General features: G+C 39.8%; 1 protein-coding gene across 2 annotated transcripts; it reads left to right on the top strand.

Annotated features, from left to right (window-relative positions):
* Window positions 1–4,558: 4,558 nt before the first annotated feature.
* Window positions 4,559–38,359, top strand: THBS2 (thrombospondin 2). Of its 2 annotated transcripts, none has more exons than XM_074580200.1 (22): window positions 4,559–4,606; window positions 5,903–5,977; window positions 6,915–7,471; window positions 9,015–9,099; window positions 13,502–13,698; window positions 14,515–14,655; window positions 14,895–14,991; window positions 15,983–16,153; window positions 17,010–17,186; window positions 18,519–18,692; window positions 19,143–19,270; window positions 19,377–19,529; window positions 20,592–20,810; window positions 24,424–24,531; window positions 26,301–26,460; window positions 27,912–28,030; window positions 28,654–28,888; window positions 31,340–31,567; window positions 32,024–32,295; window positions 33,236–33,333; window positions 35,616–35,755; window positions 36,447–38,359. In XM_074580200.1, the coding sequence occupies exons 2-22, from the start codon at window positions 5,908–5,910 to the stop codon at window positions 36,452–36,454; spliced, it is 3,537 nt and encodes a 1,178-aa protein (XP_074436301.1). In that variant the 5' UTR covers window positions 4,559–4,606; window positions 5,903–5,907; the 3' UTR covers window positions 36,455–38,359. The 2 variants fall into 2 exon arrangements, with proteins under 2 accessions (XP_074436301.1, XP_074436300.1); XM_074580199.1 differs by lacking the exon at window positions 4,559–4,606 and adding an exon at window positions 4,700–4,839.
* The last annotated feature ends 33,730 nt before the right edge of the window (window positions 38,360–72,089 follow it).

Here is a 72,089-nt window from a genome sequence, read left to right on the forward strand (position 1 = left end):
ACCAGCTGTACTTGTACAGCCTTTGGCCATTTGTTCTGACAGAATGTGTCAGCATTTGTATCTGGGTACATTTTATACCTGGAAATTATTTAAGAAAGGTTGGATATAAAACACTTCTCCCTCTGAATCAAAGAATGGAAAACTAAATATGTGGTTATGAGGCCCATTTTCTGACTACTTATGCACCAGAACTTAAACTACAGCATACAAAAAGCATCATCAAAAATAACTTTCTCCCTCATCATAGATGAATTTACTGTCCCTTGTGTAAGCTATTCCAGTATTCGAAATGTGCATTTAGCTGGAGTACTTACAAAATGCTATCTGAGGAACCACCCAGGTCTTTCTCCCTATCACTACAACCTCATTCAGAAAACTGAATGGCTGAGTCACACGCTAATCTGAAGTCATCTGTTTCAGTTTTGGAACCCAGATATAGTGAACTATGAAAATCAAACCTCACCACAGAAACTAAAAACTGCATTGCTGTATCACATGTATTTGTTTGTAATTAAAAAAAAAAAAAAAAGAAAAAGAAAAAGTGTCATCTCCATTTTAACACTGAGTTTCATGGATCTTACATTAGTAGAAATATAGGATTTGAATCCACAGATGTTCCAGTAGCACTTGTAAAGGAAACTTGGAGATCCACAGATTTCAAGGCTTTTGAGGACTGTTAAAATATTCAATATAACCTACGTAACAGAGGCTTGGAGTCCTACCCCACTGCTGTTGTACTGATACCAGTAACCAGCTGCTCAGAAAAGGTCAGCAGTTCCACAGACAATACTTAGAGCTTGTGAAAATGATTACATTTGTGAGATTAATTTTGCTGCCATTACACGGGAAATCAATATGTTGCAGTTACTATTATTTTTTTTAACCTGGAATACAGAATGAAGTTGAAGTTTGCTATATAAGGTAGTTCACGACCTGTACAATCAACACTGGAGAACCACTGTGGACCAGCCTCTTCCTGCTCATACTGCTGTCTTCTAGTTCTGGTATGTCTATATAGAAGGGAAGAAAGATTATCTCCAGTATAAATCAACGGTCACACAGTTGCTATTCTCAGTGTATAATAAGTACAATAATAACGGATTTCCCCCAAAATAGTGATTATATTAACGGGCCTTTGCAATTACTTTTGTAGAAATATTGATGCTCTTACACGGTGACTTTATAGGCTCTCATAATGCATCTGATACTCACTGATGTTGGAAAGTGTAAGGCATGGGGAGATACTGCCTCAAAGAATAAAAGACTAGATGTGGACACAGAAGAAACGAGTAATAGTCCTAAGATTATCATTAGTTTGCTGCATGAGCCCTGCAACTTTTTTTCCTCTCTGTTCCTCTGTCCAGACTGAATATATACAACAGATGAAAAAGGCTAATCCTTGCCATTACTAATGATGATGATGATTTATTGCTACCTATTCTTATCAAGTTTGGTAATTCCTATGAATGAAGCAGGATGGTGAAAATAGAATAAGTGTAGACACCTAACTTCAGGAATTCCCATGAAATCTGTAACCACAAGCTAACGCTTTCAGACATCAAAAATGGGAATTATTCATGTAAGTCTTCACTCGCACACATAAAAGTTGCAGCATAGTGTCTATTATTTGATGAATGTATAGTCTTCAGTAAAAATAATGTAAAGTGTATATACAATCCATAACATAATTAAAAAGCTCTTGTGGCATGCATGAAACTAAAGTTTCTCTTCAGCCTTCTGACTCTACTGAAATTGCTGTGAATAATTCTTAATGCTCGTGGGACAGCATTTCAGAAAGAATGTTTATCAGCATGAGGAGAGATTCCAGGACTGCAGGGTAGGACCTGAAGGACTCTTCATCATATTTGTGCAATTAGATACATTTCAACTAGCGGGAATGCTTTTGTGGGAAAAGAAAAAAAAAAAAAAAGTCGATCAGGATTTCACCCAGCAAATTTGTCCTCTGGCATCATGCCACAGTAGCTTCAATTTTATCAGGAAAGAAGTCAAATAAAAAAAAATTCTAGTATGTATAGCATATTCTACTTCTTTGGTGGGACTTTTTCTAGCATAGGAGAGTTCAAGTCTTGCCCCAAACTAAGCTAAGTCAGAATGTCAGTGATAAACTCTTAGGCAAAACCAAGGATTATTTGATGGACATCCAGCAAATTACAGTTCTTTCTGAGACAGTGCCATACCAAAATCCTCCCATTCCCCAGTGACTTTCAGTAACGCAAGTTACTGTGCACGATGCTCACATGATCCAAAATGGAAGTCCCCTAGGGCTGGTGCAGAAGGGAAAAAAAGCAAAAACCCAAAGGGTAGACTGAAATAGGCAAAGGGAGGTGGCATAAAAGAATGAGAAGTTAAGGACCTGCGCTCATGTCTGATGTGCCAATATGAAGCAAAATGCAATGAAAGGTAAAACGCTACAGAAAACCATTAGTATGAGAACTACTGTTACCTCCCTCGTGTTCCCAAATGTTAGTAAATCTGACTTTATTATCTCTCTAGTTACCATTGCTCACTTTCACCTTGTGCTAAAAAAGCAGGTAGCTTGAGAAACGTGAATGCAATTCTAATGTTTGCGTGTGTGCATCAGCTAGCTGGGGAACACAGAGTGTGCATTCGTTCCCATGAGCCTTTCCATCAGAAATCACAGAAAGGAGAGGATGTTTACGTCTTCCACCTTGGGGAAAGCGAGCAGTGAGCATTTTCACAGTTGTGGAAAGAACAGAAGCAAATCTGTCTTCTCAAAGGTCATCATCCTCTATATAAATCACTATGCTTGAAACAATATGCCATCAGTCCTTCATTCTTGCAACGCCCACAGAGATGGGAAGAAGAATTTTGCTATGAGGTAGCTGGTTAAAAGCAATCGTGATAAAATTTGTCGCTTTGCTTTGCACTGTCTTTTTACAGAGTTAAAAATTTCCACTGTAAAAAGGGTTCTTCTATGAATGCACCAACAGTGAACTGCACTGTGTCAAAGATACCTTCTAGGTGTCTTAAACACTTTGCTGCCCTCGCTTCTCCAACTGTAAACCCAGTGCAGCTTCCTGATGAGAGTCGTGCCAGTGCCGTTCAAAGTCCTGTGGAAAACACACCATGCAGCTACATATATAGATATAAAGACTAAGTCTTAATATAGTGGGGAGAATGAGTAAACTCAGTAGAATTTGAGGTTTTGTGAACTTCATTAGCTATTTTTTTAAATTCTTGAGGTTTCGCAAAACTGAAAACCAAATGTCTTAGGAAGACAAAAAAGCCCTCTCCCTCCTAGCTTGGCTCACTCCCCTGGACCCTGTGAGAAAGGGGAAGGCTCCTTGGCTCCCACTACCCTGCAAGGCCAAGGCCAGCCAAGTTGGAAGGAGCTTCCGTGGCAAAAGGAAAGGCAGCGATGCTTGCGTTGGCGTTTTCTGCTCTAGTGACAGATTGAGCCTTTCGAAGTCTTCCGAGTTCTGAAACATCAACACCTTTTTCTACTGGAATTTCAAATTGTGATGAGCAAAGTTGATGACTTTCTATGCTGCTTTTTCTTTAATATTTGTGGTGTTTAACATCTTTTTTAAAAAAAAAAATTGTGGTATTTATCCATCTATACATTGGACAGGGCTCCATTCCTTGGATTCTGCAGGCAACTCAGCCAAATTCATGCCTCTTTGAGTCAGCTGCAGGATACTTCCACAGATATTCTGCAACCCCCGTTCGGGCCTCAGCAGCGGGGATCCTGGTCTTCTTGTTCGACTTCTGAAATGTTTCGGCATGTCAGGGCAGGTTCTATGGACCCACGATAGGGTTCCATTCTCCACCTCCACGTGGAGCACGGTGCCTTCAGCCACGCTGGGCTGCTCCTCATCAGGGCAACCCACCAGTCCAAGTGCTAAGACTGGAGCCCTTGCTTGTGGAGATACTTTCCAGTCCTCCCAACGAGACTGGGAGCAGTGTGAGACTTCTTGTGTGCCGCTTTCATAAGCCCGAGGCAAGGCTCCCTCCACCAGGAGCACGCCTAAGCAAGCCCACCGTGCCTTCACTGAGATGAAAGGGGATGGTGCTGCATCCCACGGAGGAAGGAAGGTCGGGGGTGCTGCGGCTCACTTGAGAAGCTGCTCCAATAAGCGCTTCACAAACGGAGGGGGGAAAGGTGACTGGGGCATGTCTGCTTTTTTTTTAAAAAAAAAAAGGATAAAAATGAGAGGATGGGGTCCTCGGGAAGGCTGAGCTCGCTCTCCCTCTCTGCCGGTCAGCTTTCGCGAAGCCCCCGGCCGGGCCGGGGTGGAGGGGCCTGTGCCGCTCTCCCTGCCAGCGGAGACGGGGCTCGGGAGGCCCCGGCCGCGCACGGAGCCCCTCTGCCGGTGCCTGGCGCCGCCTCCCGGGGGTTCCGCCGCGCCGGGCCGGGCCGGGCCGAGCCGGCCGCCCTCTTCCCCCCGCAAAACCCCGGGCAAGGCATGGGGCACGATGTGCGCCCTCCACCCCCTCTCCCCACCCCTCCGCGCCGCTCCGCTCCCTGGGGAGTGGCCCCGGCCGCCCGCCCCGCCTCCCGCTCCGCCCGCGGAGGGCGGTGGGGCGGTGCAGGGGAGGGCCCGGGCCCGGGATGGCCTGGCAGGTAGGCGATCGCGGGCCGCCCGCTGGGGAGGGGGCGGCGGGGGCGGAGGGGGGGGGTGTTGTGTCGTGTCACTGCCACGGAGGGGCTGATTGACAGCGGGGGCCCGGCCCGCAGCCCATAAAGGCGGCGGCGCGGGGCGCGGGGCTGCGGAGGGACTTGCGACGGCGGCAGGGAACTGCGCTCCGCTCACCACCGGCACCGCCTCAGCGCGCCGTCGGCTCCCCACATGCCAGGTGAGGCGCAAGGCGGGGAGGCTCCGTGAAGCCCCCGCCGGGGCCGGGGGCTGCTCCGGCCGGAGCTCGGCGTGAGGCAGCCCGGCGTTGCCGTCCCCCCGCCGGTGCTCGGGGTGAAGGATGAAGGGACCTGCCCCCGGGACCGCTCGGCGGAGGCGGGTGTGTGACACCTGCCCGCCGCCCCGTCGGGTCGGTGCCGGAGCCGTCCCGGCAGGGTCCCGCTGGGGAGGCGCTGGGTCTGGGGGGTGAGAGGGGCGTCCCTGAGTCTGCCGGTAGTTGGTGTTAGCGGTGGTACCTCGGGGTGACAGGTGATGAGGGAGCAAGACGGTATTGGCAGTGAAAGGTGGCATCCCTTCTAAAAATGCATGGAGTTAGCACGGCGTTGAGGGGATGCGGCTGTATCCAGGGAAATGAACGTCCACGCATTCCCGTGGACCCTGTCTGTGCCATTCGTTGCGAGTGCACGCGCATATGGAGATGCAATTACGTGGCTTAGGACTGCATAGTGCTGTGGAGCAAAAATAGCATCACGGTGAAAGTCACTTTATCCAGCTGTTGGGTTAGCTCTTGGGTACAGAGGATTGTAAGAATAGGTAAATTATTTTTTTTTAATATATATATATTTATATGTAAAAGAAAGAGAGAGGAGTTTGTATGACGACACTAAAAAGTACCCCTAGTACTCAGAACCAGCATCTGCTTATGTCCCATCATCCTACAACGAATTTCAGCTGAACATTCTCCTCCAAAGTAAAGATGCCGCTACTAATGTGCTGTATCTCCATCAGTGTCTTGTGGTCCCTATGCCAGCTCCTGAAAAATTGTGGAGAAAATAATAGTGTGTATTTTCTGTATGTCTTTCCTTTTTATTATTGGGGATATTTGCATAAAAAGGAGTTTTATTGTCAGGAATTCCTAATCCCTTCACTTGATGTCATGATTTTATATGTATATTTGCTTATAATGAGAGTTCTATTTGTGGCATTTCATGAGGTAAATTAAAATATTTATAGTTGATAAATATTGTTTCCCTAATACTTATTACTTTTTGATTTATTCATAGGAGTTATGCTGCAGAGGAGTGGGCTGTTGTGGCTTGCTGTGTTGATTACCCTGTGGGCTTCCTCAAATGCTCAGGGTAAGTTCTGACACTTCTTAACTAGATATAGAGTAAGTCCCAAGGCTAAAAGTTGGTGTTAAACATAGGTTTATCTGAGCTACAGTGGGCAAAGTAATCATATGATTTTTTTATAAGTGCCTGAAATAGTAGTTGCTGAGGTTTTTATTCAGTAGAGATGTCTTACTACTGTTAAATGAAGATTCCACAATAAATATTGAAAAATCGTTTTCTTTAGAAATTGTTGATCAAAATGTATATAATCTCAGAAATAATTGCTATTATACTTTCCTCTGCAGTGGTAAAAGTAACATAAGCAGAATCATTGAGTGGGGTGAACGTGTTAAAAAGATAGAGGTAGAGAAGTAGATCTCTACAGACCAAATATAAATAGGATGTAAACTGGCACAGTGCCAAGCTCTCATTTACATCTAACTTCTTGGCCTGAATCTTTAAAAAACAACTCTCTTGCTTCCTGTTGTCATGTGGCCACATGGCTTCTCATAATTAGATTTTTATTATCTGGCAGTTAAAATACAGATATTGGCTCAACTTGCTTATCCATTTATATATGTAACAAAATATTTAATGATTACGTTCCTACATGCATCCATGCATAGCCATATACATGAACATACAGCATGCATTTATATACAAGTGTGTATTATATAGTGCTATAAAATACATAGCCATATGTTTAGTTATAGAATCAAACATATTTATACCTACATAGAGGGAAGGGGAGAGTTGCCATGTAAATGGAAATGACAGGTGGAAAATACGATTCACTTGCATGCTAGTAGGAACAGTTCTGTTTGTGGAAGTAGGACAGTATTGTGTTTACTCTGCTGTTCTTTATGTCTGTCATATAATTGCAGTTACTAAGTATAGTCTGCAGAGTTGTGTTTCTTGTAACAGTTTTTGTAGACACATTGTCACATGCTGTTAACTTTTTCAGATGGTGACAAGGAAGAGGAGACTACTTTTGATTTACTTCAAATCAGTAACATAAACCGAAAGACAATTGGAGCAAAATTGTTTCGGGGTCCAGACCCCGTTATCCCAGCATATCGTTTCATTCGGTTTGACCATATACCTCCGTGTAAACCAGAGAAATTAAAAAAGATTGTCAAACTCATACGGCAAAATGAGGGCTTTATCCTTTCAGCCACCTTGAGACAGGACAGGCAATCTAGAGGCACTATCCTTGCTTTAGAGGGTCCTGGCATCAGTGAGAGGCAGTTTGAGATCATTTCCAATGGCCGGGCCAACACCCTGGACCTTATCTATTGGGTGGATGGCTTCCAGAACGTGATTTCCCTGGAAGACGTGGACCTTGCCGACTCGCAGTGGAAGAACCTCACCGTGCAAATAACAGGGGAGAACTACAACCTCTATGTTGGCTGTGACCTTATTGACAGCTTCATCCTTGAGGAGCCTTTCTATGAGCAGCTGAAAGCAGAGAACAGCAGAATGTATGTGGCGAAAGGGTCCATTCGGGAGAATCATTTCAGGGTAGGTAACCTGAAGGAGCTCGGGTCACTGGTGAGGTAAGGGTGTAGCTGCAACTAGTTTGAGAAGATGCAATAGGTGCGGTTTTGTTCTCCCAATACCTCATGGCTTTGGTGGGGTCATAGGTGTACCCAAGCAGAATTTCTGGAGAGTGTTTTTATTCATTACTGGATGCGTGTTGTGTGAATTTGGGGGTTGCTGAAAAGAAAGAACTGGTAAGGCAAAGTCAAAGGCCATGAAAAGTACACAAAACCAGTTTACGGGCTTTCCTGTGCAACCATCCACTTTCTCTTCCAGATTTAGGACTTCTGAACATGCTGCATTTTTGTGGTGATTTGTAGAATTCTTTGGAAATTTCTTGAAGACCTATTTTTCTGTTGAAATATATCTGTTCAAGTCATAGGAACCTGTCAATATTTGTTAAATTTTATTTAAAAAAGAAGAATGGAGAAAAGAAAGACTTTTTAATGGAGCTGAAGCATGTGGTGTTGGTCCCTCCCCTAACAGAGTATCCTGATTTGCCATTCTGGATAGACTTTTGTTTCAATTAAAAAAAAAAAAGAACAAAATGTTTTGATCAGTCCTGTAAATGAGATATTTTTTTTCTTTTTTTGGAAAACTTTTATTGTTTCTCTTCAGTTTTAAAATGAAGCAATTAGAAACTTTCTGGTTTTCCTATAAAATAAAAGTTTCTTCCTACCTCATACAGTGATGCGATCTGGCCCAAGTGCTTTAAGGGTGGCTTCTTTTCACTCACAGCTGAAATCAAACTTGAACTCACACCGTTTCAAAAATTTGAAAAGACTTTTCTTTCCCATCCTGTTGTGCCATCTAGTTGTCAGCCGGAGCATGACATGCTGGAATGTCGTTCCATAGGGTGACCGGTTTTGGCAGGAAAACCAGAAGCTCTTGCCCACAACCTCTCCATTTCTGCCTCCCTTCCTAGCCCATCAGTTGCGCTCATAGAACTGGTTATGGAGCTGTGCCGTTAAGTGGGTCACTGAAGTAATCTGTGTTTTTTTTTTTTCAAATGAAATTTTTTTTAAGTTTTTTTTTTTTTTTAAGTGAAACATACGCTGGTCTGGCTTTGTAGTGTTGTCCCAGGGTGGTGCCGGCACATTTGAGGAGACAGTGAAGTATGGTGCTTTAGAATGACTGTCTAAGGATGGAAGTGCAATCGGTCAGGAACTTCAAAAGTTGGCTTTGGTCTCATGATAAATGTCTCGTAGAACTGTAATCTAAAATTAGCTCTATGGAAATGGAGATATGAGCTCATTGCTGATTAATAACTGTTTTATTATGACCTATTTCAGAACATACCTGATTTTGTTGCTTATAGTATTCAAATTGTATGTAACAAAACTATCAACAGAATTTTTTTTCAGTGTGTGTCAGGTTGAATGCCTCGTAGATTGTTTTGGGTTTTTTTATATATTTACTTATGGCTAAATCCAGTCAGTAGCATGGGTTTGAGACAGACAATTTATTGGTTAATTCTAAATTTATCTAACTGTTTTAAAATATTTTATTATTATTATTATTACAGGGTCTTTTGCAAAATATTCAGTTAATATTTGATACTTCAATCGAGGATGTTCTGCGTAAAAAAGGATGCCAAAGAAGCCAGTCAAGTAAGGCTTTTTTACCTCATTAATACTGTTCAGTTAACTCTGAAAATGAGACATGTCGATGGTGACATATTGTCCTAAAGCCATGCAACAGATCTTTCTGAAATACTAGAGGTATCTTATTTAAAAAAGAAAATTCAGTTGCTTTTTGGTGGTAATAGGAATATATTTGCTAGCTATATTGAGATGCTATTTCTACACTCTAGGCTACTATTTTAGTTCTTATTGATTAGATTTATAACTCTGAGCCTCTGTTTTTAAGTTGCCAAAAAAGCTGTTAAGCAAGAAATTATTAGAAAATGAAGGAAAAATGCATATGTATACGAAAATACCTACATTCTTCCAAGAGCTGTCCATGATTCTTTAAGTAGAAGACTGGGGATGTTGCTTCTGAATTCTGCTCCTGACTCTCAGTGGGCCCATGAGCAAGTCTTCAAGTCTTAAAGGCGCTGAATTCCTCCGCAATAAGTTTGTTGACTGAAGGAGGCTTTGGGTTTGAATTCCAAAGCATTGTTAAACAAAACAACCTAAGGAAAATAAGAAAAAAACAAAAGAGGTATGGAAGGCATGTATGTGACAAGCTGCCATGTGTTCTTGTTAGTCCAGTTCATGCTGACCTCATCAGGAGGGGAGCCCTCTGTGTGTGGGAGTATATTGGATTCATCATGAAAGAATTATGAAAATTTGTCAAGTATGCACTAAGGTTTTATACTTCAGCTCATGGGAGGTGCTGGCTATTTTACTTTCCAGTGTTTGTAACTGGCAAGAGCTCAGTCCAGAATCAGAGACAGCTGATTCCACCAGAGGAACGTGGTAGGTACACAAGGGAGTTAGGACTTAAATGTTTTTATTTGAAACTCCTACCATATGAAATGCCTTTATTTCTGTCATTTCGCCAAAACATAAGACGTAGAGCAAATCAATTAAGCAAACTTTTTTCCTTGTTTATGCGAAACCCATAAATTAAGCAGTAGCAGGTCTTAACTTGTAAAAGGGGGGCAGAGTATTGAGATTTTGTAGTGAAAACTCTCTATAAGATATATAAAAGTGTGTGTATCTATAAGTATATGCACAAAAAACATCAACTAAGCTTGCTAGTTTGTTTTTAAATCTTGATAAAGGATATTGGTTGTTTTTTCATATGTTCCAGAGGTGTGCCTGGCTGCAGGACCTCAGACACAAGTGTGATATGTGTTAGAAATGAGTTGTGTGGGCTAGAATGGAAGTGGCCTTAGATGGCACAGGCAAGAAGATATGCCCTCATTTGTTGGTTGTCATCTACCCCAGACAAGTTTTTTCCTGTACTCAGAAACTACTCGGAGCTACTTATTACTGGTTTTCAGCTTTGTTAGTGGAAGGAAATGCTTGAGGAGCGGAACTGCTGTGGGAAAATCGAATGTGTATTTAGGTGTAACTGTAATCTGAGTAAGAGAAGGATGGTTTCAGGAATGATGCAGTTCAGCTATCCTGCTTCATTTACCAGTGAAAACAAAATTCCCAGAAGGTGAAGTAGAACCTTGAGGGCACATTCAGCAATCAGAGACAGAACAGCCTCATTCAAGTGGATGAAGTCCCTAGGTGTAGATAGATTGAACCAGCAAAACCAATAAAAGAGGGTATCTTCAAAGGTTTTACATTATTATTTGTTGATTACCACAAAGGGAAATAGTTTGGCCAAATGTTTAGAAATACTATCAAATAAAAACGGGAAGTTACTGACTTCTACTGTAAAGAGGAAGCCAATGGGAGTGTACAGGGGTAATTGAGTTCTTGATGCTGATATGTACGTTCAGCTGTTGCAGCTAATAACCAACATATAATATTTTTTTAATTTATTTGTTATCACATCTGTCAACTACCAAATTTTCAGGTATGATAAATTACAGAGGTTTGGGTGTTTTTTGTTTTATCCTTCTTGGTAAGTATTAGCAAATAGTTCAATTCATGGTATTTTTACTTTTGCATTGCAATACCAAGAGAACACTACAAGATGGAAATTGCTTGTGCAACAACAGAAGAGGGCTAATGGCACACTGTAGCTTGAGGCCATCAAAATTATTTGAGAGGCTTGCTAATGCATGTCTGATTTTCTGGCATTGCCTGTCCAGCTTAATTACCACAGTTGAAAAACCATGAGCGATACGCTACTGACCACAAGGTACATAAATATTTTCCCATTTTGATGGTCCACCTGTTGACCTGGGGTACAGACACTAAGGTGCCAAATTTACATGCGAGTGTCCCACATGAGAGATGTTATCAGTGAAGTGTCCTCAGCTCTGAGGACACAAAAAGCTTTTTTGGAGACAGGACTGTGTTTTTTCTACTGTGTCTTTAATCCGAGTATGAGAATATGAGGTATGGTGAAATGGTAACTTGGGATTGCTGTTGGGTTGAGGGTAGGAAAGTATCTCTGTAGTGTGGTGGTTGCAAATACTTTAGGCAGGACTTACACACAGCACAGGGAAGGAGACATGACAAAAACATGCCTAAATAGGCACATCAATAAAATCCCTTCTTCAGCTAGATCAACAGAATGACATTTGCATATGTGAAGGGATGCACATTCTGCTCTTCTGGTTTCTCGTTTTAAAGATAATCATGTGGTCCTTAGGAAATTAGCAGGAAGCCAGCAGCAGAGAACTGATTTCCCAATGATCCCCAGGCATCTTCTTTCAGTTGCTGCCAAGTATCAGTAGGAAGTGTGGATTTAGTTCTTCTAACATAGTTTTGGTTTATGTTTCCTGCTGAGATTGCAGCTTTATTAATGTCCTCAGAATGTTCCGGTCAAGGCACACTCCGTGTTGGCTTGAAAAATATGAAATTAATGACCTGAGAAGTGCTATGAGGGAATCTGAGAAACCTAGTCTTTCAATGCGGTAGGAAAATTGCATTCTTTCCAGGGACTCAAAAAGGAGCTGAAGTAAACAGTTATGACACAGAGTTCTGATCTGCTATGTGGTATATCGGTTTTCTCCCATCCTGTAAGTGTAGCTGGATAATTACTTCAACTCTGGAATACCGTGAACAATTTATTGTAGACCTTGGCTAGCAGCAGATACTTCATAGCTAATTGAAAAGCACATCTAGCCAATCACTTTAAGTATGGTTGAGATGTAATTATTTGATGCCATCTTATTGGTTGGTTCTTTGTTCTTTTATTTTTAGCCTTCTAAACAAATGAAGAATACTTCTGCTCCCATTTTCATTGCTTATATATTTAAATATAACACTTTACATCGGATAATCAAGCATCAGATCAAGCCAATTTTTAAAGCATTTCCACCTTCTGTCACTTGTCAACACTGAATGGTATTGGGGTGATTTGAAGCATATGTTTTATTGCTCACATTCTTGTGCTGATTTCTTCTTTTTGAATTGCAATATTCTTTGCTTCTCTTTTCTGTTTTGTAACCTTGAGTTATTACAACGTTCCTGAGTCTGGTAAACAAGTCTTTATCAAGAGATGGGGCAGCACGGATGGATATAGTATTGCTGATACCAAAGTTGAGTGTAGCATCGAGTCCTTAGAGAAGGCTTCTGTGGAATCTATAAGATATTTACCTGGTGGAGATTTAAATGCTTAGTAGAATGCAGACTGTTCTATTTAATTATCTGTGTTCTTTTTTATGAATTCCTGCTAATGCTTTCTGTTATGTTCCTTCTCAAGAATTTGATATAGACAAGGAGGGCTTTTAAACTGGTAGAACGTGTCCAGTTCTCCCTGTATTGTGTGCGCAAAGTTCTGTTTTAATTATGATTTGCCTGATGGAGGAGTGTTTGGAGTGATAAATCAAATATTCAGCCTGATCTTAGCTTGACCTCCATTTCACTTCAGAATTAAGCTATCGTCATAACATCTCCACCGAGTTTAACACCAGGCAGTGTAACACAGAGAAGCGCAGAGTCTGGTATAAATTGCATAATGGTCTGAATTAGAGCCAAGTAACCATGGAATTTGTGGGCAGAACAAGGACAACGACTTTCTGCAAGGAAACTTTCTCCTGCCTTTTTCTCTGCATTGAGAAAATGTGATAGGTCATGAAAAAATATGAAACCTTCCATGGCTCTGAGTGGATAAAACGGGTTTGCTTTTTTGATACTGTGTCCTTTTGTTACGCCTTCTTCATAAATTAATGTGTTGCTGTGCCAACAATGTTTTAAAGTGAGGGCCATGTGAGACACAGCTTGGGTCTTAATTTTGAAAAGGGAAAGTCTATAATTGGAACCAGCTGACATCTAACCCCTCTCTTTTATTCATGGGTATAATCTAGCATGAAGCTGTGCCAAAATAGATGTGTTTAAGCCCTACCCATGGGTGCCAATCTGTGATTTCAGCAAAAATCTGTAATCTGTAGAAGAACTTTGTATATGCAGCTCTTCTTTTTTCCTTTTTTGCTACCAGCTGAAGTGAACACCATCAACGAGAGCACTGAAATCCTTCACTTGAGCCCTGCTGTCACAACTGAGTACGTGGGTGAGAAGCCAGAGAAGAAGGCCGAGTTCTGTGACCGCTCCTGCGAAGAGCTGGGAACGATGTTCACAGAGCTCACCGGCCTGCGCATCGTGGTCAACAACTTAGCTGATAACCTCCAAAAAGTGGTAGGTACCTGTAAGTCTGAAGAACCAAAAGAGGTCTGTTGTGCAGTACTCTTTCCTTCTTTGTTTTATACCACAGATGTTTAGTAGAGGTTTCTGCACGTATGTGTGTATAACTGTTGGTATATCTACATAATGTAGAGACAACCTACATTTTCAGAGTGTAGGTAGTTCAGTTACAGTTAGGTAGTTCTTGAGTATAACACTTTAATGAAGGCTTGATTTTCACAGACTGGGTTTAAAAGAACACACACATGCACTCATACAGAGAGGAAATCAATCCTCTTAAATGTATGGCAGGTTTGGAAATCGAAATCTAAAAAACCCAACCTTGCCTGTATACTGTTGAGGCATTGTTACCATGCTTATACCACTTATAAATTCATCAGCAAGTGGCTACACGGGGTATGTAAACTCTAAGTAAATGTATGGAATTTTCATAGTTGAAGTAAGAGGGTGGCATGTTACTGAAGTCTGCCCCTCTTCTTGTTCTGAATAAGCTACTCCTTTCTGAAGGAAGTTTATTACTATGCCATATGTCTCAGAACTAAAATCTTCCTATCTAAAGATGAGTTGTATTGTATGGCTGAGAACAGATTTCCCGTAGTATTGTGTGACTGTGTCTGTACTGTTAGCTGAAATCGCTATGCAGTATTGCAGTACCTGAGATCTTCTACTTTATGTACATAAAGACATAAAAAATGCACCTTTTTTTTTTTAGGAAGAATGAAATCCAGTAGTGTTTCAGTTTTGTCTTATTTATAATGATTTGTTAACAACTTACTCTGTTTTTTTTTTTCCGTTTGCTTCATCTTCTAGTCTGAAGAGAACCAAATTATGTGGGAATTGATTGGGCCTAACAAAACACTGAAGAACCAGTCAGTTTGCTGGCAGGATGGCCGTGTCTTTGCAGATAATGAAAGCTGGATTGTAGATAGCTGCACCAAATGTACCTGCCAGGTAAGGTTTTGGAAACATTCTTCTTCTCTGCAAAAATGGATAGTGGGTTTGCTCCAGGTCAGGTCATACTTACTCAGATCTTGGCCTAGACTTACTGATATTCATAAAAAGTATTCCCCATGTCCATCACACTTAGAACAAATCAAAGAATTTCCACACATGAAACTTTCGCTAGATGCCCACCTTAATTTGCCTCTGTATGTGAACATAAGTCAGTAAGTTGATTTCTTTGCCTGTAGGATTCTAAAATTGTGTGCCATCAAATCACCTGCCCAGCAGTCTCCTGTGCTGATCCATCTTTTGTTGAAGGCGAATGCTGTCCAGTCTGCTCTCACTGTGAGTATTTAGCCAAAGAGAAAGAAACTCTTTGGCAATATTTAAAATCACTGCTACTGTGCTGGAGAGGGCAAAACAAGTAAGAGGTTGAGGCAACTAAGATCAAATAAAAACCCCTGAGGTTGGACGTTCTGATTTTTTGTTAGTTTGCAATAGCACTGTGCACTATTATTTCTTTTCCATAGTGCCTGGTTAAAACAAACTAACATAGGTCTCCTTGTGGAGGATGTTGAAGTTCCAGATCAAAAGTTTCATGCAGTTAGGTGCAATATTTATTAAGAGTGCAAGTTATTTTTCCTCTCTGTTACTGTCATGCTGTTACTCTGTTTTATTTCTTCTCTGTTATATATATTCTTTTGATATCATGCTTTATTTATGTGGAACAGGCTGTCAAGGATCATTTAAGGCTGTGAACTAGATTTTGGAGTGACAGTGGTTTTAATAATTTCACTAATTAAGTGACTTCAGTGTCACTTCAGTACATTTCACTCTACTAGACAGGTCTATTACAGAAGAAAACAGTTACTTAGATGTTCTAAATGAAAATGCATGGGAAAATACTCAGAGTTTTTTGCCTATTCAAGCATAGAGTGTATTCTTAAAATGTGCTCTTGATCACGTTCATCGTTATGTTTTGTTCAGAGGTGGGGCCACATCTCATTGTACTGACCTATATTCTGAAGTCAAAGGCAGTTGGAATTCAAGTTTTTGGCTCAGTCCTTCCTAGGGATAAGATGATCTTTCTCCAGTGGTCAGTGCTTTGTACAAACACACTGCGTACAAGTTCATGACAATCCAGGATTCTTATTTGTGCCAACCTCTCATTACACTAAACCATAATTCCCTAACTTTGATGGCAGCTTGGGAAAGCTAAATTAGAAAAAGAAAGGACAAGTCATATGTTTTACAGACAGAGAAGTGAAAATCTTCTGAGTAGGATAATGGAGCAACATTCAACGCTGAGTATTTTTTTGTACCTTTTGCTCTGCAGCTGATGACAGTGAGGAAGGCTGGTCACCATGGTCAGACTGGACAAAGTGCTCAGTTACCTGTGGCTCTGGGACTCAGATGCGAGGAAGGTCGTGTGATGTCACCAGGAGTGCTTGTACAGGTCCACACATCCAGACAAGGATGTGCAGCTTTAAGAAATGTGACCATCGTAGTAAGTAATAAAACTTCTTCCATTTTTTTTTAAAGCTTCTCTGGACTTCTCTAAGTGAAAACAAGCTTAGTCTGAGTTTGCTATGAACATTCACTAGTCAGAACAGTATGTATTTGAACAATCGTATATGCATAATTAAAGTAGCTGTCATTAGATTCTTTGTCATCCCTGCCTTTCAAGTATTTCTCTTTTTCCTGACCACTTAATAGGAATGTGCATTCTGGGCTCAGCTCTGTTAAACAAAAAGGTAGCGGGTGACCTTTTTGTTAACATTATGAACTGGAGTCTCTTCTTTGAGGTCAGTTTGGAGGCCGCGCCCAGTTCATAATCATGATACATGGGGTCATGTTTTGATCTGCAGTTAATTTTCGATTACTGGTCCATTCCATTAGCTTAGTAGTTTTTAGGAATGCAGCAATCATAGAAGACTATTGCAAAGTATCAAACTGCTTTTATATTGAAGGCATTTAGAAGGATCATACTCTGTCTCCAGAACTGCAGTTAATAGTGTTGCAGGTAGCTGCTATATCCAGGCTACTAATGTCCTAAGGCTATTGATGAAGCTGCTAGATATCCAAATGTGCATTTTAAACAAGTATTTATTTCATTGGAACAAGTTTATTTTTAAGTAAAACATCTAACATGCATGTTAGTCATGTGTTGGTCACTGAGATTCTTAAGAAAGCTGTACTTGAAAGTCTGAGCGGACATGCTGGGCTTTAAGTGACAGTGGTAGGAAAGAGGCGGGACATTCATCAGATGTAGTGAGAGTCTTACAAGGTTAACTTCACAAGTTGAGTTTGTATTACTGCTGCAGCTGGGCCATTTCCTTGAGTTTTGCTTTTTTCTCTGGCAGTACGTCAAGATGGTGGCTGGAGTCACTGGTCTCCCTGGTCTTCCTGTTCAGTTACCTGTGGAGTAGGAAATATCACCCGCATCCGCCTCTGCAATTCCCCTATCCCCCAGATGGGTGGGAAAAACTGTGTGGGAAATGGACGTGAAACAGAGAAGTGTGAGAAGGTTCCATGTCCAGGTACGTCTGTGGTCTTGAATCCAAGGTGACGCAATAATAATCCAGCTGAATTTCTTCTCTTTATTCAGTTCTAAATTACAGTGAATTTCTGTGATGGAAAATATAATTTGTAGCTTAGGGGTGAAGTAACACAGAAGGGTGCTCTTAAAATGAAGACAACAATGCAGTTGGTGGCTTTGGAAACCTTGCAAGTTATAACTTGGCTTTAAACATTAAGAGTTTGAGAAATTTTCATTATATAACTTAGTGATTTATCTCTGCATATCAAAAATATAAACACTTTCTATCTAAAAGGAAGCCGATGCTGTACGTGTTAGAAATAGACATACAGTCCCCCAATAGCCAGGTTTCTTTGAAAGTATGCATACATCTTTTACACATATTCAAGACGTTGAATTGTTATTATAATTCTTTCTTCCTCTTCTATACTTTTTAACCTTTTTAGAGAGCATTCATTCCACTCCCTTTCACTTTGCTTTCATGTAATTTGTCCTCACCTTTTCCCCTTTGTATATCTTTCTCCATTTCCTCCTCTGTTCAGCCTTTCCTTTCTACTTACGGGATATGAGCTTGAAAATGATGTCAAGCTCCTAACCCAACAGTACTTAAATAGCAATACACACTTCATCTATTTTTTGATCTACCTGTGCATGTGAAGTTAGTGAAAATGTTATTTATTTAAGGACAGACACCATTGCCCTTATGGTTTTTTGCAGTACTGAAAACAGAATTTGCTTCAAAGATGTTTGTATATCAAGAAAATTCAGGATTGATGACAACAGGATCAGTAGAGTTGTACCAATATAAAATGTGCAGAAGAATCATTGAAATAAGTTATTTATACTGAGTCAAGCAATACTGTTGAAGATGCACTGACTAATGGATTACAAAACAAGAATAACAGCTGCAACCTTACTGAGCATACTGTTGCTATAAAAAAAGCCATAGAGCTCAGGTTTGGCTCGGCAGAAGTTTGTATCTTGTAGTCACACTCTTCTTTGTGTACAAAATGAAAGCTTAGTATGGAGGTTTGAAGGCACCGTACTTGTTCTGGTCAACTTAAATGGAAATACACCATGCCCACGGGCACAGCATGTTGTTTTAATTATTGGCCAAAAAATGCCTATAAAGCAGTTGGGTAATTTTTGTTTGTTTCTTTCTTTCTGAAATGCTGCTGTCTCAGTGTAAGGCTTTGCCAGTACCTTTCCTCCTATGTGCATAGGGAGAAACTGTCTCCAGTCAGGGGTCTGAAGAAAGAGTTGTTGTCATTGGCACCAAATGTTGTCCCCAGTATATTGCCTGTGATGCTCTTCTGTCTTCTGCATATCCTAGTGAATGGCCAGTGGGGTCCTTGGTCTCCATGGTCTGCCTGCACGGTAACCTGTGGAGGAGGAATTCGTGAGAGGTCTCGCCTCTGTAACAGCCCAGAGCCACAGTATGGAGGAAAGCCATGTGTGGGAGATACCAAGCAACATGATATGTGCAATAAGAAGGATTGCCCAATTGGTTGGTATTTTGTCATTCTGTATTCAGTCTGAATAATTATTATTGCTGTTATTTCTTTAATGGATAATTATGAATTGACACTACGGAAATCTACTAATTATACCTTTGTTTCAGGAAAGCACATTTAACTATTCTGGGTGCTGTTTAGATCACTGGGATTTTATATACATTCTTAATACTGACCTATCCTGAACAAGAATGCATTTCTTAAACAGGGCTTCTATATGCTGTAATGCATTCAATTGGATGTAGCAATCTGTAATATTTTCATATTAAATCAATAGTATATTAAATGCATTGTATAACCCTAATTCTAAGGGTTTTCATAAGAGTCTGTTGTATCAGATGTGATTTAAGCTAATGAACAGATAATACCCGTTTCTTAAATGAAGTGTGTTACATGCCTTTTATGCTTCTAACTTAATTTACACTTTTATGTGTCTTTGCAAGATGGGTGTTTGTCAAATCCCTGCTTTCCTGGGGCAGAATGCAACAGTTACCCAGATGGGTCTTGGTCATGTGGGCCATGCCCAGCAGGTTACCTTGGCAATGGTACCGTCTGTGAAGATCTTGATGAGGTACTGACTTTGTTTCCATTAACATCAGGAAATCACTGTGAGATTTTCATTATTTGGGAATTGCACAGCTGTCTAATTGGTTTCTTCTTTCTTTCATTTCCTGCAGTGTATAGCTGTGTCAGATGTTTGCTTTAAGGTGAATCAGGTCCACCGCTGTGTGAACACAAATCCAGGTTTCCACTGCTTGCCATGTCCTCCACGCTATAAAGGAAGTCAGCCCTATGGTGTAGGGCTGGAAGTTGCCAAGACAGAGAAGCAAGTAGGTGATGTCAAAGAGAATTTGGTGGCTTTGAAACCAAGTAACTCTCACCTGACGATATCTGTGAATGTGATAAACTTGGGTACCAAAGATAACCTAAAATAGATAACTGCTGTTCCAGGATATTTTTGGTTCAAGTAACAAAACACTGAATTTGGGTGTGGCTTTTTTTAAGGGTTTTATTTTCTCTAGGCATCTGTACAGTTGCACCAAATGAGTGTAAAATGCCAGGAGCAAGCATTCCTCTGCTTTGCACTGCTTTCTCTCAGGTCTTTATACCTACTCTGGGGATTGGGAACTGAAGGATCGGTATCGTTCTCTCCATAAATATAATGCTGTTAATGTGGGTGTCATCAGACATATGTCTGAAGTTCTGACTCCCTAAATTCCATTGGGCCAACACCTATCAGTGGTGAAGGACAGAAGGAAGTGGAAGTGATATTGAAGACTACTGTTTGATAGACAAGACAAAAATGTTAAAATGGATGTCATGAGATGCATTCTCTTTGTTGCCATTGAATCAATCTGTGGATAGTTCAACATGTGAAGTCTAAACGTAAAACATCTGAGTAAGATTCCCAGATACCGTCAATGAAAATGAGCAAGGTGATAAGAAAAAGGTGACAAAAACTTACTAGAGGGGAATGTGAGAATTCATTAGGGTCTCTTTGATTTAAGAAAATAAGATAGTCCTTGCGTACTGACAGGCAGAACAGTAAAGGAAAAGGTGGGTACAGTCTGCTTTCTGTTGCAGTTAATTTCTGGGGATTAATGACATCTGGAAGAAAGTAGATGGAGTTCTGAAAATGTTAATCACTTTAATTGCTTTTTGAATAATGTCCAATTTTTCCTGTGGTTTGTTTTAATTCTTTTTTTTTTCATTGTGCACATTGTCTGGAGCTGAGAACTGACAGAGCAGTGTGACTTACTAACCACAATTAAAACAAAGTTCCCGTCCTTAGGCGTAGTCTAAGTAACTGGCCTGATTTTGACAAAGCTGAGGCACACGCAGCTGGCCGCGAATATCATCACGTTTTAGTGAGTATGATCTATCTGTTACAGGTCTGTGAACCTGAGAATCCATGCAAGGACAAGACACACAGCTGCCATAAATCTGCAGAGTGCATCTATCTGGGCCATTTCAGTGATCCGATGTACAAATGTGAATGTAGGACAGGTTATGCTGGAGATGGACGCATCTGTGGTGAGGATTCGGATTTGGATGGCTGGCCTAATAATAACTTGGTCTGTGCTGCTAATGCAACATACCATTGTGTGAAGGTAAGTAAAAAAGGTTGATAAAAATGCCACGCCATAATGAAATTTTCTTTTTCCAAAATAGTTGTGAATAACACTTTTCAGCATCAAGCTTGTGGTTGCTTTCTTTAAGCTTTGACTGTTACAGCATGCTCATTTTCTGGGAGATGCTGTGAAATGTGCATTCACTTAACACTAGATCCAGTAAGGGATTCTCAAAATGAAGTCCAGAGTCCTCTGCTTTGGATTTCTTCCTACTCAGCATACACAGAAGGTTGGGATGCTTGTGAATAGAGTTAGCACACTGAGCAGGAGCTGCCTAAAGCACAGGTGCAGAGCACACAGTGAGAACTAAACAGGAATCTCTGGGCTCAGGTGAGTATGAAATCCTACCTGCAAGGCTTGTAACAAGACACTGACAGCCATGTAAGGTGTACAGTTCTAAATCCTTTCTTGAACTACCCCTTCCTTTAAAAGAGTTAAGCAGATCATTAAGAGCCTGACATAAATCTTTGTCAATAGGCACCTAAGAGAGGAATGAATGAGCAATTAGACAGAAGAGTTCTTATTGCAAAAGCTCAGTGGGAGAGGATAGGAGATGCAGCCTCTCTTACCCTTCAGAGATGTGGAGTTCCAGCTCTTACCCTCCTGGGGGGAATGACCTTCCTTCCACCATTGGCTCTAGACCTGGCAGGGGACTGTTCTCCACCCTTGCTGCTGCAGCTGTGCCATTGTAGTGAAAAAGGAAATGTTACTACACTAAGGAGAAAATAAGCATCAGGGAGCCTAAAAATGGTGGTATGTAGGTTTAGCAGTGGGTGCCTACCATGGAATGTTCCCTGGAACCTGGTTCTGTGCTCGCTCACCAGAAGCACGCTATAAGTTCTCCTCGGCTCCATGTTCCTTCCAGCAGAAATGGCTCAAAAACAGTGAGCACGCTTGGGGTGTCTCATCCTGATGGAGCTACGCTGCTGTGCTAAACCAGACTGAAAGTTGTTCCAGGTCCACCAGTTTAACAATGGACCAAATAACTGTCAGGGGGCTCCTTCACCCCTTGGTTAATTCCCTGGATCCCAGTTCTGAGTGGTGGCCTCCCTGATGGCTGAGTGACAGGCACAATACAGAGGGGCTTACTCTGTTTGCAGCAGCAAATTAAGCAACTGGGATGAAGTGAGCTTTACCTGAGCAGAAGGCATCAGCAAGTGCTTGGTTTTAAACACCTACCCATGCGACCACTGATTACCTACGGGCTTTCACTGGGGCATGTGCTCAAGTATTTGCTGAATCAGTCGTGGCTACAAGGTCAATGCTTTCTCTTCTGAGATTCTTGGATTATTTCGCCCCCCCTTAGATCTGAAACACTTTGGTTTCTTCTTCTACATGTAAAAGCGATTTACCTCTAAACTGTCATGAAGTTCTATCACAACAACTTCAGATTAAATAATAAGGAAAGAAATGCAAAAACGACTGAGTTCTAGACCACTGCAGTGTTTCAAAAAACCAACCAACAAAACAAATATGGATCAAGAGACTAGGAAAGTTTGAAATCGGTCTGCTTGAGAGAATCAGGAGTCACAGGTATAATCCAGTTAAAGTTGCGAATCTGGCTTTTATCAGCAGAAGAATTTCAGAGCTTGATGGAAATTTGAGCCTCAAAAGCCCTTGCTGTAGCTGATGTCTGTTTATTGTGGATCCAGCCAATTCAGCAATTGCAGTTCATATATTCATTTTTGGTTCCTGTCATCAGAATCTGCAACACGTTGACTCAAGATGTAATGCAAATGATTAGTTTTCATTAAAAATCCAACATGCTGAACCCATTCAGAAAAAATCTGTTTTCAAAGGTTGAGTAATGGTTTCTATAATACATGTGTTGATTTAATAGACACAAGTACTTCATTTTAGGCAAAAAACCCCCACAAAACCCTTAAAAATACCAGGTATTTCCAGGTCCTGACATTCATTACAAAATATCCTAGTTGAGTAATCTGATTTTTTGAAAAAGCAAACCAAAGCTTCTTTCTTCGAGCTGATAATGGTTGAAAATTAACTTACTGTCTAAGCAAAGCTGTATGAATAAAGCAAGTAGTTGTAAATAATAAGAATAAAAGCTTAGCAATATCTTTTGGTGTAAATTTCTTTTTCATTCACATAAGAGTAGCTTTTTTTTTTTTCCATAAGAATTATCATACCAGCCCACAACTTTGTCAATAGGTGAACCAAAGAAGCATAGCTTTCAGTGGCCTTGTGCCGCAAGGTTGAGTTTCCAGGTGGAAGATGTGATATCTAATAAGTCCTCTTTCTAATGTTTAAGAGACTTTTAAAGTCCACTGGTAGGATCTCTCTCCTCTACCTGGCTACCTCTTTTTTGCAAACTTGTAGGAACTTGCTACCCATGAGGTCTACACCTTACTACTTGACTTGTATGAAATTTTACTCAAATCTATAGAGAATATAGACAGACAGACACACGTATAGACACAAACAAAGTGATTAAGCAAGGTTTTCACTAATTTCTTTCATTGTTTCAGACAAATTTTTTTTATATCTCTGGTAGCCAGTGTTGAGTTGGACAGTCAAGGCTGTTCACAGGTATTTGGTAAAAAGTGCCACAAAAATTTGTATTTGCATTGCAGTTTTGATATTTATCACCAATTTTCCAGTTCTCTTTTTCTTAAATTATCTATTTAAGAATAAATTATCTATTAGAACCACTGAGATTGAAAACAGGGCTAGGAATCTTACTGTAATATTAATTTTGTTAGGCTAAGTGTTACAAAAAAGATATTACTGCACTCTGTTGGCAGATTCAGTTTTGGGCTGAGGTAGAGATGGAATGTAAGGAAAAAGTGAGAATAACAGAGTGGGTTTTTATAGATGTACTTATTCTTAGCCAGTGGTAGAATTGCAATCCATTTTTAGCTGATTTTAGTGTTTTAAAAAGGAATACATGTTAAAAGTTTGGCAAGCTATTTCACTTCTTATTTTTTCAGTGTAACATAAGACTTGCTCGTTTAAAATAATCATTCTTCACAAAGCTGTGACACAAAATAAAGACCTACGTTTATTTGCCTTTTATTTTCAAAGCCGTGGGAGTGGAAAGGTACTGTTTTGCAGAACAGTATAAAGGCATGTTTTTCAAAACCCTTTCTTACAGTTTTCTCCTTCATTGCTGTGTACTATTTCATTCCAGTAACTTTCCATATGAACAACTATTTCTGAAGACCATCTCCTGGCTTGTATCTGTATTTTTCTGGCAACCAAACCTGGTCATTTTATGTGTAATCTTCAAACATACGTTATGAGTTGTCTATAAAAAGTTGATGTAAGAGTACATGTGTGTGCATGTGGTGTGTTTGTTCTCTGCTAGATAGTTTCATCTAAAACTTAGTGGAAACATCCCTTTAACAGAAGGAGAGCTGGGAAATAGAATGACTTGCAGATGCATTTCACTTTGCAATATGAAAGCAGCAAATGAACTACTATCTTTGGCAGCAAACAAACAGGCACTTTAAAAAGTACTTGTGATTGATTGTTTTTGTTTTATGGCCTCTGTTATATTGTATCTACTATTCTGCCCAGGCAAGTCATTCTGGCATAATTTAAACATAAAGTATTGATTATTTCTTTTGGCCAGGATAACTGCCCCCTTCTGCCAAACTCTGGCCAAGAAGACTTTGATAAAGATGGCAAAGGAGATGCCTGTGATGAGGATGATGACAATGATGGTGTCGAAGATGACAAAGTAAGATGCATTTCTGTGTCTAATATGCCTGACCTGAACATCTGGTTTTAAGGAAAGCCATTACAATAGATGAGAGCTTTATTGTTCAGAGCTTCAGCTGGGTTATTCTGCACTGCCTTCCCTGAATGATGCCTGGTGCAGAGTAAAGCTGTGTTGGGTCAAAGGAGAGTAGCACTGTGCAGAGGCAAGCAGCCTGGGCAACGTGGGGCTGAATTGTATTTTCCATATCAGCTCTGGATTCAGTTCTGTGCATGAAACAGTTTACGTGAAGGTGGTATTGGATTTTTTTATTTTGCAATGGGAGAATGATAGGTCCATTGTATTTGAAAAGCTGTACCTGAGGTTTGTTGGAAACAAGTTATAATGATATAAACACAGCCAGCATCAAGGGGTAATGATGAGTGGAAAGTACCTAGCCTGGTTCATGCTTTCCTTCTTTAGATCTGCCCACAAGACTGAAATTCATGTACCTGCAGAACCTAAAAGATAGATAGGCAATTGGTCTAAACCTGTTCTCCCTGTACACTTAGCAAAAGGACAGAGGCACTTCCAGAGTGGGACTCACCCTGCCTTTTATGAAAGTGTTTAGGATGAGTGAATTGGTTTTGGGAAACTACTGTTCCATTTTGTTCCCTTCAGAGGGAGCCTAGATGCTCTAGATCTTCAGATGGTTAAAGTTGGGTTAGAACTGTGTTCATGGAGCCTCTACTTAAAATATTTCAAACACCCAAGAATCATTTGATAAAATAATGTGTTTTAGTACATATATTTGAAAAATTGTAGCCATATTCCGTTTCATGGGCAATGTAAAATTTTGACTTGTCTCTATTTTGTCCTTGAGTGTACAAAATGTATTTCCAAGGAATTAAAAATTTTAGGCTAAAAAAAATATTTTCTAGTAAATGTTAAATCAGAGGAAAAGTAGTTTAAAGATTTATTTTTTTTCTAAATGACCTCCTTTTAGATTCTGTGATGCTGATGTAGCCCTCACTCCCACTGGTTTGGTTTTGTTCTTTGCTTTCCACACTGAGTGCTTCCTCGTGCCTGTGCAAAAGTCCATATGTAATTTGGGAATGCATGAAACATAGGAATTCTTGTTCTGGAAGACTTTCAAATTAGTGATGACACTGAAATGAAATTTTCAAAATTCTACTAAAAGGAATGGTCTTAGTGAAAAAAAATATTTTGGGTCAATGACAGGTTTTCATTGTCACTTTGCTTTTTGAAACTTTTTACATTTTATTATCATATGCAGTTTAATACAACCCACAAAAATAGTCAATCCTTGATTAAATTGAAAAATCAAAATATGTGGTTTAAAAGTGAGAATATTGATACTAGTTTGTTCCAAAAATCTCAGAGTTACAATTCTAGTTTGTTCCAAAAAATATAATATGCAGCTGAAGTTGGCCTGATTTTACAACACATTCTGATTTTATTATTTTTTTTAAATGCACGAACGAGTAATACGCTTTCATTGGAAATATCTGAGTACAGATCCAATTTAAAATGCCTGTTGCTCTCCTAGTGAGATACATGACACATTTCGCATGCCTTGTACAAAAACAGACAGTAAACCAGGCTGTACAGATGCCATACTGTTACCACCAAGATCTTCATTGTAGGTACAGCTTGTCCATTGAAAAAATAGCGGATTAATATTTTGATTTTTCGCCTTTGACCAAGATGAACAGGAAGAGTTACTGCTTCATAGTATGCTCTGATGAGTTGTGATTTACATTCTTAAATCTTCTATTTCTTCTTGCTAGGACAATTGCCCTCTTCTGTTCAACCCTCGTCAGTTTGATTATGACAAGGATGAAGTTGGTGACCGCTGTGATAATTGCCCCTATGTGCACAACCCTGCTCAGATTGACACAGATAATAATGGGGAGGGTGACTCTTGTGCTGTGGATATTGACGGAGATGGTATGCTTTCAGTTTTGCTAATTAAGAGCTGCTCTACCAGTACACTTTGCTTTATGTCCAGTAAGATGGGCTACCTGCTTTTATACATGGAATAAAATTGGGTCTAGCTTCTCGAAAATGCAGGATAAGAAAGAGAAGACAGGTTGATCTGTCCTGTGTAGTATAGTCATCCACGTAGTACCTAAATGACTACAGTGGATATTATTGAAGAATAAATCACAGCAAGTCTTTTATCAGTGTAATCTTAAAAAGAATTCTTTCCTTCGTCTGTGTTCCAAAATAATCAGGATCTAATATAACACTTCTGTTTACCTTTTTTTTCCTTTTTAGGGAGGGAAAGTAATATCAGAACATCTGTGCGGCTAAGACAATATCTGTAGGAAATTAATCTGCTTTTCCACGAACATACTGCAAAGCCCACAGTAATCCAAATACACATTTTTTTTATGTGTCCTATAATATTATTAAAGGTGTTTATTTCATCTACCAGTACGTGCCTGTATGACACAGATTTGATCAGAACTAAGGAGGGGGAAAAGCACTTAAATGTCTTTCCTTGCAGCATTTCAAATTTATGAGAATCCAGAAGTACTAGAAGTTGAAGAAATCTAGGCTTTAGATTTCCTTCATTAATGTTTTAAACTTTTGGATGCTTATCTGACTTGAACTACTGAACATTTTGAAGTCTTCTCATCCTTCTGATCATCAGGTTCTTAGTAGTACTTGTCATGCATTTGAAGAAAGATGTCATCATATGTATTGGCTGAAAGATTATGCAAATACCCAGGGACTGTATAATGTAGGAGAGGGTACTTGCATCCTTTCCAGACAGCTATGCCAACATATCTTATTTTTCTTTCTTTTCAATATATTATAGTTTTGAAGGAGAACATCAGTTATATAATAAACTGTTCCCCCTCAGGAAACTTTCATTTGAAAATTTGGCATTCTGTACAACAAATGATGCACGTGTTCTGGTAAAACAAAATTAATTAGTGCTGAGGCAGCTGAATATTAATGCAGTTGTTCCTATACAAAACTTTAGAAATTCCACCATGTTATAGTTGTGTGTTCTGTGCCATTCCTTAAAGTATCTGGGAAGAAAATCTGAATGAAATTATTTAAAAAAGAAAAATACCCCACTCACCCTTTTATCTTTTACTCTATGAAAAGGGGCTAAATTCTTAAGACATAATGAGCCCTTACTCTAGCAAAATCCCTTAATAAAATATGTATAGAAGTCTATCGTAGCAAGAAAAGTGGAATTGATGCTGTAATTTTTTGTAATATTAGCCTTTTCACTATTTCATGTTGTAGCAATCATAAAGCCTATGATCCCCTTTAGAGCCTTGCTACTCTACTGGGGACTCCTGCAGTTTATGGCTCTGTCTGTTGGTTGCTGTATCATCACTCTGATTTCTTCAATCTTTTGTTGGTTTTTTTCCTCATAGACATTTTTAATGAACGAGATAATTGTCCTTACGTCTATAACACAGACCAGAGTGATACAGATGGTGATGGAGTTGGTGATCAGTGTGATAACTGCCCATTGATGCATAATCCTGACCAGGTAAATGTTAGACATGGTTTCCTTAATGGTAATGTCAGAACAAGGGCAGAGAAAAGAACACGGGAATTTCTATCGGTCCCTATTTGCTGTAGAGCTGAAGAGGTGGATCTATATTGCTCACTTGCGTATCTCAGGTTGTCAGATCTCTTTGCATCAGGGAAGTAGAGTGATGATGCCTTTAATCCATCTTCAAGGCTTTGGTGAACTGTTTTCTTCCTCTGTGGCAAGTGAGAACTGCCTCAGGGCTGCATTTGGTATGCTTGAGTTTGTTGGTCCATGCACAGATAAGTAATATCAAGCATACAGAAGCAATCAGAAAATGTGCTTTCCAAACTGCAGCTCCCCTGTGATCTCTAGAATGAGAGCAATGAGGATCATGGCTGAAAGCCTGCTGTGGAAATGTCTTGGTGACCAGATCTTGTGCACTGATGGTAGAATAAGTAGCTATAGGAGTTTGAAGTTAATGTTTCTGCTTTAAACATGGTTGTCATCATGATATCCCTTGTCTCCAGAGAAGTCCTTGAAGAAAAATGTTGAAAAATTAAGTACCAGGCTATCCATACTTTCATGTTTAGTAACAATAATAAATGTACTTACTTTTGATTATTTATATTTTTTTGTAGACTGATGCAGATAATGACCTTGTTGGTGACCAGTGTGACAACAATGAGGACATAGATGAAGATGGCCACCAGAACAATCAAGATAACTGCCCTTACATCCCCAATGCTAACCAGGCTGACCATGATAAAGATGGCAAAGGAGATGCCTGTGATCCTGATGATGACAATGATGGTGTCCCAGATGACAGGGACAATTGTCGCCTCAGGTACAACCCTGAGCAGGAGGACTCTGATGGTAAGAACAATGTCATATGAATGAAAGACTTCATACTGAGCTGCTTCATACTTCAAACTGTGAGCTGCTTTTGACATTTGAGACACTGTGGACTTCAGTGGAACTGCACTGGCCAGTTTGGTCCAGAGTTAGAGCATTAGGAAACCTCTTTGATAGGGGCTCAAATGTGCATATATTTATTTATAGAAGAACCCCTTTAAGAAACTTAGAATAAAATTTAAAACAAAAATCAAAATCCACTTTTTTTAATGTATTTCTGATTTTCACTTTGAGTTGTGAAATTCAAAGTGAAAAAAATTTGGGAAAATATTTCAAATAGCTTGAATTTCAGATGTCTTAAAAATGAAAAATGAGCTGTTCTGCTTTCAAAACAAGTTGTCTTCTGAAAATTAAAATGAAAAAAAATATGGTGTAGATATGGTGTAATATTTCATTTCAGAAATATTCCAGAATAAGGCTGCCCCCAAAATTGAGGTAGCTTGTTATAGGCTGGATCTTGCAAAAGAGACTACATTTATGTATGGAGCAAGTATTCACAAAAAGAGTAAATTTAAACAGTTTAGCCAGCTCATCACTGTCATTAGCGGCAGGTCCAACAGAAATCTTGGAAAGGCGATAAATAAATCCAAAAGCTGCTCCCACGCTCTTGCAGATATGAGCTATAGCATATAAAGATGAGGCCCTGGAGAGAGCTGTTGGACGTGGCTGGATAAACAAATGCTTTCTGGCTTTCCTTGACAGGGAATCAATGTTGTCAACAGCAGCTCAGTACCAAATGAATGTCAGCTGGACTTTCAGTGAATAACTAGATTCTCCTGTGACTTAGAATTACCTCTTTGATATTGGCAAAGGGAATAAAATTGAAAGTTCGTTCTCTTTTCTCCAATAAGTGCTAAGACAAACAGGTGCAGGAGCACGTAGCTGGCCAGGATTTGGAGTTCTCCATTGCTGATTGCCAGGGTGGAAAATGGGACCATTTTACCACATATCTGAACTGCAGAAAGTCTTTGAGACATAGATGCTTCATCTTTCTCTAACTACCTTTTTTTTTTTTCCATCTGTTGCCTAAAATTCACTCTGCTTTCTCTCTGAAAGCTTTATACTTGGATAATGCTATGCTGATTAGGCATAGTGATGTAGCTTTCCATTTGTCCGTGAAGCATCTAGTAGTAGATCAACAATGAATGAGCCGGATCATTGCTGTTTCCTATTGTGTTAATTCCCATGTTGTTACAGACGTCACAAACTCTTACGTTAAAAAAAGCAGATGCTCAGCTATATGAGGACAGAAACAAATAAATGGCAGTTCTGTTTTTACATTACCCAGTGTAATATCCAGTGGTTTCTGTTGTAAAAATGAGAGCCATTTGTGAATTTGTATACTTGTCTAGCCAAGTTTTTCTACTTGATTTTTTCAAGTGCTTGTACTATTGTATGCCACTGAATAACAGTGTCATTGTCAATGAGGTAATTTTTTAGATACCTCCTTTCACCACCTGCTATTCAAGGCAAGTTACACTTATTGGTTTCCACCAAAATCATGGGTAAATTAAGAAAGGAGTTTATTTTATTTTTTTTAAATGTTGTGTGTAGTAAAAGTGTTGAGCAGCAGCACAACTGTAGCAAAGCTCTATGGATGTATTTTTAGATTCTCTAAAAAACTTCTTGTGATTCATATAACAAAACTTAATAATTCCATTCCTCCAAGGTTAGTCCTGTAAGATACAGTGCTTCTTTCTTTTTTCCTATGTTTTTCTGAAGCACTACATTTTTTAGAAGACAAATTGTTCTACGCACAAATGAAAGAGTGATTCAGCATGTATGCATATTTTACTGCAATACCGACCCACTTACTTTTGACATAGATGTGACATTTCCGCAATCTGAAGTACCTTGGATTGTGGCTGAAGGAATCTTGAGACAAAGATAAAAGAGTCTAAAAAAAAAAGTTTAACATCTTCAGTTTTATATAAGAATTTAGTAATGTGCAGGAAGATTAGGATTTTAACACTTGTTTGAATTCATTTACACTGCACATATTAAAATGTGGCATTGTGTCCACATCTGGGACAAATCAAAAAGAAAATGTAATACAAGCATTAGTGAATTACATCAATATAGCAAACTTCCAACTTTTCTCACCCCAATTCTAAAGCAGCGTTATCAACTGGTGCCAGATTGATCACTGTCATAAACCACTGATGGGACAGTTTTATTAGCAATGATTTTGGCGCTCATCCAAGCTGATGACTTTTTCCAGTCATTACCAGCACCATTTCAAATGGACTTTCAGAGAAGGAAGCTTTTCTTGGACTAAATTGGAGCATTCTTTGAGAAACAAGAGGATAACATGCCCATATGTATTATAAATTTCTTCCATCAGTGGGAGAGCTCTTATGAAGGCTGGATAAATTGCTAACAATTGCATTTGTTTATTCACATTGCTTATAGGTGATGGCAGAGGTGATATTTGCAAAGATGACTTTGACAATGACAACGTCCCGGATATTTATGATGTATGCCCTGAAAACAATGCCATCAGTGAAACTGATTTCAGAAAGTTCCAGATGGTCCCCCTGGACCCCAAGGGAACAGCTCAGATTGATCCCAACTGGGTTATTCGCCACCAAGGCAAGGAACTGGTGCAGACTGCCAACTCTGATCCTGGAATAGCCGTAGGTGAGTATCAGATGTCAGACATCACCTTTGGAAAAGTAACCAGTGATTTGGTAACAAGGAAGGGAAAAAAAACCCAGTAGATAAACAAGACCTTTTTGGTGCTGCAAGCTTTGGACTGACACACAGGGACAGTATATATGCCCAAATTGAAAACAGCTCAATGCTGCTTGCCTTTGACCATCTCATCACTAACACACATAAAATACGCAGTTGAAGAACTTGATATAAGTATAGTGCCTACTGTCTTCAGCACCCCTTGTAAACAACTTATTTCTCTCCGGAAGCCTTCATGCGATAGGTAGGCAAGTGCAATTACCTCCTCTCCTACAGGTAAGGAAACTGAAAAAGATAGCTTACAACTCCTGGCAAAACTCAGGATAGAGCTGGGACTCTTGGGCGTGGGCAGCAAGACTCAGCATTGTAACTTGATGGTTTGTCTCTTTTGTCCTCTCCCAGGCTACGATGAGTTCAGCTCTGTTGACTTCAGTGGGACGTTCTATGTTAACACAGACCGTGATGATGACTATGCTGGCTTTGTGTTTGGCTACCAGTCCAGCAGCCGGTTTTATGTTCTGATGTGGAAGCAGGTCACTCAGACCTACTGGGAGGACAAACCCACCAGGGCTTACGGCTATTCTGGTGTGTCCCTTAAAGTAGTGAATTCTACAACCGGTACTGGTGAACACTTGAGAAATGCTCTCTGGCACACAGGAAACACCCCTGGACAGGTGAGAGATTTAAAACTTCAGGCCAACAATGCATGACTAATACTTTAAAAAAAGGGGGGTGTCTCGAAAAGAATTTCCTTTCACACCTCAATTTTTTTGCAGATGTTTATCAGCTTTTCTTCAATTCCCATATTACTAATGTCAATATTAACATTTGCATTGTGTTTCAAAGAAAACATTACACATATAAAAAAATTATGAATGGAAAAAATGACATATATAAAAGGGAAGGTGTGGTGTGGTCCAATGAAAAAGGAATGAGAGGTCTCAGTTATCCACAAATCCTTTGTGACCTCTGTATTGGCACTTGCTTCTTCAGCTTTCCAGCTTGTTTTAATTGTACGTGGTTTAGAGTTCAGTAACCAGTAACAGCCAAAGAGAAAAGAAATGAAAACAAAGAGAAAAACTGCTGCTGTTCCAAACAGGGCTGAGCCATGGAAGAAACTTGTGCCTTTTGGAAATTAAGTCACTGGCGCTTCGCACGTGGATAGGAATTTCACACTTTGGAGCTCCTTGCAGGAAGTGAGAGATTTCAAGGAGCAGGCCAGAGGCAGTAACATCTGTGCAAGCTGCAGTCCCTCCGCTTCAGTGGAGGCACTCGTACAGATAGGAAAAGTAGCATTGACTCTGGCAGCGTGGGTGTGTACGTGCAAACAGGGGCAGGACTTCCTAAGGGGAGTCAGGTTCAATGCTGTAATGGTCTTCAGTGACTCCAGCCATGAAACTACAGATGAGTAACTGATCAATAATTTAAGACAGAAATTTTCATTACTCTCACTCTATAAAAGAGGTCTGCTGATAATACCATCAAATGTTAAACAGTATTTTCAGTTTCATGCTCTGCAGCAAATAAGCGTTGGCTGTGTACAGTTACTATAGTGGATGTACAGTTACTGGAGCACAGTCTGTTTCTAATAAATCATTTGTATTCCTACTGTAGGTGCGTACTTTGTGGCATGATCCCAAGAACATTGGCTGGAAAGATTATACTGCATACAGGTGGCATTTGATTCATAGGCCTAAAACGGGATTAATAAAGTAAGAAATGTTTCTGCACCTCTATATTTTCTAGTAGCAAAACTTTTGTCTTTGATATAAGAGCTACGTTATCAAGTTTTTTGTTCTGGTAATGATGATACTTACGTGACAGTTTGTTCCGATATTTTGGGAACATTTTGTTATCTTTAGAATAAGTTATTTTCCTCTTCAGATCTATTTAATTTAGTCTGGCTGGTTCAGTATTTACATCAGCTAAATAGTCTTAAATGAAAGAAAAAAATAAAGTTCTTTCTCAATAGCTCTTCTTTAAAGGGACAAAAAATTCCTGAGGAAAACTCAAAGCAAGATTAGCCCCAGCGTCTGGAATTCAAACAAATGAAATTAATTAGAAACATCAGAATTGCCACAGGGAAGTAGGCCAACGGCCTGTCTTCTTCAGCATCCTGTCTCCCATAGCGGCTTATACGAGATACTGCAGAAGTAGCCATGAGCACATCTGTAATGCACACAACAAGGAGCTACGACATATGACTTTTCTTGGAGTCCAGCTGTTTATCTGGTGTTCCAAAGAATGAGCATGGACTGTCCATGTCAATTTTATCTTCTTCTAACTACTGTAACTGTAAAGGACGTTTTTGATGGGGCAGACTCTGACCATACCCCTTAAGGTCTTGTTTGTGCTTATGAACAGGGGAGTTTCATTTGGCTGTGAAAGACATAGGGTAGACAAATTTGGATAGAGTAAGTTATCTTGTTCTTGGAAAGAAAAGAGTTTCTTCATGCATCAAAGTATTGCAGTGCAAAGCATTGACCGATGCAGGTCTAAAGGAAACTTGATTTTTTTTTCATTCGTGTTGCTGTTACCTGTATCTTCCTTTGCAGAATCTACTTAGTATCAGACAAAGCATGTTTCAACTGCTATCCCATTAGATCAACCTAGTATAACATGACCATTTATATGGTCCAGGGCATTAAATTCCTTCATTCTTTAGGGTATTTTTATAGAAAAAAAATAAATAAGCCCAACTATTTCACTAATGTAGTCATGAAACCATTTTATTTGTACAGAAACAGCGATTTAGCATTAACATGATTAGATCTGCATAATTTTTTTTTTTTGTTGGGATGAATAATTTATTAAACTCTTCCCATTGTTTTGGGTTCTTTACATTTTGAGAATTTTGTTAAATAGGGTTACATGAACATGAAAACCTGTCAGTCTTTTTGCTGTTCTTTTTACCATCCGTTAAATCCTCTTTTCAGGGAGCAATTTCGTACTTGTCTTTGGGCACCTTTCAGAAAATAAAACACTTCAAGGTAGAGCAAGTGCTGGACCTGCCTTTCTGCCTAAGTAGAAATCTGTCCCTAACCCTTGAGTTACAGGAGGTTGCTCTAGTGTGTTCACGTGAAGCCATCCTGCTTTGTATAACTAATGTATTGTCAGTTGAAGCAGGACAATAATCACTTTCTCCAGAGAGTGCTCTAATTAACAGACTATAGAGTCGCTTCTCATTTGGCCCTAAGGCTATTTTAAGAGCCTGAGATCCGAAGAACCTTGACTGTCTCAAGGTCTCCCATGAGAAGTGGAGAATCCAAGTTCAAGGAACTGCAGTCTGTTTGATAGAGAAGGAAAATGAAGAGATGTCTTTAGAGGTCTTCTGGCTCCAGGGTGGATGCCTGAAACACTACAAAAAAAACCCAAAACACACCAACCCAAAAAACCCCCACCCCAAGTTCTCCCTCTTTTACAATTTATTATTAGTCTAGCTGTTAGTGTCCAAATCCTTCCATCTTTCATTAAGCTCTAAAAATGTCTGAAATTGAGATTCATCGTGTCTCCAATTAATGTTTTCTTTCACTCTAAAGGGAGTTCTTCCAATTCCTGATGTTGACCCTTGCACCTAAAGATAAATAAATCAGCTGTTCACACAGCTGTAAAGACGACTTTGTTAAGTGATGTGGCGAGGTCTTGTATTAACTTCTGAGTTCACAGGGACAGGGTCTTATCAATGAGTACTAGTACATCACATAGTTCATTCCAGGAGACATGACTGTTCTAAATAAAGAATTGGGAAATCTTTTGCAGATGGTTTGCATAAAATTACTTATGGAACAATTCCACTGCTTCTGATTAATGTGTTGTGGCTGCCGGCCAGGTGGGTGTGAAATAGAGATGAGAAGCAATCCTTACAATGAAGTTGGGTTGTCTGGTGCCTTGTTAAAAATAATTCTGTTTCAGTTCTTGGGAACTTTCACCAGCCCTTAGCACTGGACTCTGCATTATCCTCCTTGTCTAATTTAAATCATATTCTTTTTTACAGAGTTTTAGTGTATGAAGGGAAACAAGTCATGGTGGATTCTGGACCAATCTATGATACAACCTTTGCTGGTGGACGATTAGGTCTCTTTGTCTTCTCTCAAGAGATGGTCTATTTCTCTGACCTCAAATATGAATGCAGAGGTTAGTTACAGAAAATGTCTGGAAAATGCTGAAACCTTTGATAACCTGTGGAGCAAGCACGGAATATGGAAATGAAAAGTATCCTCTAGTAATGGAAAGCAATCTGTAATATTAGTAAACCTTGATTTGTTGAAATACCACAAATGCCCTTTGCCCCTGTAGTAATCTCACTTTGAATAACAAAACCCAGATGTCTAATACTACCCACCTGGAAAAAATGAAATAGAAATATCTGAGCGAGAGACGTGCTTAGAATTCGCTCTGTATATCCACTTCCCTTTGTAGGCTATTTCAGTGTCTCGTGCGCGCAGAGAGCTACTACTTCTTGATCACCCCTCTTTCAACAGGCATGAAGGAGACAAGAGATATTTTTAACGAGCATGTGTGACTATAGTGCCTTATTCAAAATGTTTTGAAATACAGAAAATGCTTTTCCGGGTTTTCTCATATATGATTTTTTTTATGTACATTTAGATACATAGGTGCACATACACATATGTGTGTGTCTCTGTCTGTATAGGCAGATACCTATTTATATAAAAATGTCTTCACATTTGTAGGAAAGTGCAGAACAGGAAGCATTGTGCTGCATCCTTATAGAGTATCATGCTGGAGCTCTCTTCTTGTGTAGTTGACTTTCTAACCGACTAAACCAACCACAGCTAATATCTTTTCTTCCCATTTCTTTCAGATGCTTGAGCAATGGTTGCTGCATTACCAGCAAAGTACTGTAAATGCTATGCAACCTGGACACCTCAGTACATCCTGGTACTCCCAGTTTCTATTTTTGTGTACCTCCTGTCCTCTGTCCTCGTGCTCCACTCACCAGGTACTTCCCTCCTGCCAGAAGTGCCTCAGCCATCCCTCCACCCAAGTGCCTTCTCACAGCCAGGACTAATGAAACCTAAACGTGAGCGTCCAACCCACCACAGAAGCAAAAGCAGATTGATACATTAGAACACTTTTGTACAGTGAAAACTTAGCAAAACACGTTTGTTTGTTTGTTTTTTTGTCTTTTTTAAGGAATGACGTTTACATATAAAAATGTAATTACTTAATGTATTTATATATATGGAGAAAAAGAGGGGGGTGATGATTATTAGTCATTGTCTTTAAGTGAGGAAAAAGGTGTTTGAATAACTTTAGTTGTATGGTTGACTCTTCCTTGCTCTGATCAGTGCTGGACTTCAGTAACACAAAGCCTGGGGTCTAATTTTAACAAAGTAATGGAGGGCAGCGCCAACAATATCTATAATAACAATGATAATGCCTTTGAATAATAAAGTAAAGGTCATTGATGAACATATCATGATCCAAAAAGATGTTCTTTAGTTGACAAGGATGCTCTTAATAACACCCATTAGAATTACAGTAGGTAGAAATGTCAAATTTGCAACCTAAAGCATTGTCTTGTAGAGACTTAATTCAGGCCAAACAGAACTGAACTAGAAACTCACATGGGAAAGGGAAGAGTGATTCATTTAAACATCCAAAGCTATCACTACTGTCTGACTTGCAAAAAAATATTTCCAGTTGTTCCCTTTCCATCATATTTTGCATTTCCTTGTAATAAAGAATACACCATAATCACGTGGAGCAAAATGAACCTGAACCACTTTCCCACCTCTGCTGCAGAAAGCACTTTGACATCCTGAATCCTGATGTGGGTTTTTGAAAAGGTGGCAAGGCCACTGTTACTTAATTTGGTAACATATGAATTTAAGGTTCCATTTATAAATATTTTGTTAGTATTTATTATGATTATCACACTGAGCTACCTTCTCTGATAATTTATTTTAAAGCATGTCGTATCAGTATACGTTCATCATATCAGTATACATATCACCAGTAATACGTTCACAAATAATGTTATTTTAAAGCTATTTTTAAAAGCATATCACAACATTTAGATATTGTCAAAGCATAGTATACACTTAAGTATAGTTTCATGGGTTATATTCATGTATGCTTTAAAGTTAAATGAATAATAATAACGAATTTATAAATGGAACCTTAATATATATCCAGTTACCCTATTTTTAATATTTTATATTGTTATCTTTGTCTGCTGTATATAGCACTTCTTAAATAATGCTGAAGGGATACCAGTGTTTATTCTAAACAGATACAACAGTTACTCAGATACACAATAGTATAAACTTGTTTAACACTTTTTTTTTTGTTTTGTTTAAGTTGTATGAGCTTTGTTCACAAAAAGAACACACGCTGGTGTAATTTTATTCATAGATGGGTTTACTAATAGAATAATACAGTACCTCTGCCGCCTTATAGGGCACAGTGAGCTAAATGTTGAATCAACTTTTTCTCCCTTGAAATAGATTTTCTTGCTATATTCATTAGAGAGGAATCCACAGTTGCTGGCTGTATTGCACATTTTATAGTGTTCATATTATCAACTCTTTTTTTGTTTCAGTTTTATTTTGTTGCTGGTGTGTGATTTTGTTTTCTTTTTTTTTTTTTTTTTCTCCAAATCCTCTTAATGAGGTTTTTAAATGTTTCAGTTTCTTACTCTTGGTGTTTCAATTTGTATCCCCAAGTCCCAAGCAGAAGGGAGGGTGACTTCATTAAATGTAATGACTGTAATGGCTGTGTAGGGTTTTTTGTTTTGTCAGAGAGGGACATCAATGTGGGGGTGAAGATGTTAATATTTGGACTGTATCATAATTTTCCTATTTTATGTAAATTATTTATGATGTTTTTTAATTTCTTTTTCATTTTTTTCCTTGCAAGTGTGTGTGAGAGAGAGTGAGATCAATGAAATTTCATTTTGTTTTGCCAAAGATTGTAAATAATTATTTATTTGTTTACACGGACGGAACTTTATCATTTAACGTCCTGATTCATTTAGTCAGATCCTCATTTTTTATATATATATATATATAAAGAAATTAATGATAGGAAATAAACTGTAAAAAGGTTTTATAAACAAAATTCTCTTTACCTTTTTTATAGTTAAAATGTTTCTTTAAAGGAAATATTCCGTTCCCCAAAGCCCTCAGTTAAATAAGCCTCTTGCCTTGCTATAAGCCAGTTCATGTCAAGCAAACCAGCAAAGCTGTTGCTTGGTTACAAATCAGCAACTGTCCTCTAAGGTTATAAACAGCAGGTTTCCTAGTCTCTCTGACAAGTCATCATTCCCCATGATGTTTTTATCTGGCAAACTATCCCAAGTTTTCTTTATGGCATTGCGACTGAGAAATTTTGGTCCTGCTTCTCTTTTTTTGCTGGACTCATGCACACATTCTCTGTATTGTGTCTTGGCCGATGTGTTTGAACAAATGTACAGTCCTATTCTGTGACTGCTTCCGCGGTGAGGCCCATCTGAGTCATTAGGATTCGTTGGTGTGAGGAGGGATTGCCTTCCTGATGGAGAGTTTCTGGAACAAGTGGATCGTCACTAACCAAAGAGAATAAAATACAAGAAAAAATTCTTCGCGTAGAGAGATTGTTGCCATGAGTATGAACTGCTCCCAGGGAGGGGAATTTGAATTGGATTAGGAAACATAAGAATACCCAACGTGCCAAAATGTCAATTTTGAGGTGTGAAATCAAGTCATATTCTCTTATAAATATCACAACTATTCACTTTTCTTGGCCTTACAAATATCCCAGCTATTTGCTCTCCTTGGCTTTTGGTTCTGGTGCGAGTACTCAGGACATTACACAAGAAAGCCATATAGTCTTCAGCACAATCTCTTGAAGAGTCCTTTAAAATAATACAAATGTTCAGGCTTCTTGAGAGGTGGCTTCATGACATTGTTCAGGTAATAGTGTGATCAATATCTTGTAACCCATGTTCTCAAGAGTCTTATTTAAATCTCTGGTATGGATCTCCAAGAGACTTTTAAGCATGAGTGCTTAGTAATGATTTGAAGGAAAAAATATATCCCTTCATGGCAACCAAACACAAGCCCGCAAAACAGAGACAGGGAAACAAAATGACTGGAAATGTGAAACCATAACAGCAGCACTTCAGAACTAGTACAGGGTCTCTAAGAAAAACAGAGAGGGAAGGATCAGAAAAGCAAATATTATACTGTGAATGAGCAGGTTCACATAAAGCAGTGACATCCTCTGACCTCTGTCCATTGTTCTAATTATAGGCTTTTGAAGATATTCAGGAATATTTGGTTGATTCGGGAAAAATACATATTCAAAAAATTTGCAGCCTCTGCACTTCTGGTTCCCAGAGAGGTACGGGCACGGAAGAAGGTGGCCTGTTTTTCTCACAAAGGGAAGCAGAGTAGAGCAGGCGTTGATTCTGCCACTGACTCCTGTGTGATACTAGGCAGAATTTTTTTCATTTCCCTGAGTATGAGACTCCCATCTACTAAAAGTCAATGATAAATTTCCTCCCCTTTAAAACCAATAAACCAGGAAATACTGAAATCCTGAAACCTCCCCCTGAAATTAAGTTCTGATGAGACTTCTTGACCACTTTTAAAACATGGGTTTTTCACATAAATTTTGAATAAGCCTCTGAATTCTGAAAAGTTAAGCTGAACTCGCAGCATTTAAGGATTTTTCCATTGTAAGAGTAATACGTTTACCACGATTTTTTCCAGAAAGGAAGGAAAAAAAATCCACCCCAGATCATATGTGTGATTTCACAAATCAGGCAGCCCAAATATTAGCATCATGAATGCTAACATCTGTGCATACTCCTTGGTAGCTACGCAATGGGGGCAGAAGCTGAACAGACGATCACAGTCAGTGGGCCAAATCCTCATCTTGGTCAGCTCAGTGGGAGTTTTGCTGTGGACTTGAGTGATATCTGGAGGAGATTCATGGTTTGGCTTGTGCTGCAAACCTCCATAGCGGAAGAGCTCCAATGCTCTCATGGGAACATCTGCTCTCTAAAGCCATTTGAAAAATAAATAACTGTGTAATAACTTGGCACAGTCTTGTTCCCAATGTGGAGAAGACCACCCTTGTAGATCAGGAAGGGAGACTTTGAAGCAAAAGAAACCTGGGATTGATTAAACCAAGGGTCCTTCTGATCCATTATCCTGCTTCTTGAAAGCTGCCAGTACCAGATGCACCAGAGGAAGGTGTAAAATCTTTATCATTAAAAATCATACGTTAGCATGCCTAGAAGGGAAACATCATTCCTAGGCCCAGGTTGATAATGAGTGGTTTCTGCCTTCATTCCTGCGTGGCTTATTTTGCACTAATATAACTGCAAATATTCTTGTCATTCATATAAATATATCGGGTTTTTAATCCCACTTCTCAACCTATTGAAAGTTCTTGAGGTTGATTGTACATGATACGCAGTGTAAATTTCCTTTTACCGATTTCAGGTCTGTTACTGTTTAATTTCATTGACAGGCTTTATTTCTCACAGACGTTGGGAAGGAGTGAACAGTATATATTTCATCATAAAACTGCATGTTAGAAAAACTTTTTACTGCTTTACTTTTACTGCCTGTGTGCATGTGTCTGTAATGGGGTCATGCAGTACATCAAAGGTAGAAGAATTTCCTCTGCTTGCTGAAAAGATTGGCTGTCATGTTGCAATTCTGTTAAGATATAGGATGCTACACACACTAAAAAATCTACATATTTTGCAAAGGGTGTCATTCTGTGCTTGTCTTGTTCTTGATGCTTTCCCTAGCCATTTGCTACTGGCCACAGATGGAATCAGGCAAATGAGTTGGACAGAGCTTTCACAACCTTTTGTCCTGTCAATGATCATTGATCATTACCCATTCATCTTGGTATTTGTAGAGCTAGAAGTGAACATGTTTGGTGTTGTTCCTTTAGAAGAAAGTGAATTCCTTTTCAGACATCTGCTGAACATTTCTAGACTCCTTTCAGCACTGCTGAGCTCACCGGTCTCTGGATGCTGGAGGCATGCATTGCATATAATACTTCAAATCTTAAAACAGCTATAATAAGGTAACTTGTGACTTGTTTTTAGTCATTGAGATTACGTATTCATTCAGTAACTTTTAGGAGATATAGTCTGCACGCTCCCTTTGTGAGCTGATTTCCTCTCTTTAAATCATGCTGACACAAAAGAAAGCAAGGGAGAGGGTGGAAAGCTGCAGGCACTGTCATCTGCTGCAGTGCATAATTTTTGACCAACACTTTTTTGAATATGTGATTAAAATGAAACCCAGAGTTTTCAGTTTCATGCAAGACAGGTTTCTCTCAGATAGTCTTCTGATTGATCATTCTGTCCAGTTTTCTTCCTAGAGTCGCTGCTGCTGCCGTCTTGAAAGTAGCAACAACATCCAACAGAAACTGTAAGGAAGGATCTACCTATCATAAAGAGACAATGGTTCAAGATATAGCAAAACCAATATCTCAGCTTGCTTTAACAGCTATTCAGGAGCAGTGGCTACCAATTGTTCAAACTTTCCTTGCTGGTGAGGCTCCAGTTCTTTAGAGTTGGATCATGGAGCCCAAGAAAATTAATCTGTCCTGATTTCTGAAGATTCAGCTGAAGTGTCTCTACTCTAGAATTTTGCAGTCAGAAGTAAAGGACCACCCAGCTGGTCATGGATGTAATCCAATGGGTTTAACTATACACAGTAGCTCAGCTTTGATGCTGAAAAATTGGGGACAATGTCTAGAGCTGAAACCAGTGACACGTGGAAGATCACTACCTTTCTCAAGTGAGACTCAGTTACAAAGATACTGGCAATCACTGCTCTAGACAATAGCACTTCTCCATTCAAAGAGAGAAGTTCCAATGTTTGTAAAGGACATCAAGAGCTGGGAGAAAACCAGAACATTGTTACATGTTCAAGTTAAGATTTATACAATTTTCAGAGAAATGGAGCATCCATAGGCAGTAAAATGGCAAGTAACCACATTCTTTTTTTTTTTTCTTCTTGGAAATTCTTCTTTTTAGTTAAGTGCAGAAAAAAGACAGAAATAAAGTGTCACTCTGCATTCAGTTTTGTTATTAACGTATCAATAAAAAGCTCCCACTTGTTTGAGAAGGAAGAATCCTCTACTGTACACAGAGGGAACTGAGAGGACTATTATTTATATAGAGCCAAATCCTTCCACAGGATTTAATTCCTTGCTTTCAGTTGAAGGCCTTATAGCTTTCTTGGTTTATTCAACAATAATAAAATGGTCAAATATAATAAGTTACTCGCTTGGATCATCTTACATGTTATCTCCATCGAAGGCAGGTGTCCAGAGCTTGAAATAGACCTTAAATCAGTATTATTCACTAAATGGAAAGAAATTAAAGCATTCGTGGTTATAGTAGGAAGATTACCCAATGCTGAGTAGGAACTGTATCTTCCATCACTGTACAATCATGAAATCTATCATTCTTCATGCCTAGCATCAGCCTTTCCTGTGGTGTGAGAAGATAATAGTCTCCCTTTGTTAAACATGAGGGAGATGGAAGCTGTGGCTGAACAGAAATGAAACAGAGGGCTTCTGAGCATTAGGTCAATGTCTTTATCACAAGATCATCCATTTCAAAACAAACAGGCACAAGTCATTATGACAGCGATGTGAAAACATCAGCTCCTGTTATTTCCTGTTCAGACTTTCATCTAACAATGAATTAATGTCCCCCTAAGAAAAATGAAGACAGAAAATCACAAAAATTGTCTTAGTTGAATGCTTCCGTATTCCTTTTTTTACATCTGAAAATTCTGATTATTCATCCAACCATGGGGCACCATGCTAGAGAGATAGATCAAAAGAACACTCTTCTGCTAACTTGTTAGATTTGGCAAGTTGAGACCTATACAGTGGAAGGCCCAGACTTTCAAACATATCTCCAGTTTTGAGTACAGAAAAATGGTTCAGAACTAATGGCTACTTTAACAAATGACTCAGGCATCTCTTGTATTATGAGTTTATTAGTAAGACAAATAATCTTTGTGGAATATTTGCAAAAGGGGGGAAAATACTTACTGTATTACATTTGAAAATGAGTGGATAATATCCACTTTTCTGCAGTGATTGAAGGCTCTTCCATGTAAAATCTTTCAACTCTTAGGTTTGTTTTGGTTTGGTTTTTTTTTGTTCCATTTCCATCTTTGGTAACTTTCTGTGAATAAAAATGAGAAACTTAGCAATCGTTCTTAACTGTGTGGAAGAACTGATGTCCGGTTAAGTTTTTACTGAAATCTTGGAAAGGAAAGTTCTAGCCAGAACCATTTCTTTCTTCTGCAGAGAGGAAGAACGGTTCTACTCCAGTGCTCGTTGACTGCCTTTTGGCGAGAGAAATAGTACAGCTGAGTTACTGAAAGCAGGAGCTGGCACCTGTGACATGATTCCACTTGACCCATTGCAGCAGCCAAAGAAATGGCCAAGGTAAGGAATCCGGCATGCAGCTATGGCCATGGGCAGTCCCCTACAGAGGAGAAGGGGAAAATGTGCTAAGCCCACAGACAATTACTTCAAACACTGATGTCTGCAGATCAGCTCCATAGCTGCTGTGTTGCCTATACTTAAAATACTTTCCCTACCCTCATGCCAATGCATCTGTCTACAGTCTAGTTCCAGATTTAACACCTGAATGATGCATATAGACTAACCTAAAGAGTTTTACTTGCTTATTTCTGGAATATTCATGCCAGTGTTGTTTTTCCTTTCTATGAACTAGGATTTCATAATGCTTGTGTGTGTCCCAGGGGATGAAATAATTACTCCAATGCAAAGCATTGTGGTGTTGTAGCACCATGAAGGACTGTTGCTTATGCATCTTCAATCCTGTCCAGGACAAGTTCATAATGTGGTGGCTCTTATTTCTCAAAAAGTGTACATTGTTTATCTCCATAATTATGAACATACTTTCTACCCCTGTACTGTTTCTCCCAACAGAGCATGAAATATTGTGATTTAACATTGCAGTTGGTACACCACAACCTATTTCACATCAGCTATTACTTCATATCAGCTATTTAGGTCCTGCCCAATTCCCAAAACAGAGTGGAGCCACTGTATTTTTTGCAGTACTTTCAGAAACAAAAGATTACTTGGAAAACTACTACATTAATTTCCATAGCTTCAAAATAAATTAATGCTCCACTTGCACATATGGCCTTCTTATAAAGAGGAATTTTAGATTTCTGTCCATTTTTGATTAAATAGTAATATGAATTTTTAAATTTTGACACTTCAAGATGGATACGGAAAAGATTTTATCAATGTATATTTTTGTGCCCTTTCCTGCCATATTCTAGAAAAGTTTTAACACTGCAAAGTGGCTTGGAAGACCTTTCGGCTGTAACGTCTATATAATTCAAGTCGCAGAACTGGTGTTTCTCAAGAAGAAAGATGAATTTTTGCAAGAAACTGTAAGTGTTTCACTGTGAAGTGATTAATAAGTAAAGTAAGAAATGGCAAGTATCTGAGACACCTTTACCTCTTCTATTGCTCAGTCTTTGCTCTGCATAGACGTGTCCATAAAGGATGAACGATGGTGACAATTTGCCTTATTAGGACTACCAGTTTTTCATACACGTTTATAATTTTGAGGGACATACATCATCTTTTAGCAAAAAGCCTGATGCTTGTTATGTTGCAACTGTTTTTTATTAGAAATGTAAGATAAAACCAAAGCCGTGGAAAGAGTTATTAACTCAAAAGGAAACAATCTCAGAGGATTTTAATTTCCTGCTATATCCATATTTTTGTGTCTCATCATCTGGGGCTTTGACACTTGTTTATGCACTGCGGTGTGATGTTCTTATCACATGAGAAGTAGTTCCATTTCTCCCAGGGATAAACCTATAAGAAAGGTAGAAAATCATCCCTATTTTACTTGACACAGCTCTCAGAAGTGCACAGCAATGCCAAGGTGGTTGGAGGCAGAATCTCCCACTGTCACAGACCAGCAGGTGCTGAGAAGGAAACTGGAGAAGGACGAAGACAAAAAGGCTGATAGGAGGAATCTGTACAGCTATTTTCGATGTCTCGCAACATCAAATAGCAGCTCCTGATGGGGGCTTTTAGGGGTTTCTAAATTTTCTTCAGATTAAATATCCTGAAGTGTTTCAAGCCAAAGGGATTTTTTAAAAAACTTGTCTAATAAGAAACTGTGCATGCCAAATATATTTGTTACCTGATCTATCTAAGGTTTGTTTGTTTTCTTTCTCTTCCATCGATGAAACTTCATGTTGATATTGGTAAAACTTCAGGGGGTACATTGCAAAAAACATCCTCCTTATTTTTATAATGAAGGAAACACATTTTTTGTACTATAAAGAGAATTGTTTAATTGTCAAAGAGAGGGTTTTTTTACTTTTTCAGAAACAGATAGTGAGCTTCACGAGTGCCAGAGCAGCTGCTGGGGATGGAAAGGAAAATTCAGCCCTTGTGATGAGACAGAGATATTGCAGGGTGAGGAGGGGGAAAGGCATCTGAATTTGTGTGGTTCCACTGTGAGGCACAAAACCTCGGGAAACTCTATTAATAAAGTCTATTAATATAGGCCTTCTGTTGATTACTGGGTCAAGGATATTCATTTTGTTCACCCTGGGTGAGTCACGAAGCATTTGTGCTTATATCCATTTTTAAGTACACTTGCATATGCACAAACCTGTATACAGACATATACAAAGTAAGTGCTCATATGCACAGGGGTTTGCCTGAAAATCACAATGAAAAGCGAACCTCCTGCACAATTCTTGTTAACAAAAGCATGGCTGCCGATTCAAAATAGTCATAGGCCAAAATATCCATACTAAACTTACTGGCTCAGTGGCAGATGGAGACACATTGTGATGATTTGTGCTGCAAAGGGGCCTCCGCTTTTTTAAAGTACCTATGCCAACATCACTTTACTGAAGCTATTGGCAAGCCAGCAGAAATATCTCAGATGGAGACATGTAACATACCAGATGTGGCTTAGAGGAATGAGTGCAGGGAAAGCAGCAGCAATAAAATCGCACAAAATTTTATAGGGACTGAAAAACCACACAAAAGAGGTGGGCAGGGGGAGAGAAATACTGTGCTCAAAGTCATAAGCAGTACTTGCAGCAATATAGGATCTTGTCTGCAGAGATCATCAGTCAGCATCTGAACCACCTAAGATGCCTAGCAGGATCCCCTGGGGAACTGCTGTGCTGTGTGCATCAGAAGCCAGCTGCTAGTCTGTCTTTGTTGCTTTGTACTTTTTATTAAATAGATTATAAAACCAGAGAGCCAAATTCTCGTTTCACTTGTGCAAAGGCAGGCTGAAGAATTAGATGTATGCATAAAACACAGGAGTTTTGTTCCTCTGAGTGAGCTTACAGAGGTGGCATTTTTCACTTACATATTTGTTGTTTGGGAGATTTTCCTGTTTTCTTCATCCTTTCAGAACAGAATGAAGGCCACTGATCCAAGTTTGTACCTAAGAAATACCGATACTTCTTAAAGATGGAAACAGAAATTATTTGAGTTTGTTAATGATGAGCTGAGGGCAACTGTTAAATCCTATTTCCCAAAGGAATACTGGTCATAAAGGATTGGCCATTTGATCTGTGTATCGCAACGTCCCATTTGCAGCTATGGCTGTAAGAAATGGTCTGTTTCCAGATGTGTGAGACAGATGATATTCTGGTAAATAAATGGAAAAAAAACCCAAACCAGAAATGGGATTTAATCATCTGAGATGTAGACATCTATACCTGGCCAAATTCCTTATACTTCCTTTTCAGTTAGTGAAGAAAAACAGGCTTTCCTAAAAACATAGTTTTTATTTTAATATAGGTGTATAAAATAGGACAAATAAATCTGAAAAGCTCAAGTCCAAGCCAAAAGAGGTATGCACTTAGAAAACTATTCTTCAGGATGCAGAAGGAAAGCACCTCTCCTGTTGTGCCCCACTCACAAGTGACTATAACACTAGAGATATTCTTTATTTTTCTGATATTTTCTTGTAGTGAGAACATTTCTCTTATGCACTCTTAGTGGTGTATAGAAAAATCATTCCATAAAGGTTTTTCAAGGTGCTTTTAATTTTATCCAGGCAAATAGACTCATAGAATGTGTTGGGTTGGAAGGGACCTTTAAAGGTCGTCTAGTCCAACCCCCCTGCAGTAAGCAGGGACATCTTTAACTAGATCAGATTGCTCAGACCCTTATCAAGCCTGGCCCTTGAACGTCTCCAGGGATGGGGCCTCATTTTTGACTATGCTGGTTCAGAAGGATTCGTTACCTGTGTTCACTCAATCGACTTCATCCAGGTCGACCTTTGCTTTACTCACACCTCTGCACTGCAACGTTTGAATAGAATGACTCATTAATGACTTATTTCTGAGCTTAAGTAAAAAGATTCTGACCAGACAGAAGGATCCAAATGGCTGTGATTCTGGTTCCTAGCTGTTGCATTCACTTGACATTGCTAATTCTAGAGATATTAACAATATTGTAATAGATATAAATCATCTCCTAAAAATTTAGGAATGCTGCTGTGATAGATAGACCTTTGCTGGGGTATAAGAAACCTTATGACTAAACCAAAAATCAGTTCTGAGCAACTGGTCCAGCTGGCTCTGCTTGGAGCAGAGGGGGTTGGGCTAGACAATTTCCAGAGGTCCCTTCCCTTCCCAACCAGTCAGTGGCTCTATAAAAGATGATGGAAAATTAAAAGAGCTATTACGTAGCTTGCTAGAAGCACCAGATTCAGGTGCTTCATCACTAATGGCCAAGCTTCAACAGCGAATTAGACTAAGAAAATCTGTAAGTAATTTGGGATTTCAAAGGCGAACTTAAATCTGACTTTAAAAAAAAAAGGAACCATGATATGCGTGAGGTTGTGTGGTTATCTTATATTTAACCTACAGTTAGTACCACATGCAGGACATCAAATTACATAGCTCTGAGGGAAGACAGAGTCCTGATTACTCTATTAGACAGACGCAGGAAATCAGTGTTGTCCTATTTAGACCAGCAGATGTGTAGAGCTGGCACTGGGTTTAACCATTATCAGAACTGCCTGATTAGTCCCAAGATACCTCCTCTGCATCAGAAAATCAGATGATTGCAGAGCACTATGATGATGCTTCTTCTCAAGGGCTTCCAATTCTTTATTCCTCTGACTGAAAAAATTTTCCCTTGACTGCAGTCTGGATAAGAAAAATATAAAATATATTAAAAAAAAAGAAAAAAAAAGAACAGCCAAAAGAAGTAAACCATTAAGGATACAGAATATGATTTGTACCTACTAGACCAATTTTACAGTGAAAAACTAACTGGGAACTGATGTAGGCTTTTTATTAATCCTGGTTTCTCAAATAAATTAAGCTGGCTTGATCATGCTATCCATCAGTCTATCATCTGCTAGTAAATCACTAACAGAACTTTTAAGCTCATTGGTTAGTTTTAATCAACTTGACAGAGCTGAATTTGACAGACACTTCAAAGATTATTAAGTAAATATGATATTTTTCACAGATAGAATTGATTAAGATTGATCTTCCATGTGGATTCTCATTTTACTAGTAAGTCGTAGAAAGACTGAAATCTTTTCTCATAATTGGCGGATCTCTAATCTCTTTCTCTTTGATGTCTAATAAAGGTAAAGCTCATGAGGCAGCATTCATATAATTCAGTGAAAAATTGGCTAGAAGACATAAATGCATTGAAAGCCAGTCACTAGTTCCAGTGCCCATGGAGTTATTTGTGCCACTGGCAATACTGGGAAACCCCTCATATGAATGGCCTATTCACAAGAATTTAAGACAAAGAAACAAACCCAAGTCGTTGTTATCATTTCTGTGTTCTATATTAATATTGAAAGCTGTAGCCAAGCTTCAGGGATTACTTGCTAGGCATCGCACAAACACAGTTGCAGATTGTTGTCCTGGAAAATCTGTTAAATGGTCAAGACAGACTAAAGACACACGTGTGCAAGCGTGTGTGGAAGTCATGAGTGGAGGAAAGGTAGGCGGAGAGCGGTGTAACAGATAGGTAAAGGGGTTTCCCCAAATTCCCGTAAAAGGTCGGTGAGGAACTGAGAACATAACACAATTTTCCCAAATGTCACTTTTTGTTCTTTCTCATTAGTACCTGATGTGAAGTCTTATGCAGGATTTGAATAGGCAAAAGGAATGAGTTTGGTTTGTCCACTAGCAGATAAGATCTTTGAGACTAGTTGCCTTCCTCCATGTTATTGGACAGAAACATTGCTGTCTATGGTGATATGGGTAGAAGTTAAAAGCATGCATCCAGGGAAAAAAGACAGGAAAAGATTTAGAGAAAAAAAAAAATCATACCACTTTGAGATCTGCTATTCTTTATGTTTCAACAGAAACTAGTTTGAAATAATTAAACAGTCAGATAGTTCCGAGACAGACCTTTATAAGGTCTTTCATCCCATTTTTGCTCTTTATAGCCCCTTAGACAGCCATGGTATTTGATATTCTTTCTTGACTTCCTGAAGAAAACATGTCCCCTGCAAACCAACCAGATGAAAATGTACACAATCACATCATTATTGACTGATTTTTGCAGATATATTGATCAACTTAACTTTGGTTCATTGGTTGACAAAATGTTTTAATCCAGAACTAAGGAAACTATCTTGTTTGACTCTGTTTCTGTATCTGTTCCAATATTCAAATACATTTAACCTTAGATAATTTCATTGAATAAGAGGATTTATTACCCCAGATTAGTACGTGCTGTGCCTGAATGGCCTAATTGAATTTCTCCCATTCTCACAGAAATTGCTAAAGCACACAATGTCTCTTCAATTCATCTTATTCTAAAAAAGAAAATAAGCACCAAGAAGCTGAGCATATTTCCTAGCTTCTCATTTTATATACTTCTGTTAATATTCACCTGGATGGTCTTTAATTATATTTGGGACTGAAATAATGCCCTAGATTTGAAGACTCCACTGTTCAAGGGCTGCTTAGATGTACCATTCGTGTTTTATAACTCCTAATACATTGTGTGAGATTTTTTCCTACTATAAGGAAGCATGATGCAGGTTTATGATTTGTGGAAGCTGTCCACTGACAGATAATGAAATAAGTTTATTTTGCAGAATAGTTTTAATACTAGAGAAGACAGAAGCATCGTGGAGGGTTCTGAAGGTGAGATCTCAGATGTTGAGGAACACACAGAAAGCATAGAAGTCAAGCAGGGAAAAGACTGTGCAGGTGGCAGTGTGGTAAGTGATACGGGTCATACCACATGGAGAAAAAGTGGCTCTGAGCAAGGTCGATGGTGAGGGGAATTACACAGAACAGGCTTATACAGGTGAGAACAAAAGTCTTGAATTTTAAATGGTGGGAAAGAGAAAAACAAAGAAAGATTGGTTTGAATTGAAATTTAGAGTAGTAGAATAAAAACTGAAGATGGAACAATGAACCGCAGTTTTTTCTAACAAATATATTTTTGTGAAGACCTCTCTAAGGCATGGAACTCAGCCCTTTTCATACTACATGAAATCAGTGCCATAGAATAAGAAAGGTATACAGCCCAGATCCATGCTTGCTCCTCAAGGCAGGGCAACCTCTGCTAAGACATTCCTGACAGACGATTTTCTTGGTCTGTTGTTCAGGATAGTGATTTCAGAACTGCCCTACATATTCTGCTTAACTACAGTTACAGACAGAAGAATTTCTCTAATTCATAAAGTATTTCTAGCTGTTCTTTGAGCCTATTACTTCTTGTCCTATCCACAGTGAACATAGAAAACACTTCACTGCCAAACTCTGTGGCAACCTTTTACGTATTTGAAGACCTAAATTTTTTTGAAATCCCCTCCTCCCAGGCAAGCCAATATCAATCTTTTCTCAGAAGTAATACACTATAGGGACCGAAATACTCCTCTTGTTTTCCATTACTCAAATTTTGTGCCACCTGCTTTCTGTTTGGACAGTTGGTTGCATTTCCACTTGTCTGTATCAGGTTGTCCCCTGTTGCAGGTGTACTTTAGTCTACTTTTGAGAGCAGGAGTGATTGGCTATTTCAAAACCTGGATGCCCTTTGCCCCTGTGATCTTACTCAGTGCTGTGAGTTCCATTCTGGACCATCATGGACATAGGTTAATGGTGCAAATGTGTACAGTGTTGATGCCCTTCCTATGACTGAACGTAACAAAGCCACTGGGCTCTGTAAGCAATGTTAGAAGTCATTCCAGTCTCCACAGAGATAATTAGGTAAGGATATGGCTGCAGATGCTGACTTGGTCTCTTTCATTTCTGAAGTACATGCTTCTGTTTGTAGAGTCCCTTTGATACAAGACTGAATAAACCAATCAGGTTTCTTTAAAAAAAAATTGATTAAAGAGATCTGTTTAATCTAGTCTGCATATTCAGTTACTGCTGTCCTAAAAATGCACCCTTTGACAGTGACATTCCCTTCAGGATAAGAATGACGAGGGTGAGCAGAGCTTGCTGAACCAGGAGGAATGGGGATGAATCCTGAGCACACAGAACTCTGGAGGAAATTCTGCTCTTGACTGTGGGGTTTCAGATGGGGTTAAGTTGTACTGAATAGGGAAGGGTGTACGACAATTTAAAAAAAAAGGAAAACAACATCTTTAGATACTTCTTGCAGTTTCTGAGGTCCTTGTTTCTAAAGAAGTACTTTCATTAAGAAAGAAGTAATTCTGCCTTAAAAAATGGGCAGTGTCTTAATCCAGCAATCCTAGTGTGGAACACTTTATCACAAAGAAGGAAGCTCATTTCCTTTCTGACAACAAACTAAATCTGATTAAAGAACTTTCAGAGAACAGCTACCTAATAAGCACTGTTAAGCTAACACTACTGCATATATTGACTATGGTACAAATGATTATACTGGGAGAACATGAATGCTGAGAAGAAACTGTGCTATTATACCTGAACTGTCCTTCACACTTTTAGCACCACAGCAGGTAGACACGCAAGAAGCAGAAATGTCCCCAGAAGATACTGCTGGCCAAAGATTTAAATTTCAACCCCATACTGTGCATGCATACCGATACTGGAGCACACATATGGACAAATACGCAAAGCGGAAATAAATGTTTCCGCAGTCACACTTCATAACAGCAGTGAGAATCAGAACCTCATGTTTGCAACTCCTTATCACTTCTGTGTGGGAATATCTGAAAGCCTTAATTGTCCATGAGCCTAATCATGAGGTGCTGATCACTGCCAACAAAGCGCTGAGAGCTCTCAGCTTCCACTGCTATCACAACAGGGAGATGGTCCGTACTTCACAGCAGCAGCAGCGTTCTCCTGCCTCTCCAAACCCATACTGTTTGCTGAAGGTCCTAGTTGAGAATAATTGTTGTCGCTAAACAAACAATAGCAGCTCAGCTGGAGCCTCAGCTGCTCTTCGGCCTGACAGCCTCAATTCCCGGCTTCTGACTCTGGAGGAGAAACACGGCATTTGATCTGCGACTCGCAGAAGACCATTCCTTCCCCCATCCTCCTGTGCCTTTCATGTCTCCTTGAATTGCATCTCCTACCGCCAGCGTGCAAGGGAAGCCAATTCTGGTGATGTCAACAGGACTCCTCCGAGCAGGCTATGTGTCATCAAAGAGCTGCTCCTCGGAGGAAACCTGGATCAGCGCCTAGAGCAAGAGCAGGCTGCCAGCCTCAGAGAAACATTTCTGTTATTGAAGGGGGCCAAGGGGCACTGGCGGCCTGTCCTTCTTTTCATCAAATCAATCAGGCACCAAGGAGCAATTCCAGCAAAACAGTCCAAAGTAAATACTGTGATTTTGAGAAGGATAAATGACACAAGAAGCCAAAGGAGTCCTTGAAGAAATGGTGCGGTAATATTTCATTAGACCACCTACTGCCACAGTTAAACAACTCCATTATGTACAACCTTGAAGTGATGAGGACTTGAAATGTAGGGGAGCCCTGCAGGAAGGATGGGCCGTATTCTCACTTTAAAAGCAGACTAAAAAGGAGCTTCAGAAATCCTGGCCCTGAAACTTGTAAAACAAATAATGAGGTAAATTTACCTACAAGAATGTTTTAAGATGATTGTTCTTTCTGGATGCGGTTGTTTGGCTTTTTTTTAATACACGACAAATCTTTACTAAGGCCAGGAGTATGATAATGGGACTACTTTCAGTGTGCTAAATCCCATGAACAATGCCTGTGTGTGCAGTATATTATTTTCACTTTTATTGGGAGCTAAGCTGCTGTGCAACTTGATGAAAGGGACATGTTTTTTTAATGCTACTCTCCTCAAAATCTGTTGAGTTAGTTTTATTCAGGAAAGTAAGACTATTTGAAATCTAAGTCCCATAACACGGATCTCATGATTGACCTGCAGTCCTAATGCTTGTGGTCCAAATCTTTGACTTCTTTCTTTCTGACAGTGTTAAGCAAACAAAATTTACATGTGGCTTAACAGAGATGTCAGTAAAAAGGAACAAATTATTGAAAGGGACTGCCTGGTTCTCCCTTTAATCACCAGCAAACCTAGATATTACCTGCAATTGCCCAGTGCCTTTCCTGTGTTAAAATTGAATTGTTTGTGGTTTTTTTTAATGCACATGGTGAATTGAAGAAGTCTCTGGATTTAGACAGGAGAAAGAAGCACTGAAATTTCACACAGAGGATTTAGATCGTCCACCTACAACTGCTCCACCACCACTGCTATTTGTCAGTCCTTACTCCTGCCTATAATAACTCTGTAGTGGCTGCTGCCTTTCCCCAATGACAGCTTTTGCCTGGCGCAGGTTCTTACCTGGTGCTGCCACAGACGTGTGGGGCAGGGGGCCATGCTCCTGGGACCTCCGGGGGAGCAGGAGGCTGGCTGCTGTGCCCAGTGCCAGGGCTCGCAGATGTGGGGCTCCCTGGTGACCTGGGGGGGTTGCTTGTGAGGGTCCCTTGGGGCAGGACCCAGCTGCCAGCCAAGAGCAGGGCAGCCAGGGGGGCACTGGGGCAGCCCCAAAATCAGTCATTGGGCACCTCCCTGTGGTTGGGGACAGGCCAAGTGTGAGCCAGGACATGGTTCTGTGGGTGGGGGGCACTGGGATTTGGGCCTGGTGAGGGGAACCTGCGTCAGACATGGCTTCAGGAAAACATGGCGAGGCTGAGGGCACGAGCCTTGGCTGAAGGCAACCCCCAAGGAAAGGGGGCTCCGCCCTGTCCAGGATGTTTTCCTGCTCTTCCCTCACAGCAGCTCCTACCATGGGTGATGGCCCTGCCTGCCACCAGCTGAACCCCTGGGAGAGGGGGAGGGAGGGAAGAAGCCCACACAGGACCCTGACAAATTGTTGTTATTCAGATGCAACCCACCGTTATTCTGAACTTCTCTGGTCTAGAAGTCTTGGCAGGGCTGACTCTCCTGTAAAATTTTAGATATTTTGCGGTTTATACCAGGTTATGAAGTTTGGTGGTCTTTTAGTCAAACACAAAAGCAGTCCTGCCTGCCAAACCAGGTGGTTCAGATCTGCAAACGCTGTGTGAAAGATTTCTGCAAACCACAGAGATCAGTTAAAAAGGCACTCATGCTCTCTTTATCAGAAACCAGAAGATCAGATGTATAATCCCACATAGGAATTAGAGTCAGAAATTGTATCTGTTCTCTAGAGTTACTTTTTCTCCATGCTTCAATACCAAGCTTTGCTTTCCAGCAGGACAGCAGTCATCCCACTGCATGAATTTCTGTGGCTTCTTCACTAGGGAGTTAACTGAGACAGGCAGTGGTGAAATTAAGCATCAGCTTTGCTGGCATCCCACCAAAAATGACCTTTGGCTTTTTCGGATGAGTTATGATAATGACACAGGTTGATCTGGTGGAGGCTTCATCCTTTTCTTTCAAGAAGTTCTGTCATGGAGAAACATCAGTGTTTTATTTAAAAAGTAATAAAAATTTGTTTTCCCGTTTTCACGTAACTCATCTCTGCTCTTACTGGGGCACACTCAGAAATAAAACCTTGGTCCTGAAGTTCTGTTTGGATGGATGGAGGGACCACTCTGCACCCCTCCTCACCCTTTGAAAGGGTCGCACATGAAACAAGAACTCCACAGCAACTGGGTGCAGTTGCAGATCGGTGGTTTCAATGTGTTCTCAAGAGCGCCAAATGTCTTTGTAATAGCCTATTCCCAGTACAAAATATGGTTAATTTTGAAGGCTTATATATTTACATTGTTAAATTAATACATATTAAATAAATGATCTCATAGCATGTGGCCTAGGACACTTTTGCCATGCCTAGTTTCTGTGAGTCAGTCCCTACCTATCAATGATATTTGCGGTTTAACAAGGTGTTTCAGTATCACTTATAGTTTCCTTTTGACACGGCAAGTAAAGCGCTTAATACAAGCATTGGCAGATAAATAGCATGGCCTCAGATTATGAGCCTGTGCAATGAAAGAGCTTTACAATTTGGGATGAGATTGGGGGTGTAGGGACTGAAGAATCAGACAACAGAGAAATCTCTTAGGGAAAAGTGTCATCTAATACCTGCTATGTGTAGTTGTTTGGTAGTATTTAGAAATCAGTGGATAATAGTAATTAGGAAATGTTTTAAATCTTTTGCTAGATGCCCAAAGTCACAGATACAGACAAAAGGCACTAATTTTTATTTTTTCAAATAGAACCAGTTTAAATGGAAAGCAGAATAAACTAGACATGATTGCAAAAGTCATAGATGCACAACCACACATGGTTTTCTTTTTTTCACTTCAATAGATGCATTTTCAGGTATTTCACACACTCATGAACACATAGATGTGCCCATATTACTGTAAAAAATTTCATAAACAGTCAGTGTAATTTTATATTTTTAAATGAAGACAATACGGATTAAAGTTAGGACATTGTAAAAGAAACAAAGTGACAGAAGAATTTACAACTAGAATGAAACATTATATAGATTTGCTCATTATTGTATAGGCACATGAATCATAATTGAGTGAACGTTAAAAAATTCGATGGCTATTTCTAGTCCATGTTTGGGTAGAAAAATAAGTGTTGTCACATCCAAGGCAGGATTAACTGTGTTTGCATCAGTTCTGGTAGATATTTACCAGTGATGCTGTTGTCATTTAGCCCCAGTCTGCAGCTAGGACTATGCAGCCACTTGCGCAGTTCTCCCCCGGTGCAATGGAGGAGAGAACTGGAAGAGTAAAAGTGAGAAAACTCATGGTTTGACATAAAGACAGTTTAATAAGTAAAGCAAAAGCCACATGCAGGCAGTGCAAAACACGGAATTCATTCACTGCTTCCCATCAGCAGGCAGGTGTTCATCCATCTAGAGGAAAACAGGGCTCCATCACACTTAATGATTACCTGGGAAGACAAACGCCATTACTCCTAATGTCCCCCTCTTCCTTCTTCTTCCCCAAGCTTTATATATTGAGCACGACATCACATGGTATGAAACATCCCTTTGGTCAGTTGAGGTCAGATGTCCCGTCTGTGTCTTCTCCTAACCTTTTGTGTACTCCAAGACTGCTTGCTGGTGGGGTGGTTTGAGGAGCAGAAAAAGTCCTTAACTGCTCAGCAACAACTTAAAACACCAGTGCGCTATCAACACTATTCCATCCCAAATCCAAAACATAGCACTATACCAGCTGCTAGTAAGAAAGTTAACTCCATCCCAACTGAAACCATGACATTATTCCCTAATCTCCCCATTCAAACTACTGAATCCAATGCTTTGTTATACAAATAACAGCTTTTTCCATTTGTGCTTCTCCAATCCACTGTGGACCTTGGGAAAAATACTTTTTTTTTTTTAAAATAAACTCTTTGTACGAGCCATTTAGGACCATTATGTCTTCCCCTGTTTTCTACCAACCTCAGTTTGCTTAATCTTTCCTTTTATCTCCCATTTTCCAGGCAGTTGATCAGTTTTCAACTGTCTGCAGTTAGTTCACTTCTTTCTTGAAATACAGAGCACTACCCGCTACATAGTACTCTGTTACACAATGTCTACACAGTGCAGAGGAAAGCAGAACGACTTCATTTGTTTTGCAGGCTGGACTTTTGTTTGAATATGCAGTCATGGTTTGTTTGGTTGATTTTTTTTTGCAGCTGTAAGACAGTGCTGACAGATTCAGCTGGTTACCAACTGTTGGTCCCACATCACATCCTTTAGTTATTGCTCTCCATCTTGTATTTGTCAGCTTGATTATTTCTTTCAGAGGTTACCTATCATTTGTTCTGATGATTTTCGTCCAACTTTTTTTCAGACTAGACTATATCTGAGACATAAGTATTGAAATTAGTACAGTTTGCTCAGCATTCTCCATGGGTTAATTAGGTTTCTGAAAAGGCATGTAAAAACTCACCATCAACAGATGTCGTACAAACAAAAGATTTTTTTGTGACTTTTGAGGCCGCAAACCCAGTTTCAGCTGTACTCTCTACTACACAGACAGGAAAATATTTCTGTTTGCCAGAGTTCTTTGGTCTGATTTACCACACTCTTTAGCCTAGGTCTCATTTGCTTATCAAAGAATTATTACCTTGCTGATTCCACAGTGTGCAACCTGAGCTATGCTATTCCGCACTAGAACAGAGGTCAGCTCTTGGAGAGCTTGATCGTGAAATCAGACTTGCTTCCAAGAACACTGAGATTTGTATAGCTGTCTAGATTGAGAGTTTTTGCAACAAGATGCCCTAAGGATCTGACAGCTGGAGCAAGCACTGCGTAAGTTCTTTAACAAACTTTCTGGAAAGGGGAGGAATGGCTGCCCTCTGCAGATACAGCTTGTAACTTAACCAGTCTTCAGCACTGGGTAGAGAAGAATGGCACATCTGGATTGTTGGGAAGGGGCCTGGAGCAGTATGTTCTCTTCCTTTAAAATTCTCTGCTACCTTTTATCAGGACACGCTAAGAGCTTTTTTTGCATCATCTTCTTGTCTCAAGGGGATTAAAACTATGTGGAGAATCTGCAGTATGCACTTTTACTCAGTAACCTCCCCAGTTTCTTCATAAACATAAAAGCATATCATCCTGCGAGGGGATTGCAGAACACTATCCATTAATTCATGTCAGGACTACAGTTTCAATCTTCATAATCTTTGGAAAGCTACCCAAAGGGTATAGACCTTGTAAGACCCCAGAACTCTTTTCTCATGACTAGTGAGGGTTAGATAAACTATAGTGAGGTTCTGTTATGTATCTATCTTACATTTGTTTTATTTACTAATTTTTTTAGTCACTCCCCTTGAACCTTTCAGAATGAAATAGTATTGCTTAAGTAGCGGAAAAATAAGTTTGAGCCAAGGTTGAAGAAAGAAACAGGAATATTTATAGTTCAGACAATTCCATAATTGTTTTGTCTGGGTCAAAATGATCTACCAAAGCTTCCTTGGCAATGAAAACCCGAATGAAAAATTTTGGTCAAATCTATTACATTTATGCAATAGTGACAGACAAACTAGATCCTTCTGTCTGATAGACACATTCTTCTCTTTTTGCGCATTATTGTTTTGCTTGTTGATTGCAATGCAGTATTCCTTGGAGGTTCCGCTGATCATTAGGGCCCATTCTGGAGGCAGAGGGCAAGAGACAGTCTTCTCTTGAAAGGTCCTGCAGTGGAAAAAACAGGCTCAGGAAAGGGGAGAAATGCACAAGACACATGATAATTTACAAATCTGATGTTTCAAAATTTTATTTTTTTTATCCACCAGTGACTTTTAATTGTATTGGCTGGAGTGTATTTACTGTATCTTTGACAGTACATCAAATGTGAGCTACAGCAGTGGTGGGTAAGAAAGGAAAAAAAGATTAGATAAAGCAAAGGCAGAGACAGGTGAAAGTAGGAGGGTGGTGACGGTGAACTGAAGGAACCGTGTCTCTGGTCAAATAGGTGAACTTGCTAAGGAACAGGTAGAGAGCATAGTTTTATAACCGTATCAGTTCCTGAAGATCCCTTGATAAACTGTTTACTGCTGGAACCAGTCCTCAGTCCAGTTATAACACGGATTTTTCTCTCTACTATACAACTCTCTGACAGAGGGAAGGGTAGAATAATGCCTAGTTCCTCTGCTAACCTTCCCTGTACAGCTTCAGTGAGTGAAGGAGAGAGGGACAATTGTTTTAGATCACTTTATTTCCTCCTGCCTGCAGTGCTGCTGGAACTGCATCTGCTGAATTTTCCAAGGTGTAAGTCAAAACACTAGGAAATGAACTCTGACTGAACTATGTTAGTACCTTAGGTGAGATCAGGAGTTAGATTTTCATGGGAATCTCCTGATCACTCCATGTTGTGGTTCTTGACGCAGAGTCATCCTGGAGTGTGTGAACCTGATGCTTTTCGGACTAAACTAAAGCAGCAGATGGACTCCAGGAGCAAGTCCCATGCTTTGCAGCTGCCAATGAGATTTCACTCCACAGAAAAGAAAAAAACAGTGTGTTCTGTCTTCCCTCCTTGAAACCGTTGGAGCCATGTGTCCCTCTCTGAAGTGGCAGACCTGTCCTTCTTCCACTTTTTTGTCTGCCTTTGAACTTCCAAACAGAGATGGTGTTTCTCTGAAGACCCCACTGGGGCTGAACTCAAATCTTGCTCTGGTTTCATGCTGTGAGGTACCTCTTGGGCACCTGGGGTTTTGGGTCAGGGAGTCAAAAGCGCCCAGATGAGAGTACTGTCCATTGCTACTCTTTATTACTACTAGTTAAAAAGTTTGCATGCCTCACATCAAGCCAACAAAACTGTTTGATACTTACATGGAGTGAAAGTAAAAATACAGAAAACTGCAGAGATGATAAAATAGTGCCCTCATCATTTTTCCAGTTTAGCTGTAACATGAAGCTGAGAAGTGTCACGCCAGTTTCCAAGTCCATCCTTCAAAACAAAGATAAAAAGCTTAAATAAACTTTAAAGAATGAGTTAGTTGTGACTGGAATAAAGTTCAAAATTTTAGCTGACATGAAATTTACTAAAAAAAATATAAGTTATTCTCCCCTGAAAAATTCCTCTATAGATCTTGAGCTGTATAGAGACAAGATTCTGCATATTTTTTTTCGCTCTCCTGTCTTGGTTACTGTAATGACATTGTCTTTCTCTTTTAAACTAAAACTTACAAATTACTTGGAAAAACTTAAACTCACTCTGTTGTACAAGGCAACATCAAAACAATCCAGGCAAGTTTTGAAAAACATGAAAAACTAGTAAACAAAAATTGTATCAGTCATCATCTCTGCTTCTCTATGAGTCTATACTTCAATCTATTTCACTGTAAATATGGAATTTAATTAAGATGTCACAAGATTTCTTTTATATAAAAGGAGATTTTGTAAAAAAAACCAACCAACCAAAAAACACAAAAAACAATGAACCACAAACAAAACAGTAGTAACTACAACATGGATTTCAGCTTAGGCCTATTTTGCCAAAAGCGGTTGGCCCTGACTCCTGGAGCAGTGATCAACTGGTAAGTATTCAACAAATACATTTTTTTCTGGATACTTTTTTTTCTATAGTGTGTATTTGTGCTCTGGTTTTCCATTGAACCTTATTCCTGTGATATGTTTTTGGTGCACTGCTTAAAATTTGTTTTATTTGTCAGAAAGATTTTTGTTTGTGCTTAGGTCAAGCCTAGAAAAACACCTATGTCATTTTCACTTTTAAAATCTGATTAATATAAGCTAATAAATATCTTTACTGGAGCACACAAAACATAAGCTGCCAAGTGGGTAACCTAGTGTGGAAATTCACCAGTGATGTATTGTACCTTGGTTATTCAGTCTGTGCTGCTAAACTACATGGTCAAATCAGATCAGCTATGAGAAAATTTAAATTTTATTGATTTCAAAGTAGCTTTGCAGTTTGGAAGGTTGAAATTAGCCAAATGAATTTTACTAGCAGTGACTGTCGTACTGCATTTTTACAGATTGAGGCCAATTTGTAAATCAGGTGGAAGTGCGAGAGGAAAGGAAGAAGAAAGAGCTTGTCTGATGCCTGAAATAATGATGTGATGTACTTGGCTCAGGCATAAGGAGAAGCCATGAATTTCAGGAGAGGGAAAATACCCTCAGTATCTACTCTGGGAATTTTTGCATTAATTGAAAAAGAGATTATGATCTATAATCCCTAATCATTGCTTACTTCTGATAGGCTGCACAAGGCCTGTGCAACAATCACGAGTCACTTATGCTCCCAAACACAAGTGGGATTTAAGCAGGACTAAGTAACATATAGGCCTGATGTATATCCCATTCTACCAGGGTGGATTTCACCTTCGGAAGGTTAAGAAGTTGATGAGCTGCTCAAGAAAAACATCAAGACACATGGCTTTCCTTTGCTGTTGTTCTAAAGAAAGGATTAAGCGTCTGGAGTTGTGTGGGTGGCTTTGCAGTGGACAATGTATGTTTTTCTTCAGTTACCATAAATATATCAACAGAATATTATCTCCTCGGTAAGAAGTACTTCTGCACTTCGTTAAGATGGAGAATTATCAATTCTGTAGCAGGGAAGCCATGTAAATGAGGCCTTCTAAGTAATCACAAGAAAATAACATTCCACTGAGAGTCTTTTAAAAATAGCTTGAGCTTGAAATTCAGAACTGGTTGGAAGGCTGGAAGAGAGACAAGCTCGGGGAGGTCTTAATAGAGATTTACTAGCAATTTTGGAAATATTTGCGTAAACTGCATTAGCTCTACTGGATTTTAATCTGGATGACCAGATTCGTACACACACTGCCAATATTCTGAAGAAGAACAGTTTGCCATCTTCTGTTTTTTTCTCTGGACTGCTGCTGACACTACAGAGATAATTATATGAATACTACAAGCTTTCTGAAGCCTCCAAACATAACAAGTGCCATTTCAAGTAAAAGAAGGATAAATGCAGATTTCAGCTTATTTGATATTCATTTGGCAAAAAAATACTGTTATTTAAGTCCTGTCAAATGTTCTGCATGGACATTAAATAGACCACCAGAAGTGTCCTTTCAGCAAGCTTAAAAACTTTATGGCAGCGGGACTTTAGAATGGTTTGAATATTCTGTCTCAGAGTGTCTTTAAACTCTGGATGTGTTTGATGAAATCTGCTCAGATCACAACTAGAAGGTTGTTTTTTTTAACTAGCTAAGAACCTTGCAAAATTCAACACAAAATCTAAAAGACTTTGTGAGCTGTTTCCGGCTCCAGGGCTAGCAATAAAGATTCTGGAATCTCAATTTGTGTAAAATTGTACTGAAAAGATTGTACAGTGTGGCATGGAATAGAGAAGAGAAACCATTTTTTTTAAGAAGTAAATTTAGAAGATCAGATGTCTATTAGAGGGAAGCAGCAGGTATCTTGAGTAGAACAACATCACGTTTACATAGCCGAACTTCAGAGTAAAATATGAATTGAGAGACATTTAAAATATCTTCTCAGCCAAATCTGCATAAATCAAAAAATTGTTATAGTGCCCAGCAATACACTCAATTATATGCTGTTTTAAATTATCAAGGGCACAATCGTTGGAGTATATTGCCCCTATGTGTTCCCCGGTCTGTGAAGTCAGCTTCTGTTTTGTAGGGGAAAAAATTCCTGACTTTAAGGAATAAATCAGGCTTAATCTCATGAAGTGCAAATGTATCTGTTGTTTTAGAACCTCTGCATCAGCCCTTAAAAACAATGAAAAGAACCCCAACCCTAACTCTGTAAAAAATGTTCTGTCCTGATGTGTGTGGAATGCTCGGAGCTAAGAACTTTTCATGATTTCAGCCACAGAGAAAGATTTCATGATTGGTCATGAAAATAATTTCATAATTTTCAGCCATATGAAAGAACTAAGGAAGTCTGCGTCTGAATGTAAACCCCTTCTGACTCACATCAGGATTTTCCACATTCAAAGCTGCACCACATTTTGCTGTGTAGTTCCTTTTGCTGTTTCTAATTCCTAGGCAAGAAGCATTCAAGGACACATCATGTGTTTCTTTTCAAATGTTGTTGTTGCAGGTTGAAAAAATTGCTATTTGTGATAGAAGTTCTGTCCTCTCAACATTGCAAAAATTCTGTCATGTGCCCTGTAACCATAACTTTTTGTCTGAGCTCCCCACTTGTCTTGGATTGCAATATATATGCAAGCCGCTGGCTAAAGCACAACAGGTATTTTTAAATGCTATTCATATTGTGTAGGTTTATCTTGCAAGTAGCTCGCAAAGAACACAAGTGTGCGCGTATATCTTCTCTAATGAAATACTCAATTTGTTTAAAAAATGTTCTTTGGAAAATGGTGCTTGTACCAAGTATTTGTATAGTTAGTGCTGTAGCGACCCATATATTGCCCTTGAATATACTCCACTTCAAGTAACTGTGCATTTCACGGTTTTGAAGTCAGAGCCTTTAGACTAACTGTATGTGTGGGTGTGTTCCATGTGAAAGATGCCATGGGAGGACGATGGGGCTGGATCCCTTGTCATTCAGATCTGGTTTCACCACAGGCCTCAGGTCACTGCCTGTCTGACTGCTCACCTATGTGTATATCAACACCTCTCAAAGAACTAGAAAAAAATTAAGTACCTTAGACTGCTTTGCTCATGAATACATGCCACTTTGGGGGATTTAGCAGCAGTTAGTTCATCTAAGGCAACTGAAGCCTGAAATCTAAATAAAAACACACTGCTGCACAGCTCTGCCAATAGAATCATCTGCCTTGATGCTTCTCTGTAAAACTACACATTTGATTCCCAACTGTTTGCATTATCAATGTCTACGCTAGGGATATATTTAAACAATGTTGCAGGAGTTGCCCATGGCAGGGGAACGTAAGCTCTTCTAAACTATCTGTATGACCCACAGCTGAGGAGAGCAATTTTGGAAGGATGTGGACCACGGCCCTGGGCCAGGAACACCAAAAGCTGGGAAGTTGGTCTCACACAGCCATGAAGTAAAAAAGTGTGTAATTGGAGCTGCTTGGTCTTGAGAATTCCTTCTGAGAAAGATTTGCATATGGTACAGTTGCCCAGAGTATGGGAATCCCTAAAGAAAGGCTAACGTGTTTGGCTGTCTTTGTTACAGAGAAACAAAACAAAGCAAAACAAAACAAAACAAAGAAGGAAAAAACAAGGCCTTTTTTGGCAGGGGTCTAAATGTGTCATTGAGTAAAAATCCTGCAGCTGGCTAACACTGTAGCTGAGAAAGTTAATTACATACAAGGAGATGTCAGGATATAGCTCAGACAGCAAGAGGGAATGGAGCAGAGGTTTGGTTGTGGCAGTCAGCGTTCCCTTGGCAGGGAAGTGCTGAGCTTGCACGCACAGCCGGGGCACACGTCCTGGCCAGAGGAATCCAGTCTGTGGCATGTGGGCACGGAGGCTGAAATCCATCTGTGGTCAAAGCAAATGTGGTCATTTAGAGACTTGATTTTTCCCAAAAGAAAGAGATTGGCTATAGCATTTGGAATTAAAGCTAGCTCTGATTTTAATCCTTCTAAGGTGCAAACAAATACTCAGATGTTCAATATCTAAGTGATCAAAAGCACAGGACTGCAAAACTGAAATGTTCCCTGTCTTTTCTAAGCAGAAGAGAGAATCCACATCTCCATAGCAATACAGCAGGGTTAAAATCCAGAAAGATCTAAACAAATAATTCTGGACTATGCTCTGTGAGTGTGGAATTCAGCTCCAGCTTTATGCAGGTTTCTGTACATGAAATAGGGTCTGAGCACTCAGTGTCAATCCAGTCAATAAATTCAATGGAGCCATATGGAGTAATTAACCTGACCCTATGGCAGATGCTTAGCAATGGTCAGCTAAATAACTTTCTAGACTTCATCAACATCCATACACTTGCTAGTACATGAGCATTTAATGTCCCAAGGGATCCTGTCTGACTCCAGAAGGGCACTGATCTCCTGCATATCCTGAAACACATTTGCCAGCTCCGTGTGGATCCCTTGGACACACCAGAACATTTCTAATGAAGAAGCCTGTGTGTGGGCAGCGGAATAAAACCTTATTGATTGTATAGACTATACCTAGGCACCAGCAAGGAGCAGCGGATGATGTTAAACAGAGGTAGCAGATGCTAGAGAACTATTGACCAAAACATTCCGGTACTGTATCTTTAGATGCTGAATAGCTTGGTTAGCCCCTACCTCACTGCAGAAAATATTGCACTGAATAGCATGTATTAGGAAAGTGCTTAGGTAAGGAATAAATGTTAAGCGCTTAGATTCACTGACACTCCTGAGGCCCAGCAGGCCTATCCTGTGATTAGCTTGGCTTTTGCTCTATAAGGCAAGAATATATTTTTTTTCTTTGCATTGCATTTTCTCCTTCCTTGAGGAAATGAGAAATTTGTCCCTTATGAGTTACCTTTGACCATTGTCTCCTCCCCTCCCCTAAGTCAACTTCTGAACTTCAAGTTGGATAAAACCATTATTTAGCACAAAGAAAAGCCACAGCAACAAACATATGACAAGCATATGGCTAAGCATTTTAACCTTAGCTAAACACTCTAAATTTGTTAGGAGGCAAGGAACAAATATTTATGTTTGCTTCTGCTTTTTGTTCTCACGGCATTTGGTAGACAGCATGGGACGTGGCACAGCAGCAGCAGGGAAGAGCTGTGATGCGGTGTGGCTGGACCAGGTCCCATTAAAGGAAAGAAAAGGTCCAGCTGTCTGTCTTTTCCAGCCAGCCACTGAAGTTTGGTCCTCACTTACTATATCATAGCCCTGTGTTTGAAGTCCATAGTCAAAAGTCCATGATGGAACTGCATTGCCTATTGAAGGTTAGATGATAACTCTAGTCCAATAACTAATGATTTGTTCTCATTTAACATGTCTATTTTTGCACCTGTTACCATAAATACTCTTCTCCTCATACACTTGCTTGCCACATATGCCCAGCTTGGATACCACCACCCTTAGCCGTGGCTTTGTCCAGTGTGGACATTTATTTAAAATAAATGTCTTAGGGAAACCCAGAATTTGTAAAGCAACAGGTAGTGAAGAGACTTCTGAACTCCTGAACTTAGCGACCTCAGCTAAGATTTCCAGAGGAAGCAGAATAGCGTTGTACCCATTTACCAGTTCATGGTTGGCTGCTAATGGGAGTTTTACTAGAGAAATCCAGGTTTCCCAGCCATTAAATTGGAACTTCAGAAACTAGCGAGTAAACGGTCTGAAACCTTCATGAGAGGTAATTTGGATCCAAGTGGTTCATATTCTCTTTGCCGTGCTTTTAAATTTGACAATAAAGATGTGGAGTTAAATCTTGTCATCGTTAAAGCTAACATCAATGTCTTCCTGACTTTCCCTAGGGCTAGAATTTCACTCATAATAAGTACACTTTTTTCCTATCTTGCTAACAAAAACGATATCCCATTTGACCCAGTTGGCATATTTTCCCATCTCTAGAGCACAGCGTGTTCCCCTGAGGTTGTTCTGGGAGGACCCATTCTGGGAGCAGCCCTCCCTTCTGTCTGGAATGAGGGCTCGGGATGCTCATGTGGTACCATCAGTCTGATGAAGCCCTTATGTGTGGTCCAGGTCCAGGATATGGGGTGGATAAGGGGAAGAGACGCGCCAGACAGAGAAGTAAGTGGGCCAGGTGCCACGTCTGATACTGTTTCCTCTTCATGGAAATTAGTGTGAAAAAGCTATGTACATAGCTGTCCTGAATAACCAGATGATATTTTTATTTCTGTTTCTGTTCTAGTGTTTAACACTCATAGCTGCCTTGTTTCTTAAGTGGAAAACCTCCACATGAAACTTTGATATTATGGGCCTTTCTGCTGCCATGCACTGTGCAGGAGTTGGCAAGAAAGTCCAAATCTCCTGTCTGCTGGCGCATATCCTACAGCTGCAGGAAGTCTCAAATTTTTTACACAGAAAGAATTTCTGACTCCAAAATTATTTCCAGGAGCTCTCCAGTATGGGAACTGTCTAAAGGACAGAAATCAAAGCAGGAACAATTAAAAGAGCTGCACTGCATATGGTCACAATCTATGTTCTAAGAGAAAAAAAAAAAAAAAATTTCTTCTATAGCATCAGATATAGTAATTCTGACAGCAGAAATTTTACCCTGAATTCATATATTTACTAGCATAATCTCTGGTAAGAAAAATATCTGAAAGGCTCAGCAGTGGCACATATAAGAACAAAGCAGAGAGCTGCTCATGGCATCACTTTCCTGGGGATTTGAGTCAGAGAAGTGGGCTGAAAAAGAATGACATTTTCAGAGAATATTAGCTAATTATACTCACAACCTGATTTTTATTTTGCAGGGAAGGAGATCCTTTTGCATATGCACTATGATGATCCATCTACACCATGTAGAACCTGAGTTCAAAGTTTAGCACCTGACAGGCAGCTATTACTACTAATTTGTAATACTCAATTTACTGCCCTGTTTGGCTCTGTCATAGGGGTGCTTTTGAGATTATCACTCTGCAAGGTTATTGATGAGCACCAGAGGCACGCAGCAACCCCCAGGGCAAATAATTTTATCTTTTTTCTACTCGTCAGTCATTTTTGTCCAAGTGTTTTTTTGAAGTTCAGCATGTCCCCCATTTTCTTCCTGTGTATGCACTTTCAATCCAAAACGCCAGGAGTGATATCCAAGAGATATTGTGCAATCAGAGGAGACTGTTTTGTATTCCACAATCAGCGCTGAATTTTTAACACAGGTGTGTTGCAATATCTTAGGAGAAAAGAAAGGACATACAATGCAAATAACAGTTTTTAGAATATGGCAATACTTGTTTCCTCCTAATTTTACTTTCATGATGTTTCATGTCTAAAAGACAAAAAATGTGGTAAGAAGAAAATATACAAAACAAAATCCAAATGTTATCTGTCCTAATCAAGTAAGCCGCCAAACAAATATAAATTAATTCAAAACCATTCCATACTGTGCAGTCTCCAATATCCAAAAATAATATTTTACCTCGTGTTTCCATTACTTCCCTTTGCAACGCAGAACTGTGCTTGGCAACACATGTCTTTCTATTGTTCCTTTCATAACATTTATCAAATGATTGTCTACACTGCAGTCATTCCTGTGTTTGAACCTCATGGAGACAAGCCTCTCTAAGATTTCAACACGCCAATGTGGGTACTGCTAGCAAGAGAGTTGTGATACCACAGAAGCCAACTTGGGCATGCCTACCAAGCGTCTAGGTTTTCCGGGGCATTTTTATTTTTCACCTGGAATTTCTTTTAAAGTGGACCATAAGGAAACGCAATACATGCCTAGACTGACTGATAGCCTTTGCAGGGCAGATGATTTTATCAGACTGCTGCTCATCTGGAGACACTAGGCATGCTCTCAGTCATATATCCAAGACTTCAGGCTGCTGTGTGCTTTGGTTGGATGTACTGTTCCTGCGCGCTGTGGTGGATTGCCATATGCAGCCAGTCCAGTGCTGTGCAACTGCACAGGTTCCAGGAATTGTTGGCTAAACCCCTTGAACATACTTGTCTCGCGTTGTCTGCACATGCAACGGAAGTTAAATGCCTCCTGTGCACATCAGATTTACTACCTGTGCTCAGAAAAAAGCATAGCATGTCTGATTCTCATGGATGGGCTGTTTGATTTGTCTGTTCACATTTGGTCCTGCAAGGTACTGCTCATGTGCTGGGGCAATCCCAGGCACTGGGAGAATGGACTGAGAACTAACCCTGAGGAGAAGGACTTGGGGATGTTGGTTGACGAGAAGCTCTACATGACCCAGCAATTTGTGTTCGCAGCTCAGAAAGCCAACCGCATCTTGTGCTGCACCAAAAGAAGCATGGCCAGCAGCTTGAGGGAGGTGATTCCACACCTCTACTCCACTCTCGTGAGACCCCACCTGGAGTACTGCATCCATCTCTGGAGCCCTCAGCACATGAAAGACACGGACCTGTTGGAGTGAGTCCAGAGGAGTGACACAAAAATGATCAGAGGGATGGAACACCTTTGCCATGAGGACAGGCTGAGAGAGCTGGGGTTGTTCAGCCTGGAGAAGAGAAGGCTGTTATAGCAGTCTTCCAGTACCTAAAGGGGGCCTACAGGAAAGATGGGGAGGGACTCTTTATCAGGGAGTCGAGTGATAGGACGAGGGTTAATGGTTTTAAACCAAAAGAGGGGAGATTTAGATTAGATATTAGGAAGAAATTCTTTACTGTGAGGGTGGTGAGGCACTGGAACCGGTTGCCCAGAGAACTTGTGGATGCCCCAACAAGGCCGGGTTGGATGGGGCTTTGAGCAACCTGGTCTAGTGGGAGGTGTCCCTGCCCATGGCCGGGGGGTTGGAGTTGGATGATCTTTAAGGTCCCTTATGACTCAAGCCACCCTATTATTCTATGATTTTACCATGTACAGAATATTATTCTTTGCTAAAATGATATGGCCTTGGACTAACATAGAAGACTATATGCTTATGACAGAGGTTCAAGCACAATTCACTGGGCAAATGGGGCAACTGCCTCTTTTCTGACAGCAAAACAGAATCCAATCTACCAGAGCCTGCCATGGCAGGGTTCCTCAGGGCAGTTGCATGCCAGCTTGCATCAGGGAGCCCACCCAAAGGCCCGAGGGAGCTTCTGCAAAAGTTGTGGCAATGGAAGAAGCTACGGAAAGTTGCTGGACTGAAGAGCAGAGCTGGAGAGAAGGACTCGTGCTGTGAAAATATGCTGGGTTAGAGGAGGGCTTTGTTTTCAAATATTTGATTTTAATCTGTTTCACTCAGCAGACTCAAATGCTTTCTTTTTTAAAAGGTTTCCTCTTTCCTTTTAGAGACTGAAATCCCCTTTGGTGGCTTTGGTACATGAACCTTACAGAAAAGGTAGGACAGTTCTCCCTGGAGTTCTGGCCTTGGATCTCTTGTCCAAGAAACATGGTACGCATGTATCAACACACGAATGTATTAGTGCATGCATATTTCTGTCTGGGCAATCCAAAGCTAGGGATCCATAACCTGCCCAAGTAGTGAAGCGAATACCGAACGGTTTGCCCATGGCAAGTCCACGCTGGTCCTCTGGCTTCACTACCATCATTACCTGAGGTACTTTCTAGGTTGCCTCTTCAGTTAATGAGATGGACTGACAAAGACAGCAAGTCAGCCCTTGGGACAGCTGTCTGAAATAAGTGAAGTGAGTCCTTACCTGTACCTCTCACTTGATTATAGAGGGAGCTGTGAAAAAAAGCCTAGGTTAGCCTCGTTATCTGAACCATATCTATTGATAGCTGAAGTCAGGTGAGGTAAACATTTTAAGGATCTGTTGTGGATTAACTCTAGTAGGCAGGTAAGCACCGCTCAACCACTCCCTCCCTCCCTCTCTCCTCCCTTAGCGGGACAGGGGAAGAATAGGAAGAACAAAGCTAAGAAAACTCATGGGTTGAGATAAAGATAGTTTAGTAAGCAAAGGAAAGAGGAAGACAAAAGAAAACAAAACAAGTGATGCACAGGCAATCATTCATCACCTCCCACAAGGAGAATGATGCCCAGCCAGTCTCCAAGCAATGGCCACCATCCCAAATTCCCCTTGCTCTGTTTTATTACTGAGCAATTACTGAGCATGAAGTTCTATGGCATGGAATATCCCTTTGGTCAGTTAGGTTCAGCTGTCCTGGTTGCATCACCTGTAAACTTCTTGTGCACCACAAACCTACTCACTGGGGTGCAGAGTTGGAAAAAGAGAAAGCCATGATGCTGTGCAAGAACTGTTCAACGGTAGTCAAAACACTGCTGTGCTATCAGCACCCTTTTAGCCACAAATTCACAATAGCGCCACACAGGGTGCTATGGAGAAATTTAACTCCTTCCCAGACAGACCAAATACAGGATCATAAAAATAAATTGAGGGAAACTCTATCTCTGGTAATTGTGAGCATAGTACAGTCAAAATGAGATGCACAATTGTGTTTCAGATTTAAACAGGTGATCTTACAGTGTCTGAAATCCTTACTTTGACAGATATGATGCAGAGAGAAGTAAATGGATAATTAATTTTCAAAAATCATACAAAGTGTTTAGAACTGTAGTTGGACTATGAATACATTCCACCACTCCAAAAAAAAAACCATGTTGACTCTTTCTAACGACTATGGATCACAAAATTTACTGTACCCTTATTAATCCTCCAGCCTGGCAATGCTTCTAGGTAAGCACACCCAGTTCCTGCAGAAATTTTTCCTTTCCTAGTGTTTTGAGGTGGTACCACAGTGTCCTGGTTCTGGCGGGGATACGGTTAGTAGGGTTTCTGCAGGCTCTGGCAGGGACACAGGTATTCCATGCCATGTGAGCCATGCCCACTCTGAGCTGCGGGGGGAGGGGGCAGGAAGTCACTGCTTGGAGTGGCCGGGGCGTCCCGGCTCCGGTCGGTGAGTGGCGGTTCTGTAACTGTGTTTGTATATTCCTCTCTCCGTGTTATTGTTGCTGTTTTCTTGTTCCCTTTGCTGTTTTCTTGTTCCCTTTGCTGTTCTGTTAAATTGCCTTTGTCTCAACCCATGAGTTTTGCCTTTTTTCTTCTGACTCTTCCCATATTGGGGAAGCCCGAGA

Source organism: Larus michahellis, chromosome 3 (genome assembly GCF_964199755.1).
Source record: "Larus michahellis chromosome 3, bLarMic1.1, whole genome shotgun sequence".
Lineage (NCBI taxonomy): Eukaryota > Metazoa > Chordata > Aves > Charadriiformes > Laridae > Larus > Larus michahellis.

Coding starts and splice junctions, on each gene's coding strand:
- THBS2 (XM_074580199.1), top strand. Junction 16,154..17,009: donor TAAGAAATGTGACCATCGTA/GTAAGTAATAAA, acceptor TTTCTCTGGCAG/TACGTCAAGATGGTGGCTGG. Junction 26,461..27,911: donor TGTGGATATTGACGGAGATG/GTATGCTTTCAG, acceptor TTTTCCTCATAG/ACATTTTTAATGAACGAGAT.